Source organism: Tachysurus fulvidraco, chromosome 8, assembly GCF_022655615.1.
Source record: "Tachysurus fulvidraco isolate hzauxx_2018 chromosome 8, HZAU_PFXX_2.0, whole genome shotgun sequence".
NCBI lineage: Eukaryota > Metazoa > Chordata > Actinopteri > Siluriformes > Bagridae > Tachysurus > Tachysurus fulvidraco.
Window position 1 is genome coordinate 1,921,536 of NC_062525.1, and position 52,344 is coordinate 1,973,879.

The 52,344-nt window shown below is 41.3% G+C and overlaps 4 protein-coding genes across 4 annotated transcripts in view; 2 read left to right on the top strand and 2 right to left on the bottom strand.

Moving 5' to 3' along the window:
• The first annotated feature begins 2,722 nt into the window (after nt 1-2,722).
• Nucleotides 2,723-33,496, top strand: LOC113652155 (cadherin-related family member 1). The gene is made up of 18 exons (XM_047817804.1): nt 2,723-2,890; nt 4,369-4,371; nt 7,129-7,206; nt 8,030-8,175; nt 12,449-12,499; nt 12,910-12,999; nt 13,335-13,421; nt 15,017-15,133; nt 15,750-15,893; nt 17,008-17,086; nt 17,731-17,831; nt 17,916-18,119; nt 23,221-23,373; nt 25,350-25,514; nt 27,173-27,240; nt 29,989-30,217; nt 30,536-30,790; nt 30,929-33,496. The coding sequence occupies exons 1-18, from the start codon at nt 2,827-2,829 to the stop codon at nt 31,493-31,495; spliced, it is 2,601 nt and encodes an 866-aa protein (XP_047673760.1). The 5' UTR covers nt 2,723-2,826; the 3' UTR covers nt 31,496-33,496.
• Nucleotides 33,497-34,199: 703 nt separating this feature from the next.
• On the bottom strand, nt 34,200-38,589 carry lrit2 (leucine-rich repeat, immunoglobulin-like and transmembrane domains 2). The gene is made up of 3 exons (XM_027161041.2): nt 38,309-38,589; nt 37,129-37,907; nt 34,200-35,609 (listed from the first exon to the last, which is right to left on the bottom strand). Exons 1-3 carry the CDS (start codon nt 38,410-38,412, stop codon nt 34,816-34,818), a joined length of 1,677 nt encoding a protein of 558 aa, XP_027016842.2. The 5' UTR covers nt 38,413-38,589; the 3' UTR covers nt 34,200-34,815.
• Nucleotides 38,590-43,749: 5,160 nt separating this feature from the next.
• Nucleotides 43,750-48,126, bottom strand: LOC113652251 (leucine-rich repeat, immunoglobulin-like domain and transmembrane domain-containing protein 1). Its single transcript, XM_047817832.1, has 4 exons — nt 47,733-48,126; nt 46,027-46,484; nt 45,639-45,944; nt 43,750-45,211 (listed from the first exon to the last, which is right to left on the bottom strand). The coding sequence occupies exons 1-4, from the start codon at nt 48,080-48,082 to the stop codon at nt 44,178-44,180; spliced, it is 2,148 nt and encodes a 715-aa protein (XP_047673788.1). The 5' UTR covers nt 48,083-48,126; the 3' UTR covers nt 43,750-44,177.
• A 1,934-nt stretch (nt 48,127-50,060) lies between these two features.
• rgrb (retinal G protein coupled receptor b) overlaps nt 50,061-52,344 on the top strand; it is a 7,897-nt gene continuing 5,613 nt past the window's right edge. The window contains exons 1-3 of the mRNA XM_027161169.2: nt 50,061-50,261; nt 50,891-51,047; nt 52,252-52,344. The exon at nt 52,252-52,344 is cut by the window's right edge and continues 29 nt beyond it. Of these exons, the coding sequence (XP_027016970.2) occupies nt 50,186-50,261; nt 50,891-51,047; nt 52,252-52,344 (326 nt within the window). The 5' untranslated portion in view covers nt 50,061-50,185. The remainder of the gene's footprint in view (nt 50,262-50,890; nt 51,048-52,251) is intronic.

Sequence of the window (52,344 nt, forward strand, 5' to 3'; positions counted from 1 at the left end):
GCTAAGGATAAATTTTTTCTGTGTTAATGATAAAATAACGTTATGTACTTTCTCGATTACAACCCCGTTTATACAGATTACACGGAGCCGCACGGACACGTCGGATTCGCCGTGTTTGGGTGTTAATGTAGGTTCACAAAGCCATGATCATTAACAGTAAAGCGACATCCACCATTGTTGTTGTTGTGTTTGTGTTTGTCACTGCTGCGCTAACGTTGCTGTGTAACGTGACACGTATACAGTGACTTCACACTCGGCTCTGTGATGCTCTCTAACCGATGGAAAGGCAAACCGGTTCTTAGAAGGTTCACCAGTGGAACCAAATTTGAACCAGCACCAGCACGAGCTCTGAACCAGCACCCGGTTCTTTTTGGTGCAAAAGGGGCATTAAGGGTCCGGACAGCTGAGTCACGCGATTTACAAACGACAGTTGAAGACCTACTTATTCAGGAAACACTTCAACTAGCACTTCTTTCCCTGTTTGTTGTATGTGTGTACTCACTCACTCACTCACTCACTCACTCACTCATCTCCTACCGCTTATCCAAACTTCTCGGGTCACGGGGAGCCTGTGCCCATCTCAGGCGTCATCGGGCATCGAGGCAGGATACACCCTGGACGGAGTGCCAACCCATCGCAGGGCACACACACACACACTCTCATTCACTCACACACTCAGGACAATTTTCCAGAGATGCCAATCAACCTACCATGCATGTCTTTGGACCGGGGGAGGAAACCAGAGTACCCGGAGGAAACCCCCGAGGCACGGGGAGAACATGCAAACTCCACTAACACAAGGCAGAGGCGGGAATCAAACCCCCAACCCTGGAGTTGTGAAGCGAACGTGCTAACCACTAATCCACCGTGCCCCCTGTATGTGTGTATTTATATAAAAATAAAACAAACAAACAAAAAAAAACTTTGAACAGTGTTTTAGTCTCATGGTATCTTAAGTACAGTATGTAACCTAATGAACCAGCTTTAATGTATCTAATGACAGAGACTTAAGCACTTGTGTACATCACTCGGGATAAGAGAGTGTCACATGATGTGAATGTAAATGTTACAATAACTGCTTTATTACACAGGAATTATGTTCTTGAGGTTCTAGTCTATGTAATAGTAACTCATTGTTAAAGTCACTTTTCCACCCTGATGCACTTCCTGTCTTCCTCCATGTTAGCACATCTTCCTCCCAGTAACGCATCGTATTCCAGGAAGTAACAGAGGAGCGTGATTGGTCGTTTTCAGGCTCTGTGTGTGTGTCATCGTCCTGCGTCACACATTTGTTATTTTTACACCTGCGATATATGTGACAGCTTCAACACACACACACACACACACACACACACACACACACACACACACACACACACACACACACACACACACACACACACACACACACTCATACATACACACTCACACACACACACAAAAGACTCTGACCTGAGAGCCACAGAGGTGTCATACTCACAAGGAAATTTCACTGATTCATTCAAGCAGAGGGAGCAAAAGTTTTCACACCCCTGTATACATCACTGTTCACTCTCTGCTTTTATCAATAATAACAACAACAATATACAAATAGTTACATAGTTAACCAGACTTATTAATAGTTAATAAGTTCTATAATTATTCTTTCTTTCTTCCTTTCTTCTTCTTCTTCTTCGTCTTCTTCTTCTTCTTCTTCTTCTTCTTCTTCTTCTTCTTCTTCTTATTATTATTATTATTATTATTAGTATTAGTATTATTATTAGGGTGAGTCTGTGCTTCCTCAGTCTCAGGTTCCTGTTCCTGGCTGCAGAAGAGGAACCTGCTGTGTCGATGCTGAGATGATATATGAGTTCAACATTAAGTGAAGCTCTTGACCTGAATCCAGATGCTGTATAAAATGATCTAAATGTTCCCTCAGTTATAAAGTGGACAGCAAGGATGTATCTGTATAAAGGCAGGGTGTTGGAGGGGCTGGAGAACAATAATGAGTGGCTGCAGGACATTGGAGCATGATGGAGGTTCCTTGCAGGTTTGGGAATCATTTCTGCAGATGGAGTTGGAGATGTCTGTATTAATGATGTCCTCAATACTGAGAAATACAGACAGATAATTTACCCATCATGCAACAGCATCAGGAGCAGGACAACAACCACAAACATACAGCCAATGTCATCAAGAGAGATTTTCATTGTAGAGAAGAACCAGGAGTGTTGGAGGCGATGGTTTGTCCACACAGAGCTGTGATCTCAACATCGTCCAGTCTGTCGGAGATTCTGAAGGATCTGAGGAAGCTTACATCAAGATCTGTAGTAAATTTAACAAACTGACGAGTTCCGTTAAAGACTGCGTGCAAGAGAAGATAGAAGACCTGATGATGTTTTTCACAACTAACACTGATGACTTCTCTTCTGTTCATTTACTTTCCATTTTGTTAATTGACAAAAAAAAGTATTAACATTTTTATTTTCTAAAGCCTTTAAACTTTATAGCATTTTTCATTCCTGCCTTATACCTTTACTGAATGTGTGTGTGTGTGTGTGTGTGTGTGTGTGTGTGTGTGTGTGTGTGTGTGTGTGTGTGTGTGTGTGCGTTTACACATATAGAGTATACACATGACATAAAATAAAATGGAAGGAAGAGACGTCAGCAGATTAGCGTGTGTGTGTGTGAGAGAGAGAGAGAGACACTTCCTCAGTCTGACTGGAAGGCGTCTCTAGAATCTCACCGTGTCCCCATGATCCTCACACACACACACACACACACACACACACACACACACACACACACACACACACACACACACACAGAGACACACACAGTCTCGGGATGAAGACTCCACACACACATCGTCTGTGCGTCCTCGTCTTCCTCGTCCTGAACACTGCTCCAGGTAAGTACACACACTTCTTCAAAGTAAAAACTGTTTTAGTGTCTGAAATTATAGCCGTTTGTGTGGAGCTGCGAGAGAGAGACGATAATCCGTTAATCACACTGTGCGGAATTAACGCCTACAGCGGGTCCGTGTGTGTGTGTGTGTGTGTGTGTGTGTGTTTGTGTGTGTGTGTCCTGATAGAGTTAAATAAAATGATAGATATATATTTTCAATGAACTCACTAGTCACTAGTGTAGAATATGAGACTGAATTAATTCCACACTGGCTCGTTAAGATGAACGTGACCGCTGTAACTGAAACACTTCTACAATTGTAGGTGTTAATTCAACACAGTAATTAACTCTAATCTAATGTTGGGTCACAGTTCATTTAGTTCTCAAAGAAAACGTCACGCTGTGAATAAGTAACTAGTCAATGTGTAGTTTCATTACTGTGTGTATAATTCTGTAGTCTGAGGTGTTAATCGTGTGCTTTATGTATTAATATTTTTATTTCAGCTGGTAATGTAATGCTTTCTCTATAAATAGTTAATAAAACACTGTAAGGTTAATTGTACATGTGTACACGTGTGTGTGTGTAAGTGTGTGTGTGTGTTTGTGAGTGTGTGAGTGCGTGTGTGTGTGTGAGTGCGTGTGTGAGTGTGTGTGTGTGTGAGTGAGAGTGTGAGTGCGTGTGTGTGCATGTGTCTGTGTGTGAGTGTGCGTGTGTGTGTTTGTGTGTGTGTTTGAGTGTGTGTGTGCGTGTGTGAGTGCTTGTGTGTGTGTGAGTGCATGTGTGAGTGAGCGTGTGTGTGTTTGTGTGTGTGTGAGTGGGTGTGAGTGCGTGTGTGTGTGCGTGTGTGTTTGTGAGTGAGATTGTGAGTGTGTGTGTGTTTGCGTGTGTCTGTGTGTGAGTGTGTGTGAGTGTGTGTTTGTGTGTGTGAGTGTGTGTGTGCATGTGTGTGTTTGAGTGTGTGTGTGTGCGTGTGTGAGTGCTTGTGTGTGTGTGTGAGTGCACGTGTGAGTGCGCGTTTGTGTGTGTGAGTGAGTGTGTGTGAGTGTGTGTGTGTGTGTGAGTGCGTGTGTGTGTGTGTGTGTGTTGTGTGTGAGTGAGGGGTGTGTGTGTGAGTGTGGGGTGTGTGTGTGAGTGAGTGTGGTGTGTGTGTGTGTGTGTGAGTTAGTTGTGTGTGTGTGTGTGTGTGTGAGTGCGTGTGTGTGTGTGTGTGTGTGTGTGTGTGAGTGCGTGTGTGTGTGTGTGAGTGCGTGTGTGTGTGTGTGTGTGTGAGTGCATGTGTGTGTGTGTGAGTGTGTGTGTGTGTGAGTGTGGGTGTGTGTGTGTGTGAGTGTGTGTGTGAGTGTGTGTGTGTGTGTGTGTGTGTGTGTGTGTGTGTGTGTGTGTGTGTGTGTGTGTGTGTGTGTGTGTGCACTTTGTATTAATACATTCTTCGTTTTTTCTTCTTCACCCTCCTGCTCCTTTCTTCTGCTCGTCTCCTGAAGCACGTGAGTCACAGTCTGTCTCTCAGTTTTGTCCTTTTTTGATTCTTTTATTTGCAAAACACATAGAAATTAAAACACAGACAAAATATATTGTTAACTAATAATAACCTGATTATAACTAATACACCTGATATTCATAAATGAGTGTTCAAGATCTCCTCAAACTCTAAGGCTCCACATCAGGGGACCTTAAGGGACATTTTTGTGAAGTTGCTAGAGAGTTTTCTTCTGCTGATGTATAGAAAAAAGACAGCTCATGTGATATGAGCAATAAGTTATAGCATATAGCATAACAACCTCCTGAGCAATAGCATAACAACCTCCTAGCATAACAACCTCCTGAGCAATAGCATAACAACTTCCTGAGCAATAGCATAACAACCTGCTAGCATAACAACCTCCTAGCATAACAGCCTCCTGAGCAATAGCATAACAACCTCCTAGCATAACAACCTCCTGAGCAATAGCATAACAACCTCCTAGCATAACAACCTCCTGAGCAATAGCATAACAACCTCCTGAGCAATAGCATAACAACCTCCTGAGCAATAGCATAACAACCTGCTAGCATAACAACCTGCAAGCATAACAACCTGCTAGCATAACAACCTCCTGGGCAATAGCATAACAACCTCCTAGCATAACAACCTCCTAGCAGGTTTTGGCTAACTCACTAGCCTATCGCAGTATAGATGAGAGCAACTTAATATCTGGTTGATAAAGTAAAAAAACACTTCATATCCATCACTTTGTGTAAAAAGATTTCTTTATTAAAACCTTTCTAATCTTTACTTTGAGCGAAATCACAAATGGCAGCTGTATTTCCAGTGGATTATGTGAACACCTGAATGTGATAGCTGTGAATGAGCCTGGGGACAGGGCTCAGCCACAGGGACTGAGCGGTAGATGTTTTGAGATCCGTTGAAATCTAAACAAGACTGAGATAAAAAAGTAAAGTCTTGGTTTGGAAAGAGCGACACACTGCGTAGTGTTTACTGAAGTGTACACACAGGTACAGACAAGCAGTTTGTTAGAAGATGAGAATTTCTAAGAGAATGGAAACCTGCTCAGGGACCTGAAGGTTCTCCAGGTTCTCAAGGTCAGTGAAGAAACCATAGAAAGATCCAATGTCTTGAGAAAGAAGAATTTTTTTTTCTTTTATTATCAAAACAAATCAAATCTATTACTCATTGGAAAAGGTCTAGTTTTTGAGAGGTGAACTTACAGAAGGATTTCTTCTCAAGCACAAATCCACAACCAAACACCTGAGTGGACCTCAGAAACCTCACTGTGGTGATGGTCCTTCTGCTGAGGCTGTTTTCTGTAGTAGCCTGAAAACCACGGACAGACCGACAGACAGACGGACAAATAGGCAGGCAGACAAACTGATGGACAGGCAGGCACACAGCTGGAGAGGCAGACACACAGGAAGAAAGACACAGACAGACAAACAGACAGACAGACAGACAGACAAACAGACAGACAGATGACAGAAAAACAGGCATTCAGACAAACAGACAGGCAGACAGAGTGACAGGCAGATAGACAGACAAGCTGATGGACAGACAGACAGGCAGACAAACAGACAGGCATATAGACAGACAAAATGATGGACAGGCAGGCAGGCACACAGATGGAGAGGCAGACACACTGGAAGACAGACAGACAGATAGCAAGGCACATGGCGAAGCAGGTGGGGGGAGCAAGGCACACGGCGAGGCGGGTGGGGGGAGCAAGGCACACGGCGAGGCTGGTGGGGGGAGCAAGGCACATGGCGAGGCAGGTGGGGGGAGCAAGGCACATGGTGAGGCAGGTGGGGGGACCAAGGCACACGGTGGCGTAGCAAGAGAGGGCTGAGCGACATCCACAGCCGAGCAGGAGGGCTGAGCAAAGTCCACAGCCGAGCAGTAGGGCTGAGTGCAACCCCTGACGCACCGCAGCCAGACCTACCTCTTGGAAACTAGGAAAGGGGAGGGAAGGTGTGGGGAAAACAATCCTCCTCCACCGAACAGAAAAAAACCCCCAAAAAATCGATGGGGCAAAACCCGGGCCTGCGACACCCCCCGCAGACAGGAAGTGGGGCGGCGTCCTCCACGGAAACCGTCTGTGAAGCGACGCCCCCCACGGGACAGGTGCGGGGGGATGTCACAGAACACCGAAAAAACAAAACAAAACTCAGGCTGGTGACATGGCCCGCAAACAGGAAGTGAGGTGGCGCCCATCACCGGAGAAACCGGAAGCAGAGCGTTGTCCCTTTTATATCTCTTCAGAAATGAAAGAAACTTTTGTCCTGAAGATTTTTAGCTACTGTTACCATTAACACTGGAGACTCCTTCACTAAATGTGAAATAAACATCTCCTCACACACACACGAGTAAATACACGTCCCTCTGATCGAGCCATTGCTATAGAAACGATCAGAGATTCTGTTATAGAGAATTAATCAACACCTTAAATTCAGCATCAGTCAGAATCCTGAGCTCAGCAGAGCTGTGGTGTAAAGGTCAGACAACGGAGTCGATATTCACTTAGTAAAGTCTTTTGTCTGCCTTCATTGATGAAAGGAAGCAGCTTTTTCTAAACCAGAAGGCATCATGATGAACTCCTGGTGTTCTCTGTGCTGCTGAAACACTTTTAAACTCATCACTATCGTGAATATGAATGATTAATACCCCGAGTAAAGGGTAACAGTTTGTATGGTTGTGTTTCTCTCAGTCTCATCCTGAGTATAAATTATATATACACCCTTATTTTTTTCAGGTCTGTCAGACTTTGCACCGTATTTCCATGAAAATGGGAACATGGCACTGTTTAGCATCTCTGAAGACACTCCAGTCGGTGAGGGACTCACGAATGCATCATACACACACATGGATACACACTCTGTATGACAGGGTTAATCGTCCACTCTGAGATTAGCCAGATGCTATCGTGTTATTGGTGTCAGTCATGTATGTGGGTAGTCATGAGGCAGATCCCTCGCTAATCCACGTAAAGCCAATTTCTCATGTCTCATTTACACATCTCAGGTTTAACATGGCAGTTTGAGCTACAAAACATGTTATCTTCAGAAACCTTCAACATTTCGACGGCTCTCTGTTGCTGCAAGACTTGGTTTTATAGCCAATATTATAGACGTAGCAAATTTAGTCACAAAACCTAAACGATTTCTAGCAATGAACACACATCTGACACACGTTTGTTTCTACCGTACACTCTGTTCCCAATACGCACATTAGCATTTGTGTAAAAGCTTTCTTCTTCTTTTGAGCTAAGTTAAAGTCCTAATTAAAGATTATAGATCTGTTCACACCAGTACTAGAGCTCCAGGTTTACATGGTCTGAAAGCTCATGTACGATTTCCAGCTCAGGTTCATATCAGAGTTTAATGTGAGAAAATCAAGTGGCTTTCACACTGAGCTCTAATCACCATGGTCCATTTCACAAGAGCAGGAGAAGGCAGTGTGTGTTCGCTCTCTGTACCTCACTGCGGTCTCCAACTGACAAACTGATGAAGTGCAGATGGAAAGCAAGGTGTTGATTAGTTTATTCAACACCGACACCAAAGTGTGGATGTGTGTCTGTATCGAGTCTAAGAGTGTTGTTTTCGGTGTGTGTGTGTGTGTGTGTGTGTGTGTGTGTGTGTGTGTCTACACTTTAGGATCTCAGGTGTTCACTCTGAATGGGACCGACCCAGAGGGAGATGAGGTCAGGTACGATATCAGCTTTGAAAACGGCTCTAAAGAGTATTTCCAGGTCGAGCCCAAGTCAGGACGGGTCACTGTGATCCAGGAACTGGACCGAGAGGTGAGAGGTGTAACATGACACTACACACGGAATACTCTAACATGACACTACACACGGAATACTCTAACATGACATTACACACTAAATACTCTAACACATTACTACACACTAAATACTCTAACATGACAATACACACTAAATACTCTAACATGACACTACACACTAAATACTCTAACACATTACTACACACGGAATACTCTAACATGACACTACACACTAAATACTCTAACATGACACTACACACTAAATACTCTAACATGACACTACACTCTAAATACTCTAACATGACACTACACACAAAATACTCTAACATGACATTACACACTAAATACTCTAACATGACACTACACACTAAATAATCTAACATGACACTACACACTAAATACTCTAATATGACATTACACACTAAATACTCTAACATGACACTACACACTAAATACTCTAACATGACACTACACACTAAATACTCTAACATGACACTACACACTAAATACTCTAACACATTACTACACACGGAATACTCTAACATGACACTACACACTAAATAATCTAACATGACACTACACACTAAATACTCTAACATGACATTACACACTAAATACTCTAACATGACACTACACACTAAATACTCTAACATGACACTACACACGGAATACTCTAACATGACACTACACACTAAATACTCTAACATGACACTACACACTAAATACTCTAACATGACATTACACACTAAATACTCTAACATGACACTACACACTAAATACTCTAACACATTACTACACACTTAATACTCTAACATGACACTACACACGGAATACTCTAACATGACACTACACACTAAATACTCTAACATGACACTACACTCTAAATACTCTAACATGACACTACACACTAAATACTCTAACATGACACTACACACTAAATACTCTAACATGACACTACACTCTAAATACTCTAACATGACACTACACACTAAATACTCTAACATGACAATACACACTAAATACTCTAACATGACACTACACACTAAATACTCTAACACATTACTACACACTAAATACTCTAACATGACACTACACTCTAAATACTCTAACATGACATTACACACTAAATACTCTAACATGACACTACACTCTAAATACTCTAACATGACAATACACACTAAATACTCTAACACATTACTACACACTAAATACTCTAATATGACACTACACACTAAATACTCTAACATGACACTACACTCTAAATACTCTAACATGACAATACACACTAAATACTCTAACATGACACTACACACTAAATACTCTAACACATTACTACACACTAAATACTCTAACATGACATTACACACTAAATACTCTAACACATTACTACACACTAAATACTCTAACATGACACTACACACTAAATACTCTAACATGACACTACACACTAAATACTCTAACATGACACTACACTCTAAATACTCTAACACATTACTACACACGGAATACTCTAACATGACACTACACTCTAAATACTCTAACATGACACTACACACAAAATACTCTAACATGTCATTACACACTAAATACTCTAACATGACACTACACACTAAATAATCTAACATGACACTACACACTAAATACTCTAATATGACATTACACACTAAATACTCTAACATGACACTACACACTAAATACTCTAACATGACACTACACACTAAATACTCTAACATAACACTACACACTAAATACTCTAACACATTACTACACACGGAATACTCTAACATGACACTACACACTAAATAATCTAACATGACACTACACACTAAATACTCTAACATGACATTACACACTAAATACTCTAACATGACACTACACACTAAATACTCTAACACATTACTACACACGGAATACTCTAACATGACACTACACACTAAATAATCTAACATGACACTACACACTAAATACTCTAACATGACATTACACACTAAATACTCTAACATGACACTACACACTAAATACTCTAACACATTACTACACACTAAATACTCTAACATGACACTACACACTAAATACTCTAACATGACACTACACACTAAATACTCTAACATGACATTACACACTAAATACTCTAACATGACACTACACACGGAATACTCTAACATGACACTACACACTAAATACTCTAACATGACACTACACTCTAAATACTCTAACATGACACTACACACTAAATACTCTAACATGACACTACACACTAAATACTCTAACATGACACTACACACTAAATACTCTAACATGACACTACACACTAAATACTCTAACATGACACTACACTCTAAATACTCTAACATGACACTACACACTAAATACTCTAACATGACAATACACACTAAATACTCTAACATGACACTACACACTAAATACTCTAACACATTACTACACACTAAATACTCTAACATGACACTACACTCTAAATACTCTAACATGACATTACACACTAAATACTCTAACATGACACTACACTCTAAATACTCTAACATGACAATACACACTAAATACTCTAACACATTACTACACACTAAATACTCTAACATGACACTACACACTAAATACTCTAACATGACACTACACTCTAAATACTCTAACATGACAATACACACTAAATACTCTAACATGACACTACACACTAAATACTCTAACACATTACTACACACTAAATACTCTAACATGACATTACACACTAAATACTCTAACACATTACTACACACTAAATACTCTAACATGACACTACACACTAAATACTCTAACATGACACTACACACTAAATACTCTAACATGACACTACACACTAAATACTCTAACATGACATTACAGACTAAATACTCTAACATGACACTACACACTAAATACTCTAACATGACACTACACACTAAATACTCTAACATGACACTACACAATAAATACTCTAACACATTACTACACACTAAATACTCTAACATGACATTACACACTAAATACTCTAACATGACACTACACACTAAATACTCTAACACATTATTACACACGGAATACTCTAACATGACACTACACACTAAATACTCTAACATGACATTACACACTAAATACTCTAACATGACACTACACACTAAATACTCTAACACATTACTACACACTAAATACTCTAACATGACACTACACACGGAATACTCTAACATGACACTACACACTAAATACTCTAACATGACACTACACACTAAATACTCTAACATGACACTACACACTAAATACTCTAACATGACACTACACACTAAATACTCTAACATGACACTACACACTAAATACTCTAACATGACACTACACTCTAAATACTCTAACATTACACTACACACTAAATACTCTAACACATTACTACACACTAAATACTCTAACATGACACTACACACTAAATACTCTAACATGACACTACACACTAAATACTCTAACACATTACTACACACTAATTACTCTAACATGACACTACACTCTAAATACTCTAACATGACATTACACACTAAATACTCTAACATGACACTACACTCTAAATACTCTAACATGACAATACACACTAAATACTCTAACACATTACTACACACTAAATACTCTAACATGACACTACACACTAAATACTCTAACATGACAATACACACTAAATACTCTAACATGACACTACACACTAAATACTCTAACACATTACTACACACTAAATACTCTAACATGACATTACACACTAAATACTCTAACACATTACTACACACTAAATACTCTAACATGACACTACACACTAAATACTCTAACATGACACTACACACTAAATACTCTAACATGACACTACACACTAAATACTCTAACACATTACTACACACTAAATACTCTAACATGACACCACACACTAAATACTCTAACATGACACCACACAATAAATACTCTAACACATTACTACACACTAAATACTCTAACATGACACTACACTCTAAATACTCTAACATGACACTACACACTAAATACTCTAACATGACACTACACACGAAATACTCTAACATGACACCACACAATAAATACTCTAACACATTACTACACACTAAATACTCTAACATGACACCACACAATAAATACTCTAACACATTACTACACACTAAATACTCTAACATGACACTACACACTAAATACTCTAAGACAAAACTATACTCCAGCATCTGCTATCCTGCAGTGTGTAAATTGTTTCAGATGTTTGTGTATTTTATTTCCAGGTTGAAAATGAAATCGTGGTGTTGGTCAGTATCACTGATGGCAGGAATAAGGTAACACTGTTAAAAAGATGTTGTATTTCTCATTTTATGACAAATATTGAGGTTCTATTTATCTATTTATTTATTTATTTATTTATTTATTTATTTAAGAAATTATAATTTATTGATTAAATAATTTAATGTTTTCAAGTAGCATTTTATGGCACTGAAAATGAACACAGTGTACAACCTTTATAGTGGGTCCCTATTAGTTGTGAAATCAGTGTCATGTCTAAACCTTCATCAGATGAGGATGACTGCTCATGCTAACTTTAACTAGCTGACAGCATGAAGACATTAATGTGGATTGTTATTAATATTAAACTGGGTTTTAGTGTACACTGTGTGTATTAGTGTATTATTCTAATGAGTGTGTAATAAAGCTCACTGTAGGGCTGATGTTTGGGTTTTTACTTCCTCAGGTGGTAGAAAAAGTGCGCGTGTTCGTCTCAGATGCTAACGATGAAAAGCCTGAGTTTCTCGGCCTGCCCTACGTCGTCAACGTCCCCGAGGTCAGAAACGCTCTATATGTACTGTAGCTTCATGCTTTACTGATACATGTTTCACTGATACACTGATTTTTCTGTGAATTCTTGTTTTAAATACGATGCAGCTAAAGGGGCGGAGCTAGCGATAATTAGCTAGCTGTAATTACGGCTGCATTCGGAAAGGAAATTGTAGCTTAAAGTTGATATTTTGCTATTTTAGGACGACATAAATAAAGCATGTATAAATAAAGACTGAGTAATGTGTGTGTAAGAGAGTTATTAAAGCATTGAGCTTATAACGAAAGCGTGACTGAGGTTACAGAGGTTACGTTAATAACGTGATGTGTGTCGTGGTGAAGGACACGGAGGCGGGACGCAGCATCTTTAAAGTCCGAGCTGTGGATAAAGACCTCGGCTCTGGAGGAAGTGTGACATATTTCCTGCAGGTGAGATTATAAACCACGATAATCCTCATAATTTGTCAAAACGATTCATTAAATAATAACTGACCATGTTACAGCTTTGTTATTTTGTTGATTTAAATCCATGTTTGACAGAAAGATAAAGACCAGGATGGAACTCTGCTTACTGTCTCAGTCGTGTCACACACACACACACACACACACACACACACACACACACACACACACACACACACACACGCACACACACACACACACCCAGTCAGATTATAATCTGTAATGACTCACAGACAGAAGACCATCAGGGAATGTGCTGCTGCTTTACTGTATTACATTTAAGTCACACACTCACTCAAACACACACCCACTTACTCACACACACTTACACACATTCACACACACACTCACACACACTCACTCACACACACTTACTCACTCACACTTACACACACTCACACACACACACACACTCACTCACACACACTCACTCACACACACTTACTCACACACACACACACATACACATACAAACACACACACACACTCACTCACACACACTTACTCACACACACTTACTCACACACACACACACACACACACACACACATACACATACAAACACACACTCACACACACACACACACTCACTCACACACACTCACTCACACACACTTACTCACACACACACACACATACACATACAAACACACACACACACTCACTCACACACACTTACTCACACACACTTACTCACACACACACACACACACACACACACACACACACACACACATACACATACAAACACACACTCACACACACACACACACTCACTCACACACACTCACTCACACACACTTACTCACACACACACACATACACATACAAACACACACACACACACTCACTCACACACACTTACTCACACACACTTACTCACACACACACACACACACACACACACACACACACACATACACATACAAACACACACACACTCACTCACACACACTTACTCATTCACACTCACACACACTTACTCACACACACTTACTCACACACACACACACACACACACACACACATACACATACAAACACACACACTCACTCACACACACTTACTCATTCACACTTACACACACTCACTCACACACACTTACTCACACACACACACATACACATACAAACACACACACACACTCACTCACACACACTTACTCACACACACTTACTCACACACACACACACACACACACACACACACACACACACACACATACACATACAAACACACACACACTCACTCACACACACTTACTCATTCACACTTACACACACTCACATACACTCACTCACACACACTCACTCACACACATACTCACACACACACACACACACACACACACACACACACACACACACACACGCATACACACACATGCATACACACACACACATACACACACTATCGCATACACATACATTAGTTGATGTAAATAACTGATGTATTTTTGTGGATTGTTTGTTTTGTTTAATTTCCTGTAGCTGAATTTGTGTTTTTTTTTTTATTAACAGATTAAATATATATAATTAAATATTAACTGTCTTTTTTTTCAGATGTCTCCCAGAACTAAGTTCACCATCGATGGTCACAGTGGCGTCCTGCGTATCAAAGCGGGTGAATCTCTCGACTACGAGACGTCCAGCACACACTTCATCACTGTGGTCGCCAAGGTGACGTTCACGCAAAACTCACCAGATCACATAATTCTAATTAAACTTATAATTAAAATGTCTGCAATGAAACTCAGAAATGACTCTGACCTGTTAGTTCCTCAGGAGCTCTCAGTTACACTGTTGTATACAGGACATTATTTACATTGACATTAATTCCTGTTCACTTCTGAGTCTGGTTCCTCTCAAGGTTTCTTCCTCATATCATCTCAGGGAGTTTTTCCTTTTCATCCTCACCTCAGGGTGGATCATTAGGGATTAATGTTAGAGATAAATAATAACTTCATGTTAGACTTTATTTTTATTCAGTTTCTATACTAATGTAAAGCTGCACTGAGACAGCGTGTGTTGTTAAATGCTCTGTAACATGAAATTGAATTGTTATGCTAACAGATCAGTAAATGTTTATGGTAATGTCTGGAGTTAAAGGAGTCTCCAGTGTCAGCAGAATGAGTGTTTATAGCTGCTATAACGTAAGTGACAACAGGAAGTCATTTCAATAAGCTTTAAGGTAATAAATGGACAAAATGTTCGAGGTGTTCTGTAATTTAACTAAATGCCAATAGTTATTATGTTACAACCTTCAGCTGGAGTGTGGTTGTTGTGATGTGTTCAGGATGGTGGGGGTAAATATAACGGGAGACGCCAGGTGATGACATCATCGGCCACCATCACCATTAACGTCCTCGATGCCCAGGACTCGCCTCCCAGTTTTGTGGGAACGCCGTATTTTGGATACGTTTATGAAGTATCAGAGCCTGTAAGTACAAGAAACTGAGATTATTATTATTATTATTATTATTATTATTATTATTATTAAAAGGCAGCGGCACAGGGAGGTTTATATATATATATATATATGTGTGTGTGTGTGTGTATATATATATATATGTGTGTGTGTGTGTGTATATATATATATTACTATTACACAATAAGCAGATGTACAGCAGCTGAACTGTACTGATGATGCTCTATAGTGCTCTTCTGTGTGCATTTTATTTATACATTTGTTTTATTTACATCATTTTGTTATCCGAATGTATAAAAGCTCGCTGTAATCTGGAGCTGATTTAATAAAACGCTGTGATTTATCTCAGGTTGAGAGACGCTCTGATGGAACCTGACTGTAATTAGCAGCACATTTTTATCACCTGGATCACGTCTCATTTGTGCGGTACATACATCATCAATCCTACAGGCTGCGCATAACATTTCCACCTCAGAGTTTTAGATATTACTCTTAATAATGAAATAAAATCATTTTTAAAATTATTGTGTAAAATAATCTGTCACATCATGATGTCACCCTGGGTGAAGCTGCTTAGACTGCACCATGTGGAGTACTGTAGCTGTGAACTTCTGCTTCAGCAGCATCCAATAACGAGTCAGGTTCCGAGTCTCTGAGCCACGATGCGTCGTTGATCAGACTCTAATCTAGCCGAGAGAGATCGCTCTTTCACACAGCACTGAGTTATAAAACAATGGTTGAAGTCACTGATCAGTGGACTGAAGAAGTCGCTTCATCCTGTGTGTCTGTTTTCACCTCCGAATCTCCGCCGTCTCCGTGTGCTGGAATCTACAGTAAAACCACACGATGGGGTCAGATTGGATTGGACTAAAGTGTTCAGTAATAACGATAGAACGATCGAGTTGTTCACGTAACTGGGTAGAAAACATTACCGCAGTCTGGAACATGACCATGAAGTCTGTTTGATTTTATTCTTCTTATTTTTTCTTATTTCTATTCATTCTTCTATCTTCACACACAGTCTGAGCTTTTATGTCACTGCAGGTTTAGAGTGTTTATAACTGTGAGACAAATGAAATCTGTAGATCTTTAAAACTTCTCAGTTCTTTTCACTTCCTGTGTTCAGGGTTCAGAGATTTTCACCGTGACTGCGAGAGACGGAGATCAGATCAACCCTCGTCCGGTCATCTACTCTCTCATTAACGGTAAGCAGCAGAATCAATCTAATTAACTCCTCGTTATATATAATCAGATTTTAATCAGAGATGAGCCTCATTATAATTCATGTACATTTACATTTATGGCATTTAGCAGACACCCTTATCCAGAGTGACTTACAACTGAGCAACTGGGGGTTAAGGGCCTTGCTCAGGGGCCCAGCAGTGGCAGCTTAGTGGACCTGGGGTTTGAACCCATGACCTTCCGATCAGTAGCCCAACACCTTAAACACTGAGCTACCCCATCCCCACATCCCACATGTACACACTGAATGAATAAAAACAACAAACAAATGAACAAATAAATACATCAAGACATGAAATATTTAATTCTCTATTTAATAAATCACATAATTCATTCATTATTGATGCATAATTAAAAAAATCATTCTTACGTACATATAATTAATTTATTAGTTAATTAATGTGTTATTTTTACAGATTTAAATGATTAATTACAGTAAATTAAAGTAATAAATTATGATTATTGTTATAGTTATCAATAATAATAATAATAATAATAATAATAATAATAATAATAATAATAATAATAATGCAAAAAAAAAAGATCCGTCTGATCAAACCCATATAAATCCTTTGCATTTTGTTGATGTTTTTGCTATGATATACAGGAAGCGATGGCTCCTTCAGCATCAACAGCTCCAGCGGTTCCATCATTCTGATGTCATTCCCCATCCAGCTGAAAAACGAGTTATATGAGCTGAAAGTGAAGGTACAGACTATTCTAAATGTGTTTGACACAAATGCAGATCAGCTGTGAAGCAATAATAAAATGTACAATGTTTTTTATCACGAGGCCTCGGAGGTGGGGCCCCAGAAGGAGCTGCTGGACTCGGCCGTGACGCTGGTGACTGTCCGTGTGGTGGATCTGAACAACCATCCGCCCACGTTCTACGGCGAGAGCGGGAAGCAGGACAGATTTGAGCTGACTATGTACGAACATCCTCCTGAGGGAGAAATCCTGAAAGGGCTAAAGATCACCGTCAACGATTCTGACCAGGTAACATACAGACGCTTTAATCTTCATCAGCAGTGTGAGTTTAGTTACACACAAACACCAAGATCTAGAGTTAGTTCTTTTTTTAAATTAGTAACTTTTTAAGACACATTATTGACCTTCATAAGTTTGATCAAATCGGTAACATAAATGACTGAACTTTAACATAACATAACTTGTTAAGGAAAACCTCAGAACCAGTGGAAAGGGTTTTTAGAGCAAACGTTTTATTATTTTGATTTTATATCTAGTAAAAAAACAAATTTGAAGTTTTGCCTTTAAAGGATTCTTATGTTCATGGAACGACAAAATTAAGGCAGCAGTCCTCAACATTCTGTAGATCAGTGGTCCCCAACCCCCGGTCCATGGACCAAATGTTACCGGGCCGCCCAAGGAACATTAAATTATTCCCATTTTATTTACTGTGGTGTATTTCTCTCGGGTTTGTGCGACTTTCCATGGACGAGAGGTTAACCGGGAGCTGAGAGACGTCACCTAAAGCCGCACCGATACCGCGCATGCGCAAAATATCATGATATGGGGCCGGGTTTAGGTGACCTCTGGAGCCGAGCGGCTGCAAGCGGCAGTGGTGTTGTAGCTTTGTTGGAGAGAGAAGGTGTGTATCGCTCTTCTCTCTGTTCACCGGTACTTTGTCATGTTTAACAGTGCTTGGTGTACGTGTATATTGTGTTTGCTCAAATTTAACCCACAAATTAGCAACAATGAGCAGGAAACAGACGTCATTAGAAAGTTAGAAACTCTGCCGGTGTTCTGGATTAAAGTCATGGCGGAAAACCCTGAGATTGTCACCACAGCATTTACATCACTATCGCCATTTCCGACATGCTATCTGTGTGAAGTGGGGATTTCTGCAGTGACGGCAACCGAAACAAAACAACAGAATATACTGGAAATAAGCGACACACTTCGGGTGTCATTGTCTCCTGTTACCCCAGATGGAACCGTCTCGTTGTAAAGAAACAAGCTCTGGGTTCTCAAACGAGTAACTATTTTAACTACAGTATGTAAATTAATTAAAATCCAATATTTATTACATATAGTAATTAAACACTTTTGCTTTTTTAATGAATATTTTAAGATCTAAATGAATAAGACCATTTAATGATAATAAAATTATAATAAAACATTTGCTTCGAGCTCAAATCCATGCAGCTCTGAGGTGTTCCTCAAGGCTCAGTACTCGGCTTTAATTTGTCATTAAGGTGACGTAGATTTGATCGTTATTTAACAGCCAGAGTGATGTATAAAGATTCTTCTGCTGATCTTCTGCAGTTTTGTCAGTTATTCATGAAACTCTATAAACATTCAGATGCTTCATGTTCTCACATCTTCTCAGTAAACATCATCAAGTCTATCAGATTATATGGATATTGATGTATTGTGGATGTACGGAGGTGTGTATGCTGTTTATAACTCAGTAGAAAACACAGCTTACTGTCTGAAGCTTCAGGAAGTGGCAGGAATATGAAATTATCACAAAATGTTAGTGCTGGAGACGGTGATAAAATTCACACAACAGCTGCAGGGAAGCGGAGCTCAGTGATCACTTTGGTGTTTAATATTAACGTCAGGTGTTATATTCTGACTGAGTGCAGACTCAAATACTGTACAGGTACATCACTGTATATCACTGTACATCACTCTACATCACTCTGTATCACTGTATATCACTCTATATCACTCTACATCACTGTATATCACTGTACATCACTCTACATCACTCTACATCACTGTGTATCACTCTACATCACTGTATATCACTCTGTATCACTGTGTATCACTCTACATCACTGTATATCACTCTGTATCACTGTATATCACTCTACATCACTCTACATCACTCTATATCACTTTATATCACTCTGTATCACTGTATATCACTCTACATCACTCTACATCACTCTATATCACTTTATATCACTCTGTATCACTGAATATCACTCTATATCACTCTACATCACTCTACATCACTCTGTATCACTGTTTATCTCTCTATATCACTCTACATCACTGTACTTCACTCTATATCACTCTGTATCCTTGTATATCACTCTACATCACTCTACATCACTCTACATCACTCTACATCACTGTGTATCACTCTACATCACTGTATATCACTCTACATCACTCTACATCACTGTATATCACTGTATATCACTGTATATCACTCTACATCACTCTATATCACTCTACATCACTCTACATCACTCTACATCACTGTATATCACTGTATATCACTCTACATCACTCTATATCACTCTATATCACTTTATATCACTCTGTATCACTGTATATCACTCTACATCACTCTACATCACTCTACATCACTCTACATCACTCTATATCACTCTACATCACTCTATATCACTCTATATCACTTTATATCACTCTGTATCACTGTATATCACTCTACATCACTCTACATCACTCTACATCACTCTACATCACTGTATATCACTCTACATCACTCTACATCACTCTACATCACTGTATATCACTGTATATCACTGTATATCACTCTACATCACTCTATATCACTCTATATCACTTTATATCACTCTGTATCACTGTATATCACTCTACATCACTCTACATCACTCTACATCACTCTACATCACTGTATATCACTCTGCATCACTCTACATCACTCTACATCACTGTATATCACTCTACATCACTGTATATCACTCTACATCACTCTATATCACTCTACATCACTGTATATCACTCTACATCACTGTATATCACTTTACATCACTCTACATCACTCTATATCACTCTACATCACTGTATATCACTCTACATCACTATACATCACTCAATATCACTCTATATCTCTCTATATCAGTCTCCATCACTATCATATCATGCTACATCACTCTATATCACTGTATGCCACTTTACATCACTGTATATCACTCTACATCACTACACGTTACTCTACATCACTACACGTTACTCTACATCACTACACATTACTGTTCATCGATCTACATCACTCTCTATAACTGTACATTATTGTATGTCACTCTATATCACTATAAATCACTCTGCACCACTGTGTATCACTTGTTATCACTCTATATCACTCTACATCACTACATCACTCTCTATCACTCTACATTATTGTATGTCACTCTGCATCACTCTGCATCACTCGACATCTCTCCATATCTTTGTGTTTCTGAACACTTTTTCATGCCTCAACCATGTTAAGTGTCCACAGTGTAGATCTCAGGTTTTAGAGGAATCTTTGATATCTTTTTATGACATACTGTAAGAAACAAAATTGACGTTTACTCCAAAAAAAAAAAAGCTTATAGCAGGAGTTTAATGTATGAGCATGTTTTTAAAGGTCAAATCAGAAAACAGACAAATGAGACAACGTTTCTCCAAACTTTCTGTGTGTGTGTGTGTGTGTGTGTGTGTGTGTGTGTGTGTGAGAGTGAGAGAGAGAGAGAGAGAGAGAGAGAGAGAGAGAGAGAGAGAGAGAGAGAGATTATTGTGCTCAGTACAGTTCAGTTCAGTTATTGAGAAGTCTGATGGCTTGTGAAAAGAAACTGTTACACAGTCTGGTCGTGAGGCCCGAATGCTTTGGTACCTTTTTCCAGACAGCAGGAGGGTGAAGAGTGTGTGTGAGGGGTGTGTGTGTGTGTGTGAGGGATGTTTGTTTGTAGTGAAGATTCTGTGTGAGGGGTGTGTGTGGGGTGAAGAGTGTGTGTGAGATGTGTGTGAGGTCCACGATGCTGTTGGCTTTGTGGATGCAGCGTGTGGTGTAAATGTCCATGATAGACAGAAGAGAGACACCAGTGATCTTCTCAGCTGTCCTCACTATATGGTGATCTCAATGGTCTCTGTAGAACATGTTCAGGATGGGGGGAGGGAGATGGGCTTTCCTCAGCCTTCATAAGAAGTAGAGACGCTGGTGGACTTTCTTGGTGATGGAGCTGGAGTTGAGTGACCAGGTGAAGTTCTCCGCTAGAAGAACATCAAGAAAGTCTTCACAACTAAAATTCAGACCCATATGCAGGGACAACATAAAAAGAGAGTCAAGAGACAAGGACAAGAGACAAGGACTCAGTAAACATGAAGCACAAGACAACGGGATTAAAGGCACACAAGCTACAGGGCACAAAACCTGCCAGAATGTCCCCCTAGTGTCCAGGCAGGGAAAAGTCCCAGCCATTACTGACACTTAGATTTTATGTGAATTGTAACTGAAGTAGTCTAATGCAGTTTTTCTTTTAAGGGTTTGCCCTCTTCAGGACAGAATGTGTATAGCAGTGTGAGTTGTTCTCTGATAGACTTCAAAACTCACTCACTCACTCATTTTCTACCGCCTATCCGAACTTCTCGGGTCACGGGGAGCCTGTGCCTATCTCAGGCGTCATCGGGCATCGAGGCAGGATACACCCTGTACGGAGTGCCAACCCATCACAGGGCACACACACTCTCATACACTCACACACACACACACACAACGGACAATTTTCCAGAGATGCCAATCAACCTACCATGCATGTCTTTTTGGACCGGGGGAGGAAACCGGAGTACCCGGAGGAAACCCCCGAGGCACGGGGAGAACATGCAAACTCCACACACACAAGGCGGAGGCGGGAATCGAACCCCCAACCCTGGAGGTGTGAGGTGAATGTGCTAACCACTAAGCCACCGTGGCCCCCAACCTCAAAACATTTATTCTTTATTTGATTAAAAATTTTAATGGTGATAAACTGCTGCACTCTAAGAGGAATAAAACCCCTGACCCGTGGGGTCGAGACGTTAGAGGAAAATAATCCACTTCATATGATTCCTTAAACAATGCAGAATAAAACTCGCTATAAAGTGTCAAGACCTTTCATGATTAATTATTATGAAGTGTTACACAGACTCCTCCAACACACACACACACACACACACACACACACACACACACACACACACACACACACACACACACACACACACACACAGGAGCAAACATCATCATCCTCCTCACACTGTGATACGTCTCATGTTTTTTTTATGAACTGTTTAATAACGTTATTTTGTGTGGATTTATTTATTTTTTTTGTCTCAGGGAGCAAATGCTAAATTCAGACTCAGACTGGTTGGACCTGGGCGTGTTCTCCGTGTCGTTCCTCAGACCGTTCTCAACGAAGCCCAAGTCACCATCATCGTAGAGAACTCAAGTGCCATCGACTATGAGAAACACTCCTTCTTAACATTCAAGGTACAAAAACCACCTGAACACCGAGGTGCAGTTCACACAGTGCTAGATTTTACACAACTTCTGCTTAGAGGAGGGATTAGACACAGTGAGCCATGTTGTTAGAGGAAAATAATCACCCCTGGGGTGGTGATGGTGTGGGGTTACAGCTACTGTCCACTTGAGTTCCTGTTGTCACTTACGTTATAGCAGACAAAACACTCGTTCTCTCGTCACTCTCTCTATATTCTCTTTCATTTGAAATGAACAAAATTTAAAAAAAAATACGATCTTTTAGATTATCGTTACCATAGAAACCAAAATGTAAACTCCTCCGTCCTGCAGTGTTGTATAAAGTACCAGACAGCGATACTCGAGTAAAAGTACAAGTATCGTACTAGAAAAAGACTTCGGTAGAAGTGAAAGTCACCTTTTAGAATATTACTCAAGTAAAAGTCTTAAAGTATCTGATATTTACTGTACTTAAGTATCAAAAGTCATTTTCTGATATTTAATGTACTTAAGTATTTGAAGTAAAAGTAAAAAGTAAAATTCCAGCGATTTTCGGTAGGTATAAGATCAGGGGCAGTTCTAGGGTTTCATCTTTAGGGGTTTTATCCCTCAGTGAGAATTTAAAACAAGAAGAGTTTTATATTATATATTATATGACTACATAGTAAGCCAAAAGCTATGGTATTATTTAAAATGGTGAAAGTGGACACCAAAATTTTATGCATGATGTAATGATGTCAGTCTTGAATCAGATCAGTTCATGTGTGTGTGCGTTCTCTACAATCAGTGTGTCCGATGAATGACGTCATTAATAAACTAATATTCACAAAACAAAGACCGAATCAATAAATGTTATTTTTATTTAGTATTGAATGGATTGTTTGCATTAATATTGTGTTTGTGCTACAACTCTGGTAATAAGAATAGTGACATTTCACTGCTTTTGGTTGCCGTCTTTGCGGCTTTCCGCCGATTAACGTTATAGATAAACGCCTCCAGCTCTGACTGCGCGTGCACGCTGCGCGTACCTGTGCTTCTCCGTAGCGCGCGGACGTGCGTAATGTAATCTAGGAGCAGTGATTCACCAAACCTCCCTTATTGCAGTCGCACACATTTCCTCTGATTTTATTCTGTAGTAACGAGTAACGAAGACGCTTAGTGGGAATATAACGGAGTAAAAGTGTACATTTTATCTAGGACATGTAGTGGAGTAAAAGTGAAAGTTGACATCAATTTAAATAGCGAAGTAAAGTACAGATACGTGACATTTCTACTTAAGTACGGTAACGAAGTGTTTGTACTCCGTTACATTACAACACTGGCGTCCTGAAGATGACGTGTAACTTCAAGCTCCAGCTTCACCACTGACTGATAAACAGTGCTGACACTGGAGTCTCCTTCCACATCTGTTCATGAAACATGTCTCCATATGTTTAATCAAACGGTTGCTATAGAAACGCTAACGTGTCAGCACAGGAGCGTACAAATATGCTGTATCAGCTCTGAGGTGCAGATGAAGCCGAGCGAGATGAAACTTCATCAGGAACACGGTGAAGAAACGTCGACTGGATTTAACATTTTTATCATTAGAATGCTGTGTAATTTCTGTGTTTGTGGGTTTTTTCACACTGTTTATTAAATAAAAAATAAAGAGTACAACTGAAGATCTAAAACTGGGTGTACAAACTTTTTAACAAACATGATGATTAAAATATTTCCTAAAATGTGCATGAAACAATTTATTAATCAAAAACAATAATAAATAGATAATAAATTATTTAATAAAATATATAATATAAATAAATAATCTAGAATTTCCCTTCAGGGGTCGCCACAGCGAATCATCTCTCTCCACCTATCCCTATCTTCTGCAACCCCAACACTTGCACCCACTAGCTTCATATCCTCATTAATTACATAAATAAATAATCGAACAAATAAAATGACATCATGTTTCTGTTTTGTTTTTGTTTGTTTGTTTTTCTCAGTTGTTAGCAGTAGAAATCGACACCCCGGAGCGTTTCAGTGCCACAGCTGACATCATAATCCACCTTCAGGACGTAAACGACAACATTCCCAGGTTTTCCTCTGAGTTCTATGTTGCCAGGATCCCAGAGAACTCGCCTGGAGGCTCCACCGTCACGTCCGTCACTGTACGTACAACACAACACACTGCTAAGTTCCATTCAAACACACTCAGCAAAAGTAAGTGCCCCCTAGACCATTAACACATGGAACACAGTCTGAAGCTGATACACATTAATGCTAAAAAAGCTTGCAACTTCTTTACAAGCGTGTGTGTGTGTGTGTGTGTGTGTGTGTGTGTGTGTGTGTGTGTGTGTGTGTGTTTGCACTGTGTTTGTGACTCTGCAACACTAAACTTCCCACACACACACCCACACACACACACACACACACCTACCCACACACACACCCACACAACCAAGCACCCACACACACACACACACACACACACACACAAACACACACACCTACCCACACACACACCCACACAACCAAGCACCCCCCACACACACACACAAACACCCCCCCCCCACACACACACCCAACCACAGACACATCCACACACACACACCCACATACCACCCACACATACACTCACACACAGAAAGAGAGAAACAGAAAGATAGACTTGAAACAGAGACATTATACAAAAAAGCTAAATTCCTATTAAAAAACTGGCGCAAGCTTTTAGCCGCTAAACACTGTCTGCAAGCTAAAATTAGCATTAGCGTTCACAAAACTAGCTAGAAAATTCCTTAAATCCATTATGTTGAGCGTCATGGGTTTAACGTCACTGTAGAGAAGTTACTAAAATGCAGATTTGTTCACTTGATAATCCCAAAAACTTCAGTTCAGCTTAAAATTGATGAGATTTACATTCACTTTCTAAATCACTGGTAAAAATGTTCTTAAATAAGCCACTGAAAAAACTTCTAAATAAATAAGTAAATTTTTTTTTTATCATTTTAGGACATTATAATTTTATTTATTTATTTTTCCCCCCAAAACGAGGAGCTTAACATTTAGAATTAAATCCGTCACAGCACAAAATTCTGCATAGTGACGTGACATGGAAGTGTTTATTCCCCCACGTCGTTTGTCAGACGGCTGAAATCACAGTGTCTCAGGAACAGAGGTGTGACGTCGCTCTCGTTCTCTTTTCTTTTCTCACTTCTGCGTTTTTTAGAGTTAAACTGTGGATTTGAGAAATGTGTTTCTCTCACATCATCTCATGGAAAATGTCCAGATTCGAGTCCCGTCTTCAGAAGCGTCACGAATATACAGAGATGTTAATTAAGTTCTTGGCAGGAAGGCCGTCGTTTTCGGTCCGGCTGCGTCGCCATGACGATGAGTCAGACTCTAATGATAGCTCTGAATTGATTAGATCTGATGTGAGAACAGAGTCTGTGAATATTACAAACACAGGATACTGGAATATGTAAATTAAAAGACTTCTGATAAGATACAGATAAGACAATGAGAATTGGACTGTACAAATTAGACACCAGAGAATCCGGTGTAGATTTGACACTAGAAATTAGACAGTAAGGTTGGACCCCAGATATTGCATAGACAGGAGGGAGTAGATATTAGGTAGCAGACATTGGACAGTAGGAATTAACATAGAAATTAGACGGTGAAGATTAGACTTTGACGGTTAGATTAGAAGATTAGAAATTAGACTTGGACAGTGGTATAGATAAGACAGAAGAGTAAGCAGTTTGATTAGACACTATAGATTGGACAATGCTTTGTGTTAACTGTAATAATGGATTTTTCTCTCCAGGCATTGGATCCTGACTCAGGGCCTTGGGGAGAAGTGAAATATTCCATCTACGGCTCAGGATCTGATCTGTGAGTCCTGTGCAAATGGCTACTATCTATATTTACAACTCTACACGTTATATCTGATAGAACTGACAGACAGAATGTGGAATAGTTTATGTCCCCTAACTCACTGTCATTGTCCTGTAACTAACTGTCATTGTCCCCTAGCTCACTGTCATTGTCCCCTACCTCACTGTCATTGTCCCCTAGCTCACTGTTATTGTTCTGTAACTAACTGTCATTGTCCTGTAACTAACTGTCATTGTCCCCTAGCTCACTGTCATTGTCCCCTAGCTCACTGTCATTGTCCCCTACCTCACTGTCATTGTTCTGTAACTAACTGTCATTGTCCTGTAACTAACTGTCATTGTCCCCTAGCTCACTGTCATTGTTCCCTAGCTCACTGTTATTGTCCCCTACATCACTGTTATTGTCCTGTTACTAACTGTCATTGTCCTGTAACTAACTGTCATTGTCCCCTAGCTCACTGTTATTGTCCTGTAACTAACTGTCATTGTCCTGTAACTAACTGTCATTGTCCCCTAGCTCACTGTTATTGTCCTGTAACTAACTGTCATTGTCCCCTAACTCACTGTCATTGTCCCTTGGCTCACTGTCATTGTCCCCTAGCCCACTGTCATTGTCCTTTAGCTAACTGTCTTTGTCTGTAAGCTCACTGTCATTGTCCCCTAGCTAACTGTAATCATCTCCTAGCTAACAGTAATCATCCCCTAGCTAACAGTAATCATCCCCTAGCTAACAGTAATTGTCCCCTAGCTAACAGTAATCATCCCCTAGCTAACTGTAATCATCCCCTAGCTAACAGTAATTGTCCCCTAGCTAACTGTAATCATCCCCTAGCTAACAGTAATCATCCCCTAGCTAACAGTAATTGTCCCCTAGCTAACAGTAATTGTCCCCTAGCTAACAGTAATCATCCCCTAGCTGACTGTCATTGTCCCCTAGCTAACTGTCATTGTCCCCTAGCTAAGCTACGTAGTCATATGTTATCTCGTTTCAACTAAGTGCCCACTCACCGACTAAAGTGTCCAATAGTTTTTTGAAAATGTAATGAACACCACACCGGGTCAGATGTGGTGTTTAATTTACACTGTACATTGTGAGTATTCATGATGGGGTTTTATAATGAAACTGTAGTTTGTGGACATAAAAAGCCAGATATTTTGTTTGGTGGCCTACAAAGTCAGTATGGAGTAATTTGGGACACAGGCTCGGCTTTATCAGAGACTGAAGCTGAGAGATAATGAAGATGAAGCTGAGAGATAATCCTGTAATCCGATTGGACAAGTAAAAATAGCCTGGCAGTGTGAGTCAGGTCTAATTAGCATGTCATGTGATGTGACAGCAGGTAAGAGAGAGAGAGAGAGAGAGAGAGAGAGAGAGAGAGAGAGAGAGAGAGAGAGAGAGAGATAGAGAGAGACGTGTTGATGAGAGCAGAAATGTGTGGAAACTGTAAGAAGTTGTTAATGTATGCCTGGCTCAGACCTGGCACTGAAAGTGTGATGAGACAGACGTGTGAAAGCTGGCAGGTTTGAGGCTCGTTAATTCAGCAGCTGAGCACCTCATGGCTCCTCATGGTGCAGGGAGAAGTTTACCGAGGCTTTAAAATGGTTTTAGAGACTTAGATGACATTTAGCACTTAAATAATTTAATGTGAAAAAACTTTAATCAGAAAACGTTGGACCTCTTTTATCTGATCAAGAGCTACGAAGCTAATGTAGCTAACAAGGAATAAAATGTCTACACTGAGCTGAACCATGTAATGTAAATGATCTCATTAATCTTAGATGGCATTATGATCATTTCTGTAATCTTTATAAAAGTTTCTTCTTCATTGAGGTCTTATTATGATTCTCATTTAAACATTCATTCATTCATCCGAACTTCTCGGGTCACGGGGAGCCTGTGCCTATCTCAGGCGTCATCGGGCATCGAGGCAGGATACACCCTGGACGGAGCGCCAACACATCATTTGTGTATAATTTCCTGCCAAACATCTGTAATCATCTACCTCTCATTTTGTGATGATATTAAATGACTTTGAGATATCCAGATAAGCTGCATTTAGCTGCTGAAGCTGTGTGCTAAGCTCGATAGTCATCTAACTTCTAGTTAGCGTTCTAATGATTAAAAAGGGGTTGATATAATGTTTTATTTTAGATTTAGTTTAGTTTTCTGCAGTTGACAAAATCAGTGAGAAGCTAAGGATGCCAATCGCTAATTAGTAATCGCTTAGTAATCGCTTGAGTACTAAAACTCCTGCTTGTTCTTACTAGCTGTTAGCAAACAGGCTAGCTATTGACGTGACATACGGTGACCCAAACTCAGAATTCGTTCTCTACATTTGACCCATTCAAAGTGCACACACAGCAGTGAACACACACACACACACACACACACACACACACACACCCGGAGCAGTGGACAGCCATTCATTCTGCGATGCCCGGGGAGCAGATGGGGGGTTCGGTGCCTTGCTCAAGGGCACCTCAGTCATGGCCGGCCCGAGACTCGAACCCACAACCTTAGGATTACGAGTCAGACTCTTTAACCATTAGGCCACGACTTTCCCATTGTACATTCTGATCTTGGAAAATTCAGAAAATTCGTTCTTCGAGGGTTCTGCATGGAATATATTATAAAGAACCTTTAAGGGTTTTGTAAAAGTGCGGGTGATGAATCTTCTGACAGACCTGCATCGCTCTGAGTCTGATCATGTGTACTGAAGTTTTTTTTTTTCCATTTGTTCCACAGATTCCTCATCCACCCCACCTCAGGGATCATCTACACTCAGCCCTGGGCATCTCTGGACGCAGAGGTGAAGTCAAAGTATAATTTCTACTTGAAAGCAGAAGACAGCGAGGGGAAGTACAGCTTGGCCGAGGTGTTCGTCACGGTCCTAGATCAGAACGATCATTCTCCAGAGTTTAACCAGAACGCCCTGGAGAAGACCATGGTTCTCGGAGCTTCTGTGAAGATAGAGGTCTGCACCATGCTGAGTGTTGATCTGAGAATTTACACCAATTTTGATAAACTGTTCCTGAGGTTTCTCATGCTACAGTAGAACCTGGTGGTGAAGATACCTATGGGTTCACTATATTACTGGAAGGTTGTAATTTCAAATTCCCATAATGCAACAGAAATTCATGACATAGATCCTTATGAGGCACCACAGAACCTGAAAAACTGAAATGCAGCATAAGGAAACTTCAGCTGATCAATGTTAAGGCAGCTAGCAATAAGTGATAGCATTCATAGCATAGCTTTGTAGCTTCTTTGCTAAATGTGTCCCTGTGTGCAGGCAATGGATGATGATGCTGAGGAACCCAACAACGTGATTGAGTATTCCATCATGAAGACCGAGCCGAAGAATGTTTTTGACATCAACACCAGCACGGGCGAAATCAAGCTCAAGCCGTTCATCAAGTCCATGGAGACAGTGCAGAACATCACAGGACAGCATGACTTCAAGTGGTCAGTGGTGGTGCAGGCACGAGATCGAGGTTCTCCGTCGTTCATGACCACCGCTTTGGTCCAGCTTCAAATCACTGAAGCAGTAAGTTACTCTGCAAACCATAAAGTATCAGAACATTAATATGAGTCTGCTCTTCTGTCAGAGCTGCTGTTCTCCAGAATCAGCACATTCTGACCAATCAGATACCAGTGCATTAGAACATTTTGTGCTGTTTTTCAGAATCATCTCTCTGGCCCTGTGACAGCTTTTTTAATGCAGAGCAGAGACAATCCAGTAAAGGCTTTGGGCATGGCTGCTGGGGTCATTAGTGTGATGGTGATGGTCACTGTGGTGATCTCCACGGCGATGTACCTGCGCAACACAAAGTCTAACAGGATCGGGCCTTCCCACCGTGTCATCCGCCGCCGACGTGGAGAACCCCAGCACTGGAACTTCACTCTCGAGAACTCAAAGAACCCCAACAGGTCCCTTGCTGGTCATGATGTGGAGAGCAACCTGAAGAGCGACAGATCATGGTCCAAACCTCCACCACCGTGTGCACCACTCCTGCCTCCACCTCCACCGTGTAACAACCCCAGAATGAGCAAGCAGCACAATGCTGTGCCAACTGTCTCAGGCTCCCTAAGCTCGTGGAGCTCCAACGAGAGACCCAGCAGCAGCAGCAGAGATCCAGAAGATCAGCCTAACAAGAGGAGAGAGGGGACTGTCAGCTCAGCACTGGTCACAGAGCTGAAGAAAAGGCTGGAGCAAAAGATCATCGAGGCTAATCAGGGCTACTACTGCTAAAAACACTGGCTTAGCAAACATGCTAGCATAGATCCTCACTGCCAGATTAGCATAGATCACTCTGCTATCTCCGAAAAAAGAAGCAAAGGAGATTACAATCAGGAAACGCAACTCGAGGGTGGCAGTAGATCCGAGTTAATATTCTGCTTCTGCTTTTTATAAACAATACGCAAAGAAATATCGAAACGCTAATACTTCTGCTACGGCTAATAATAATTAGGTGTATACAAATAAAAGGTATGTAAATAGTGCTGAGGCGAACGGTTCTGGTTTCAGATTTCACTAATTAAAGCTGCTCCATATAAAGGAAGAAGCAACTAGAATTAAAGAGATCATTTATTTACTGTATCATTTATCGTAGTTTATAATGCAGTAGGTTCTCCAGAGTTTCTTCACTCTGACTCTGACTCTTAGACTCTGCTGAGCTAAACCCATCGCTAACATCTGCAGGAACAAAGAAGACATGTACAAAGAAAAGATGGAGTCAGAATTTTTCACTTTCATGTTTCTTTTTTTTTTGCGACACAAATTTCCCCTCTTTTGGTGTCTGAACTTTATTTCTCCGTACGTTCCCACAGATTGTGTTGCTTGTAGTTTGTTTCTTGTGGGCGTGGCCTGTCCGGCATTAGGGCTGATGTCATTCGATAGCTACTGTACTGTATGTGCTATCTTTTTTCTTGGAGCTAACCATGCTTGCCGTGTACATTTGCCAGAGGGGAAGCAGATCTCTACTTTCTACTGCTTTATGTTTCTCTATAATGTCTCTATACACATTTAATCCAAGGAAGCGTTCAGGCTAATCGTCTGTTAGCATGGATGTAGGATTAGTGTTGCACTGGAGCTAGGAAGTTAATGTAGCTAAGAAGTAATGTGTAAAATTTTCTTTAAACTTTCTGCCTCAAACCACACCCACTAAACAATAACTAATAAGGAGCGTAACTCCTTATTTGGTAGCATGACTCCACCCCTAGCCCCACCCCCTACAGGTTTGAAGGCAGAATTGTAGCAGAGGTTTAAATATGTAAATACGCTGTGCACTATAGTTACTGTGTAAGACAAATATTTAAAAATAAGAAGATATTAATTTACGAAAGATTAATGTTAATGGACATCATACACCGAGCACCAATCAGACATGAGACACCAGACATGAGACATTAGACAACAGACCCAAGACACCAGATATCAGACACCAGACATGAGACATTAGACAACAGACACCAGATATCAGACACCAGACATGAGACATTAGACAACAGACCCAAGACACCAGATATCAGACACCAGACATGAGACATTAGACAACAGACACCAGACACCAGATATCAGACACCAGACATGAGACATTAGACAACAGACACCAGACCTCAAACACTAGACATTAGACAACAGACATTAGGCATCAGACAGTAGACATGAGATATCACACATAAGACATCAAATACCAGACTTGATACATCAGACACAAGACATTGGACACATCGTTTCTTTGCTTTTCTTTACTTTTCTTTATATATACTAGTTTCCTCACCTTAGTAGGATTTTGTACTCAACAGTTGTTTCTTTAGTCAGCTCTTGTAACATATATATAATATACAAAAATACATGAATGTTTTACAAAAATCTAAATCAAATAATGCTCACGTTAAACACGTACGGAAGCGTATTGCATTCACTTCAGGAAAAAAAATCTACTCTGTTTTTAAGAATTAACGACTTAATTATCTCAGATTTATGAGATCATTTTTCATTAAAAAAAAAATGTAATTGTTCTGTTTTGGTTCTGATCCCTCAAAATCCTGCCAGGAGCTCTATTTTAGGTGGATTGCATGGAAGTAAACATGTCCCGCCTTTCAAGTTTAAGGGATCAGAAAAAAGGTAATTCAGAAAAACAGAGTAAAATAATTTTTTTCATGAAGATTATTCTCATAATTCTGAGATAATTAACTCATTAATTCATAAAAACAGTGAAAAAATGTTTTTCAAAATATGTATCTTATAATTTTGAGATAATTAAGTCATTAATTCAGAAAAACAGAGCAAAAAACTTTTTATTCATGAAAAATGATCTCATAATTCTGAGATAATTAAGTCGTTAATTCAGAAAATCAGAGCAAAAAAATTCTATTCATGAAAATTTATCTCATAATTCTGAGATAATTAAGTCGTTAATTCAGAAAAACAGAGTAGATTTTTTTACCTCAAGTGAACGCAATACGCTTCCGTAAACACTACTAACACTGACACTCATCTTATTTTAACTACGAAGCTCCTGTACCGAAATTATTCCAGCTGAAGCGTCACAGACTTCCAGAAGTTTCCATGCAGACCTTCAATGCTCTGTTTATGATGAAGCTGTAGCGATGTCTGGATCTGCTGTTCTGATTAAACTCGACAATGTTTCACGTCTCTTTTAATTATTCACGCTGCTCAGAAACTTCAATGTCTTTGTTTTATTTTGAATAAATATGAACAAACGTGACTGACGTGTGAGCGGCTGTTTCTCACTTACACATTAAAACAGTTTAGTAGATTGTTTATTAAATACAACAAGATTACACACACACACACACACACACACACACACACACACACACACACACACACACACACAACGATTTTCAAAGATTTTCAACAAAAACTCCAGATTGTTCCTGTTGAAAAAAGTCCAGTCATGTCCACACGATGACTCCAGGTTAATCTCACAACAAACACACTCAGTATAACATTTATTTTTTTCTTTTACATAAATCAACCAATCAGTGATCTGATAGCGATCAATACTCAGAGACAGGACATTTCTCTGTCTAATTTCAGGACATCTATTCATCATTTTAAGTTAGACTATTGTGGGCGTGGCCTGTTCCACGGATATTCCAGACCTAAAGCTTTCCTCTATGCTGTACAGCTGAGTAATGATCACTATTTTACAATATCTGCTGTCATACATTCCTCCACAGAACTTCAGCTATAGTGAAACACGTTAAAGCTAATTAGTGGAAAAGTAGGCGGGGTTAATTTAGAATAAAGCATGCGCAACCTTTCTGCCCAATCATAAAGCAGACATGTTGCAAGTTCCACCTACACAGAGGTTTAGCAAGTAAGCAAACAATAGCTAATCTAGGTCGTGTTGGTGTGTGTCAGGATAAAAAAAAACGCAAAACTTGCTGTCAATTAAGCGTGCTCTCGAATATTTGAATATTAGACCATGCCTATTAGGAGAGTTCTCCTCCAGTGTGTCAGTATCTTATTAACCACTTGTGAGTCAAAATTCGATTCCGTGTTTGTGGGAATTGACTCGCAGATATCTGGCATGTGGGTCAGTAGAGCTGTGCGCTGTTACCCTTCTGCACTCTGTCTTCCGAGCGCCGTCTCCACTTCTGTTCTTTCCCACAGTCTCTGTAAAGTCCTTCGTCGCTCGCCGCCTGGAGACTGTCAAATGTTCCCTGCCTGTCGTTTTCTTGCGAGTCCTTTGCTTCTCTCCTTCCCTGATTTCTGATGCAGACCCGAGTACAGCAATCCAAGCAGCGGATCCTGGTGTTGGTGGTACAGGCGAACATTCCTGCAGGAACCGCTAACACCATGGCGCAAACGATCACAATGATGTGGATGAGTCGCTCGCGCTGCTCTAATTCGTTCGTACTGCTCCCCGTCACAAAAACAATACACTGTTCAGGACGAGGCAACTGATTCTTCAGCGACACGCACACCTCGTACTTGGTAGCTGGTTCCAGATCGTTCACCGAGTACTTGTTGATGCCAGGGCCGACATACAGAGCCTCTTTTTTTGGAGCATCATAGCGACCAAAATGGACAGTAAACCAGGTTTCAGACGGTTTCTCTGTTGCCGCATACCACTCGATGGTTATACCGTACACCGTCTGCTTGGCGATTCGTATATCGATGTAGATGTTTTCGTTTACAGAAGGCAGAGGAAAGCCAGGGGACATCGCAAAGGAAGCGTTGGAGTGCAGGACGTTGAGCTGGATGCTAACAGAAGAATTCCCAATGAAGTTGCCGGCGCTGCATTTGTAGAGGCCGTGATCCGATGAGCGCACCGATGGGATGATTAATGCTGAGATGATCATATCTTCATTCACCTGAGACTGAGAAACTTCACAGAGAGGAACAGAAAAAAAGAGAATGTGAAGATGATAAGATCTTAAGATGATAAGATGATAATTTTTTTCTAAACAGTAAAGAAGTGAAAGTTTATTTTTTCATCGGGAAAACGATCTTGTCAAAATAGTGCTAACTAAAGATAGATTAATTTTGTTAAGCCACGCCTACACAACCTGTTCTCTTACCATCTTCCAGCTTGATGTGATGTCACAGATGCACGTGTTTAAAAAAAATGTAAGACGTGAAGATTGTCTAAGTGTTCCTCAGGAGGTCCTTCTGCCATTTTCAAATGCTATACAGGCATTATTTTGTAAACTGGATTAAATTATGATCTCAAAAAAATACATCTATAGAACATCCCCAGATTATCCATCTGCCAGTGCATACATGTTCACTAGTGTATTCTGTCTATCATAGACAATTCACCTCCACACCACTAGAGGGCAGTCTTACATGCACAGTTAGTACTTTATATTGCTCAGTTAATATAAATATCTCGCCTCGACTCGGTTCTAGTATTCTGGTGCTTTTGTGCATCTGCATAAGTGTGATCAGAATCCAGTGTGTTAAGTGGCTGCTAAACCGAGAGTCCAGACGAGTTTAGCACTAGCATGGTTTAGAGTTTCAGATCTACCACAGACAATAAAGGTATGTATTACATGGAGCTGCACGTACACGTTTTATTCGCCGCGTTTGGATGTTAATGTAGGTTCGCAAAGCCATGAGCATTAACAGTAAAGCAACATCCACCATTGTTGTTGTGTTTGTGTTTGCCGCTGCTGCGCTAACGTCGCTGGGACACGTGACACGTATACAGTGACGTCACACTCGGCTCTGTGATGCTCTCTAGCCGGTGGAAAGGCAAACTGGTTCTTAGAAGGTTTGCCAGTGGAATCAACTTTGAACCAGGACCAGCGCTAGCTCTGAACCTGCACCCAGTTCTTTCTGGTGGAAAAGGGGCATCAGTTACTTTGCTCATAGAATGGCTGCTGGTACAGAATAAGCTGGTTTGAGTATTTCAGAAGCTCCCGCTGGGACAACAGAAGAGCACATGAGGTTCCTCTCCTTTAGCCAAGAACAGTAATCTGAGGCTATCATGTGGTAAGAAGTAGAGATCGGAAGAAGAATAGCTGTCCTTTCCAGATCTTCACTTGTCCAATTTTAGCTACTCAATAAGCTTCTTTAATCTTGTACAGTGCGAATCAAACTAAACCGATGCTGTAATAAGTGTAAAAGTGCACTTAGATATCTCTAGTCGGCTTGTAATGCCCATAATGCTAATATCTTTAAGCTATCGTTAGCCTTTGTGAATTTTCAGTAGAAGGAAGCTAATAAATATATAATTTTCGTAAACCTCAGGAAATGCTGTTGTTATTTAACAAATACAAGATCTTCTGTTAGTTAAATTTGTTGTAATAATGTGATCGGACAGTAGACATGCTAATCATGTTTTTGCATCTGAGCAAGTATTAGCATGATTCGTCTGCTCCTCAGCTGAGCAGTTCCTTTACCTGTGAATCCTCTGATGGACTTTAGACTGTAGCTCCATCGAACCACAGCACCGGGCCTTGCCTTCACGAAGCACCTCAGCGTGGTGTTGGACCCTGGCGTTGCCGTGACGTTAGCATTGGGCGTAGAACTTTCTGGCCTTAGACAATTCCTCAGCTCAACCTCATGGAAAAATTTCCCGGCTTTGGTCTTCGGAGAGGAGCAGGACAGGTACGAGTTCATCAGGATGATAGGCGGACTGACGGATTTGACAAAGTCGACGAAGCCTTTGAGCCGGCAATCACACAGCCACTGGTTATCATGCAGCGCTAAGACCATGTTAGTTTCGCTCTCCTTCCACCTGCTGTGCTTTCGCCCCTGATAGCGAGGCCAGTTGAGGAAAACATCCGGGGGGATCACCGTAAGCTGATTGAAAGATAAATCTAAATAGGTCAGTGAGGGCAGGTGGCGTAGAGCGAACTCTGGCAGCACATCCAAACGGTTGTGCTTCAGATCCAGGATTCTGAGTTGCGGTGTTTCCTGAAAGGCCGTCCACGGAATGCTCCTCAGTTTATTCCCTTCCAGCCTGAGCTCAGTCAGGTTAGACAGACCTTCAAGGCTCTTCATATTCATCAGTGTGATGGTGTTAAAGTTCAGCCACAGCGACTCCAAGGCACTGATCGTGGAAAAAGCTCTTTGGGGTATTTCTGTGAGACGTGAATTCTCGATTCTGATTTTTATGAAATCTCCAGGCAGGTTCTCAGGAATTGATCCTAAAGCAGGTTCCATGCACAATAAAGACCTAGAAGAGACAGAAGAACATTGAACGATGTCGATTAACCACAGCTGATTTTATCTGTTTTATCAGAAGCTGTTGATGAAGTCTCTAGTCATAAAGCTTTAATGCACTCCTTATATATAATATGCTGTCATTTCTATGACAACCGCTTATTCAAAGGGTAAACAGTTCAAGTTAAGCTCTAACTAAGTTTTCCCACATCTTAAGGACAGAGGGGTCTTAAACTTTTTTGCAATGTTACTACTGAGTTGAATGAAACACCTGGGTACGTGGCGTTACAGGAAAATAACCATCTTCGGTTACGAGTGGTGACAGTAACTCCACATATTGTCACGTAATATACAAACGCAGACAGATCCTTCACGTCCAAGCTGTTTATCTCAGTAGTTTATTAGCTGACTCACCTTCCAGCACTGTCCTCAGTGCACGAGCATCCCGTCACGCAGATCCCGACCGCTAAATAGACCCGATAGAGAAGCAGCAGTGCTGTTAGCATTGAGGAGAACATGCTCACGGTGTGGCTGGGGGCAGGAGTGAGGAGCCGGCTGGTCTGCAGGACATGTCCGTGCGCTCGCACCACTTAAGCTCATTGCGCTTAATCCGACTCAGGCAACTCTCGAGGAGGTGAAGGATGGTACAAATTTATCCACAGAGCCTTTAGAAATCATGATACACATTAATCCACTCTAACACCGGAGCACAAGCCAGAAGATGGATGAATCCTCAGGATATCAGAGTGGAATGATTATTAGTCATTTATAATGCTTTGTGAAATGGATGAAATGATGACATTAGTGAATGTTTGACAGACGTGTATAGGGCAAATTTGTGTTGCGTTAGAGCACACAGAAGAGGATTGTGGGTAAGTGTAGTGTCTCGACTGATTGCCAGATGAGTTATTATATCATTTATTATATAGTATTATTGGAGACTTAAAGGATTAGCCGTTAGCAAGTTAGCTTCGCAAGTCTACAGGGTTGGGGTTTGATTCCTACCACTGAGCTGTGTGTGGACTTTGAAAGTTCTCTCCGTGTTTGACGGGTTTCCTCCCAGTCCAAAGAAATGTGTGTGCCCTGCAATGTGTTGGTACCCCAACCAGCCCTGTGAAGGTCCCTGGGATAGACTCCAGGTTCTCCTTCCATCCTGTGTAGGATAAGCAGTAAAGAAGATGGACCTTGGAATTCAGACTGAGTTCTGAATCAATCTCAAGAGTAAATTGTAAAGTTTTCAAACCACAAAGATTGCATTCAGTGCCTTCCGTCTTCCACAGCCGGGACCTGCTCATGCAAGAGGAGGGAAACTGAGGAAAAAACTCTCAACAAGAGTGCAGTGTCTAGCAGCAGTGCATTCTGGGATTCTGAGTAAAAAAAATATGTCACACGTGTTTTTTAGAGCTTAAATTAAAACTCATCTATTTGTATTGCTTACGTTTAAGTCATCATTCTTCCACATTAAACACCACAACATCCCTGTCTGACGTCACAGCACCAACACCGACCGTGTGTTTCATGCGGTTAATCAGGATAGAGTTGAACTTCACTCTTTAAACTCTTTGTTATTCATTTTACCCGAGACTTGTACTGTAGAAAGAAGATCCACTTTCCTTCCTGCTTTAACTTAAATAGATTCACTACTAACTGATCTCCTGGGTGTGTAGATGTCACTACAGGAGACGGTGCAGCAGACAGATTAGCGCTGAGTCTGATCACCGAGTCTGCTGGTTTTTGCACAAAGGATCCAATTAGCCAAAGTTCAGTTTTGTTTCAATTATCGCTAATAAGTAAGTTGCTTCTAACAGCTCTGAGAGATAAAACTCAGACTATTTAGTGACTTTATGGAGCAAATAAAAGCGTTTAGCTTGAGATAGTTACCGTATGACGATCGCGCTTGGTCTGATATCAGCCAAAAGTGTGGATCGGATATTAGAGGAACAATAACTGATCCTGTAACTAATAGAATTCTATTTATTTATTTATTTATTTATTTATTTTGTGAGAGGGAATGGAAATGTTTACATGTAAAATATAGACAGATAGTTTATTTTTGGTCGTATTTATTCTACTTGTTTGCAGTGTAGGTGAATTTAACCGAATAAATTGCGGTTCTGCTTCTGTCCATCTCTGTAATATTACCTATCATTTTGACTGGAAGTAGTTTTTAAATTTGGCGTCAGTTGATTTTCCAGGATTGAGTGTTACTGGAAAGTCTTACTGTACATCTCTATTTACTGTTTATTATATAAAACAATTAACCTAAAACCCAGAAGCCCTTAGCGTGAGACGGCGTCACTGAAACGCACAAAGCTTATTATCCTTAATCTCCCGGTAAGACAGAGCTGGACGCTTTCAGATTTAGATAAGACTAAATGACTGAGGAACCATGAACAGGTCTGAATCGTTGTGTTCTTCCCCAGTTACTGTACACCGCCAAGCTGAGCAGATTAAAACCAATGGAAACAAAACAGGTGCAGAATTAAAGGCGCAATAAGTGATTTATTTATTAAACAATGTTAATGGAGCGGAAGTGTGTCGTGTGGCTAAGAAAAGCCTTTTTTTTTTAAATAATTATGTCCCTGACACTCCTTAACACTCCACATGTCCATCTGTTTGGACAGTAAACCAGGCAGAATTCAGTCAGTGCTCAAAATAAAATACCTGCATACTTTATTATTTATTTATTTATTTATTTATTTATTTTGGACAATGCAGGAAAAAGGTTGGAAAATGTTGCTAGCTAAAAAACTCTCAAGAGCTCATGACAAAGAAATATTATGATGTCCCGATGCTGATGTACTTCATTTAGCTGGAGACCTGGGATTAGTCTCCTACATACTGTATACCACTGGTCCCTGGAGACAATGACACCTGAATTGTGTTGCTTATGTCCAGTTTATTCCGTTGTTTTGTTTCGGTTGCCGTCACTGCAGAGTTTCTAACTTCCTAACGACGTCTGTTTCGTGCTCATTTTTGCTAATTTGTGGGTTAAATTTGAGCAAACACAATATACACGTACACCAAGCACTGTTAAACATGACAAAGTACCGGTGAACAGAGAGAAGAGCGATACACACCTTCTCTCTCCACCAAAGCTACAACACCACTGCCGCTCGCAGCCGCTCAGCTCCAGACGTCACCTAAACCCGGCCCCATATCATGATATTTTGCACATGCGCGGTATCGGTGCGGCTTTAGGTGACGTCTCTCAGCTCCCGGTTAACCTCTCGTCCATGGAAAGTCGCACAAACCCGAGAGAAATACACCACAGTAAATAAAATGGGAATAATTTAATGTTCCTTGGGCGGCCCGGTAACATTTGGTCCATGGACCGGGGGTTGGGGACCACTGATGTATAAGACTCTAAACAATGACTGATTTAAGTGGATTAATTTAAAAAAGAATATTAGATGAATGAGATATTTGAATAATTTAATTGATCTAACTAGAGTTTTGTGTGAACGAGGTTCAACGTTGTGGCGAAACTGTACGAGTAAAACAGATGAGTAACTAATCCCCCCCCCCCCCCTGCCAGTTTAAACGTCCAGTTTTTTAATCTAAAATCTGTTTTAGACTCATTTTATCCCAAAGATAAGATGGAAAGATTCTTTCACATTCTGGGGGACGATTCTGTGTAAACCTTTCGAATAAATTGGAAAATAAACACTTTGTCACATTAACGCTGCGTTCGCACTTACAGAGCTTTTATCACTGCACGTCCACAGACAATGTTCTACTGGTTGCCATGGTAATGATGTTTATCGATGGGCAGCATTCCAAATCAGATTTCTTACTGATAATATTAAACATTCCGGATGGAGATGAAGGAGACAGTGTGTGTGCTCTTTCACCTGAGCTCTGCTGTCTTTGCTCTCATTGCTGCAAGATGTTGCTCCAGATTTGCATAAAGTTCCGATTTTCTAGTTTTTGTCATGTCCCTGTACACGTCTATTAACTGTGCTTGCTGTCACACATGTCCCTGTACACGTCTATTAACTGTGCTTGCTGTCACACATGTCCCTGTACACGTCTATTAACTGTGCTTGCTGTCACACATGTCCCTGTACACGTCTATTAACAGTGCTCGCTGTCACACATGTCCCTGTACACGTCTATATACAGTGCTCACTGTCACACATGTCCCTGTACATGTTTATATACAGTACCCGCTGTCACACATGTCCCTGTACACGTCTATATACAGTACTCGCTATCACTCATGTCCCTGTACACGTCTATTTACAGTGCTCTCTGTCACACATGTCCCTGTACACGTCTATTTACAGTGCTCACTGTCACACAAGTCCCTGTACACGTCTATATACAGTACTCGCTGTCACACATGTCCCTGTACACATTTATATACAGTACTCGCTGTCCCTAGTGTCCCTGTACACGTCTATATACAGTACTCGCTGTCACACATGTCCCTGTACACGTCTATATACAGTACTCGCTGTCACTCATGTCCCTGTACACGTCTATATACAGTACTCGCTGTCCCTCGTGTCCCTGTACACGTCTATATACAGTACTCGCTGTCACTCATGTCCCTGTACACGTCTATATACAGTACTCGCTGTCACTCATGTCCCTGTACACGTCTATATACAGTGCTCGCTGTCACACATGTCCCTGTACACGTTTATATACAGTGCTCGCTGTCACACATGTCCCTGTACACGTCTATTTACAGTGCTCTCTGTCACTCATGTCCCTGTACACGTCTATATACAGTACTCGCTGTCACACATGTCCCTGTACACATCTATATACAGTACTCGCTGTCCCTAGTGTCCCTGTACACGTCTATATACAGTGCTCGCTGTCACACATGTCCCTGTACACGTCTATATACAGTACTCGCTGTCACTCATGTCCCTGTACACGTCTATATACAGTACTCGCTGTCCCTCGTGTCCCTGTACACGTCTATATACAGTACTCGCTGTCACTCATGTCCCTGTACACGTCTATATACAGTACTCGCTGTCCCTCGTGTCCCTGGACGTTGCTGATCACTCTGTTCACTTTGTCACTATACGTTTGAACTTCTCTTTAATCTTATTGGAAAGACTGAAAAGACTTGATGCTGGTTTGCAAAGAGGAATTAAAAACATTAGAAATGCAATATAAAAAGTTTTCTAAATTTCTGTAAAATGTTTATTCATGCTCATGTTTCAAGACAAAAACATTTAAGAAATAAATATTTAAAACAAAAGAGAAATCATACATCATACACGACTAATACTGTACACAAAACTTTGAGGTACACGTGAGAGAGAGAGAGAGAGAGAGAGAGAGAGAGAGAGAGAGAGAGAGAGAGAGAGAGAGAGAGGGAGCGAGAGAGAGAGAAAGAGAAAGAGAGAAAGAGTGAGCGAGAGAGAAAGAGAGAGAGAGAGAGAGAGAGAGAGAGAGAGAGAGAGAGAGAGAGAGAGAGAGAGAGAGATTCTTCTCCTCATTTCCAGGCTTTCACTTTTTACAAGTGTTTCCTGAATTCTTCCCTTCTTCTTTATTTATTCATTCATTGCTCAAGACATTTTGTTTTAGAAAAGTATGTGCACCCCCTGGCCATCACTCCCATATGACACTCTTATTTATTCTCTTCTCTTTGATGTTATAATCAGCTCCAAACTTCTCTTGGAAGCTTCTGCACTACACGTTGGATATTGATGTCTGTGGGGATTAGACACAAGAGCATTAGTGAGATCAGACATCGATGTTGGTGATGGGCTCGATGCAGGACACTTGAGTTCTTCGCTCCGACCTTCATCTTCACACCATGTCTTCATGGAGCTCCTTTGTGCACAGGGACATAGTAGTGATGGAGCAGGGTTTGGACTCTTGGTTCCTTCAGTGTGTTTGAAGAAGAAGCTCATACGGGACGGGGGACGGGGGGGGGGGTGCTCAGGGGTGCAGATACTTTTGGTATTGTTTGTTTGGTATTTTAGTGTTTAAATTACACGTATTATTAAAAAGCAGTGACGATAAAGACACATCATTCTGACTCGTGGATTTACAGCAATTAAGTGTGTTGCTTGATGATCACATGACCACATGACCACATGATGTATCTTTGCAAGGCTGTGATGAGATTCCTTTACACATACAAGAACATTTCCGTTTTCAGTGACTTAATAAAATCTCTGGCAACCCAAGTTTGTATTCCAAGCATTCCAGGGATAGTCTCCAGATCTACTGACCGGAATTTAAACAGATACTGCAGATCAGGAAAAGAACGAATGGATAAATGACGTCCGTGTTTGATCCCGATGAGACTTTAGCAGTAATACTCATTAGGATGTCCTTCGGTTCTGTTGACGGCCTCCGAGTCGACGCTGGAGCGAGCTGAGAGCAGCCGGTTGGATTCGTCCTGGCTGAGGCGGTTGAGGTACTCTGCTTCCACTCCTTTAGCCTTGCCACCTGGTGTGAGCGTCTCGAAGGTCACGTAGGAGTCCTGGACGTCTTTCGATCTTCTTCCCATGAGCTTCTGGAGTCGTCTCTTCAGAGCACCGCAGCAAACGATCAGTGTGAGAGGCACTGCGATGACACACGCCACCGTGATCACCACCACGTTGATGAGCTTTTGAGTGCCGCTAGCACTTGCTGCCTCATCGGTTGAGAAGATCACACACTGCTCCTTCTTTGGGATTAGACCTTTCACACACACACAGGCGATATACTTGGTTTTTGGAACGAGGCCTTCGATGGTGACCCGATGCTTCCCAGGTCCCACATTGATGCGTCTCATGTCTCTTTCACCGAATATAGCATAAAGAACACTAAACCACGTAGTGTTGGTCGCAGACGGAGCTCGCCAGTTAATCAACACGGTGTGGTCGGTGTCTCCGATGACTTTGACGGAGCGTACCACTCTTCTCTCTGGACCTTGCTGGAGGGAGGAAGCGTTGGCCGCCAAATTGCTCAACACGTTACCCACGTCCATTTCTAAACCGTCCGCTGATGTTTTTCCATCCGACACTCCATCAGAGGTGCTGTAGCTCTCGATCTTAGATGACACTACGGATTTTGATGCATTAAAAGTCTCAACGATGGAGGTCGGAGGAATGTATCTTGCGATGAGCTTCTCCTGATAAGCAGCCCGTCCAAAGCCTCCATTCTTCTTGGTGCCAGATTTCTTTACAGCAGCCTCACTGACCTGCCGTGTTTCTGAAACAATGAGTGAGATCATGGCATTGGCACCGCCCACGAAATTAGAGGCTCTGCAGACGTATTTGCCGGAGTCATGAGAGGACGCGTCGAGGATGCTGAGGATGGACCAGGTGATGCCTTCAGCTGAAAGTTCCTCATGAACTGTAAAGTGGAAGGAGAGTGACAATCTGTTATTTGGCACAATTTCCATGCAGAAAGTGTAGACTTCTGTTCTCATCGGAAGATCTTTATTGGTTGTACTACATGGTAGAAACCCACCAAATTCCCTCTGGCTAGAGTGTCAAGTGTCCTAAATGTTATCAAGTGTGCATCTTCATCCTAGCACCAATTAGTTAGTCTATCCCTTAGAGGGAGCCGTGAATAGGCTTTGTGTAGAACCTTAAAAACGAGCTAAGAACCGTGATTTAAGGGCCATTCAGACCTCAGACCTCACACTTAGCTGCATAACTCAAATACAAGAATACTTTCTTACATTTATATTGATGTAGATTTCAGACTATGATCCTAACAATAACTTCTCTGTGCTTATTTTAGGTAAGTGGGAAAATAAATGAGACATTTTATTCACCGGTTCCATTGATGGCCTTTCCGTCAGCACGGGACCAGGTGAGTTGAGGCATCGGGACTCCGACTGTGCCACAGCGGAGCAGGACCTTGTTGCCTACCGAGCTACGAACTTTAGCCACGGCTGTGTGGACTCGTGGTAGCTGACACCTCTGTATCTCCACATCCACAAAGAGCACACCGGACAAGCTCTCCGGCTCCGAACAGCGCAGGTGACTGTCAGTGAAGGCAGATGTGGAGGACGGAGACTTCTGGAACTGAACCAGGTCAAACAGACGACAGTCACATTGCCACGGGTTATCATGAAGGCCTGCGGATAAAAAATAAGCTTTCTGAGCAAATTGATATTAATGCAAAAGGAATCAGAAAAATGATCTATTTATTCAATTTACCCAAAATTATCTTGGAATTCTCAGGCTCCTGAGGTTTTCCCGAGAACCACATCAGCAGCACTTCGGATGGCACAGTAGTGAGACTGTTACTGGACAAATCGAGGTAAGTGAGGTTTCTGATATAGACGGCTGCCTCGGATGGGATGCCGTCGATCCTGTTGTTGTGCAAATCCAGGAGCCTGAGGTCTGGCATGTCAGTTAAACTCTCCCACGGGAAGGAGGTGATGAAATTACCCTCCAGACGGAGCTCAGTGAGCATGCTCAGGCCACGAAAACTGTCCACATGGACAACGGAGAGAGAGTTGAAGGACATCCAGAGGAACTCAAGATTCCTGAGGGAGATAAAGGCCTCACTGGAGATGTGGGTAATGTCAGTCTTTTCGATACGAAGCTTTGTGACATCTGAGGGGAAGTCGGTGGGGATGGAGCCGAGCTCAGGATCACTGCACAGCACACTCCTGACCAGAGATAATCAGTAAACACAAAGGAAATGAACAGGGATAAAGATATCATCCAGATTTTATTTAGTAATAAACTAAAAGAGATACAAACTCATGATGATTAGGAAAACATCTGTGATATTTTTCTGTGAAGAAAAACGTGTTTCGTTAATGTTTCAGTGTCAGTCAGAGGATGTGAACCAGTCAGAGGAAAAGCTGGGACTTTAAGTTTCCCGACATCTTTTAGGACAGAAGAGTTTAGAGAGAGAGAGAGAGAGAGACAGAGAGAGAGAGAGAGAGAGAGAGAGAGAGAGAGAGAGAGAGAGAGAGAGAGAGAGAGAGAGGCTGGTGAACAGGAGCTCACTGGGTTATATACAGTACAGACCAAAAGTTTGGACACACCTTCCAAAAGTTTGGACACACCACCTTTTCAACAGGACAATGACCCCAAACACACCTCCAGGCTGTGTAAGGGCTATTTGACCATGAAGGAGAGTGATGGGGTGCTGCACCAGATGACCCGACCTCCACAGTCACCGGACCTGAACCCGATCGAGATGGTTTGGGGTGAGCTGGACCTCAGAGTGAAGGCAAAAGGGCCAACAAGTGCTAAGCATCTCTGGGAACTCCTTCAAGACAGTTGGAAGACCATTTCAGGTGACGACCTCTTGAAGCTCAGAGTGTGCAAAGCAGTAATCAAAGCCAAAGGAACCTAGAAGAACTTTGAAGAACCTAGAATATGACATATTTTCAGTCGTCTCACACTTTTTTGTTATGTACGTATATAATTCCACACGTGTTCATTCATAGTTTTGATGCCTTCAGTGTGAATCTACAATTTTCCTAGTCATGAAAATAAAGAAAACTCTGAATGAGAAGGTGTGTCCAAACTTTTGGTCTGTACTGTATGTATAGCTAGAAATATCAGTACAGCAGGATAATGTGTTGTTGTTTTTTTTTTTTTTAACATACTGCGGCGGAAGAAGAGACATGAAACAGATTTTTGTAGTAAAATAGTTTCTCCTCCTCATCTTTCAGTCCTTATTTATTACTCTAACAGCACACTGAAGTGTTTACAGACAAATTTCATTTCATCTGGAGAAAAGGATCGGGATCGATGATATTTAGTGTGCTGCGTTGTTCATCTGATCTAGCTGAGCCTGTACTATAAAAGATTAAAGAGCACTCGGGTTAATCTCATACTTACACCAGACAGGATTAAAAACCTGCTCTGTAAATGTTCTCCGTACACAAACGGGTTCTTACCGGGCCTTGGATCCGTCGCTGAGTTTGTGGTAAAAGCAGCTACACCGTACAGGACAGGCGGCGCTCGGGAGTCCGGTGGAGAACACCAAACCCAAACACAAAGACAGAACGATGAACATGTTGCCACTGTGCCCTAATGACTGGCTCGTGTTAAAAAACAGAAGAAAGAAGAAGATGAAGGATAAGAGATGTCTGATGGTGTCTCTGCAGCGGCAACATGGTGGTGTCTCAGTCGTCCATGTCCATGCTGCTACTGCTCTGAATCCCCAGATAAAAAAGGATAGAGCAGGATTAAGGAAAGGACGCGGGTTACTTTCATTTACGTGATTAATTCCTTCCTGGAAGCTCATAGGCCGCGCACTCGCCTTTTGTTTATATACGTTCAGGCATCCGATTGGACGGCTAAATATGGAGATTATAAAGAGTTTAATGACGATGGTCATGTTGTTCGTGCATCAGTTCAGTTGAGTCATGACGTGAGAAACGACACACTGACACATGGCTCAATAAATCCAAGAAAACCCCTTAAAGATATCCTAATAATCGAAGCATTAACAAGGTTATAGCTCTAGGCTGTGTTACAGAAGGTCAATTTATGCAACAGAAAAGTTTGACAGCTTTACTGTCTTTAATTTTAAGCCACATTTGACTTTTTTTTATCTATTTATAGTTAGAAAAAATGTCAAAAGAACTTATACGAGAAAAGAACGCGAGAGCGTCTGTCGTACACGTTCCCGTGAACGCGCCGTTGCTATAGAAACGTTGTTTTTAAATGATAAAGGTTTTCATTAAGGAGAAATTAATCTCAGATGTTCTTTTAGCTCTTTCAAAGCTCCACTAAGGCATCTGTTGTTCCCATGACCAGCATTTGTTGTTAGCCAAAATCCTCAGTGCTAATCACCTCGCCGTAAGTAGCAGTGAATCAGGATTACTGCAGCCAGGATTCCAGTTCTGACCCAAAATCTACAGCATGTACACAAGCCCAAGCATGTAAACTGTAGCCTTCATCACCAAAACGGTGGAGTTTAAAAAAATAAAGACACTTTGATTTTCCTTTACTGTATCTGTGGACATTCTTGCTGAATATGGAAGCCATGTATTCCTCTGAGGCTTGGGCATAAACTCATGGATAAACCTCAGGACCTAAATCAAAGGTTGCATCACGTTCAGCAACATGGTCACATGATCACAAATAACACGTTACATAACATCACCTTACAATATGAACTGATATATCCACACATCAACCATAACATTAAAACAGCTGCCTGATACTAAACAGGTTCCCACTGTGTCACTGCGAGAACTGATGGACTCCATCACAATCTCTGAGGTGTGATGTGGTTCACCATCATGACATGTAATAAACTGAGTTTAGTAAGTCCTGCAAGTTGTCAGGTGGATCCTCCATGGATCAGACATGTCCAGAACACCGCACAGAAGCTTGAACAGACTGACATCTGGGGAACCCTGAGGCTTCACCAAGGAGTCAACACCATGAACTCTTTGTCAAGTTCCTCAAACCGTTCCTGATTTTTTGCGGCACTTCGGCGAGCATCATCCTGCTGAACGAGGACACCGACGTCCATTTGAGCGCAGGACTCGGGGTTTCCCAGCAGGAGATGTTCTGACCCAGTCGTCCATCGCAATGTGGCTCGTATCAATTACAATTCACATTTGAACTTCTTCCATCAAAACAACATTGAGATCTGACTGTTTACTTCCTGTCTAATAAGCCCCACCCCCTGAGAGGTGCCACTGTAATCAGATCATCAACGTTATTCACTTCATCTGTCAGTGGCTTTAATAATGTGGCTGAGGTCTGGCTGTGTATACACATATAGATCCCCCAGGAAAAAGAGTGCCAACCCATCACAGGGCACACACACACTCTCATTCACTCACACACACACACACACACTACGGACAATTTTCCAGAGATGCCAATCAACCTACCATGCATGTTTTTGGACCGGGGGAGGAAACCGGAGTACCCGGAGGAAACCCCCGAGGCACAGGGAGAACATGCAAACTCCACACACACAAGGCTGAGGCGGGAATCGAACCCACAACCCTGGAGGTGTGAGGCGAACGTGCTAACCACTAAGCCACTGTGCTCCCCATGTATGTACTCATTTATAACTAAATAAAATTTTTTTCTCTCTCTCTCTCTCTCTCTCTCTCTCTCTCTCTCTCTCTCTCTCTCTCTCTCTCTCTCTCTCTCTCTCTCTCTCTCTCTCTCTCTTTCTCTCTCTTTCTCTCTCTCAGTCCCACAGCAGTGTATTAAGACATTCCTTCAGGCATTAGTCACTCTAAAACCTCTCACACTCTCATGTTTCACGTGAAGGAGGATATAAAATCCCGCTGCTATTTTGAAATCCTTTTCATTTCAGACTCATCTGGAGGAGCAGTGGAGTGACTGCTCACACTGTTACTGATAAGTTATTTACAAAATGACATCTCACATGTTACCTGAGGGATTCGTGGATTTTGACGTGTTTGTGTTCGGCTCCATGCTGCTGGTTGGTGGTAGGTGCCAATATTTATTCATGCTCTTATACAGTAATAGCTTAAAGTTAGTCTTTCCTCTGGCTGGTACACTGGAGACTCCTTCTACGAATGTTACAGGAAAAATATAAACTTCTCAAAAACGTCCATGTAAATATATATCGCTGTATGTATATATATATAACTCTGAGTTGTTACTATGGAAACAATATCATGATGGAACTGGTGTATTAATATATATTTACAAGTATATAAAGTGTCAGCTGTAATAAAATCTAATCACCAATCAGAAAGCAGAATTCAGCTCTGATGTAATAGTGATGTAAATATTTAGTAGTGTTAAAAATGTGTTTATCTTTTGATGCAAGTGTGTGTTGATTTACAACTACAGCTAGCACAATGCTAAACCGGTGGCTAAAAGCTACATTAGCTCTGACATAAAAATTGGAAAGTGTGTTGCTTTAATACACGCCTTATGTTTACCAGGCTCTAAGGTGTGTATGCCATAATACCACGTGTGTGTGTGTGTGTGTGTGTGTGTGTGTGTGTGTGTGTGTGTGTGTGTGTGTGTGTGTGTGTGTGTGTGTGTGTGTGTGTGTGTGTGTGGTGTGTGTGTGTGTGTGTGTGTGTGTGTGTGTGTGTGTGTTTAGGTTTGCTTGGCTTCTTCCTAAACTTCATATCCGTGTTGGCCTTCCTGAATGTGAAGCAGCTCAGGACTCCCAGTAACTTCTTCGTCTTCAGTCTGGCACTCGCTGATCTTGGACTCAGCTGTAACGGTCTGATCTCTGCTTACACCAGTTACCTCAGGTACATGTCACTCTGAGGTACAAGTCACTCTGTGCTACATGTCACTCTGAGGTACAAGTCACTCTGAGGTACAGGTCTCTCTGTGCTACATGTCATTCTGAGGTACAAGTCACTCTGAGGTACACGTGAATCGGAGGTAAACGTGAATCTGAGGTACACGTGAATCTGAGGTAAATGTCATTCTGAGGTACAGGTTACTCTGAGGTACACGTGAATCGGAGGTAAACGTGAATCTGAGGTACACGTGAATCTGAGGTAAATGTCATTCTGAGGTACAGGTTACTCTGAGGTACACGTGAATCGGAGGTAAACGTGAATCTGAGGTACACGTGAATCTGAGGTAAATGTCATTCTGAGGTACAGGTTACTCTGAGGTACACGTGAATCGGAGGTAAACGTGAATCTGAGGTACACGTGAATCTGAGGTAAATGTCACAGTGAGGTACAAGTCACTCTAAGGTACACGTCACACTGAGGTACAGGTCACTCTGTGCTACATGTCATTCTGAGGTACAAGTCACTCTGAGGTACACGGCACACTGAGGTACAAGTCACTCTGAGGTACAGGTCACTCTGAGGTACAAGTCACTCTGAGGTACAGGTCACTCTGAGGTACAAGTCACTCTGAGGTACAAGTCACTATGAGGTACAAGTCACTCTGAGGTACACGGCACACTGAGGTACACGGCACACTGAGGTATATCACTCTGAGGTACAAGTCACTCTGAGGTACAGGTCACTCTGAGGTACAAGTCACTCTGAGGTACACGGCACACTGAGGTACATGGAACACTGAGGTACATCACTCTGAGGTACAAGTCACTCTGAGGTACAGGTCACTCTGAGGTACAAGTCACTCTGAGGTACACGGCACACTGAGGTACACGGCACACTGAGGTATATCACTCTGAGGTACAAGTCACTCTGAGGTACAGGTCACTCTGAGGTACAAGTCACTCTGAGGTACACGGCACTCTGAGGTACAAGTCACTCTGAGGTACACATCACTCTGAGGTACAAGTCACTCTGAGGTACAAGTCACTCTGAGGTACACATAACTCTGAATTCATATTATTTGATTGTTTGTTAGAAGGATACTGTACATGTTATAGCAGTTATCTAATTTACATGGTTTGTGTGTTACTGTGTGTGTGTGTGTGTGTGTGTGTGTGTGTGTGTGTGTGTGTGTGTGTGTGTGTTGTAGATACTGGCCATTTGGTCCAGAGGGTTGCCAGATCCATGCTTTTCAGGGATTGTTGTCCATCTTGGTGGGCATCAGTTTTCTTGGTGCTGTAGC

Coding starts and splice junctions, on each gene's coding strand:
- LOC113652155 (XM_047817804.1), top strand. CDS start 2,827: ATGAAGACTCCACACACACATCGTCTGTGCGTCCTCGTCTTCCTCGTC. Junction 7,207..8,029: donor CTCTGAAGACACTCCAGTCG/GTGAGGGACTCA, acceptor TCTACACTTTAG/GATCTCAGGTGTTCACTCTG. Junction 15,894..17,007: donor TTTATGAAGTATCAGAGCCT/GTAAGTACAAGA, acceptor TCCTGTGTTCAG/GGTTCAGAGATTTTCACCGT.
- lrit2 (XM_027161041.2), bottom strand. CDS start 38,412: ATGTTCTCCTCAATGCTAACAGCACTGCTGCTTCTCTATCGGGTCTAT. Junction 37,908..38,308: donor ACTGAGGACAGTGCTGGAAG/GTGAGTCAGCTA, acceptor TGTCTCTTCTAG/GTCTTTATTGTGCATGGAAC. Junction 35,610..37,128: donor GTCCATCAGAGGATTCACAG/GTAAAGGAACTG, acceptor CTCTCTGTGAAG/TTTCTCAGTCTCAGGTGAAT.
- LOC113652251 (XM_047817832.1), bottom strand. CDS start 48,082: ATGAGCTTCCAGGAAGGAATTAATCACGTAAATGAAAGTAACCCGCGT. Junction 45,945..46,026: donor GAATTCCAAGATAATTTTGG/GTAAATTGAATA, acceptor TTTTATCCGCAG/GCCTTCATGATAACCCGTGG. Junction 45,212..45,638: donor AAAGGCCATCAATGGAACCG/GTGAATAAAATG, acceptor TCCACTTTACAG/TTCATGAGGAACTTTCAGCT.